A 72,089-nucleotide genomic window follows, 5' to 3' on the forward strand; every position below is an offset into this window, starting at 1 on the left:
AACAAATGTTCAAAGTGCCCTCCTTCACATTCCAAGCAGTACCCTAACCGATTGCGAAATTCCTGAATACTATTTCGTAAAAACGTAGGATTCATTTGATCACATGCTGTTAGTATTCGGGTTTGTAACTCTTGCACATTCTGAATGGGAACATGATTATAAATTTTCGATTTTAGATATCCCCAAAGGAAAAAGTCATTTGGCGACAGATCGGGAGATCGTGCTGGCCAAGATATTGGACCAAATCTACCGATCCAACGGCCCGGGAATGTTTCATTGAGGAAACTTGTCACTGGTCTCGTAGAATGTGGTGGAGCCCCGTCCATTTGAAACCATGGGTTGTTTATATTCAACTCCTGTAACCGTGGAATAATGCGCGATCTAAGTAATTCGAGAAACTTTGTTGAATTTAGAGTTCCATCGATGAAGAACGGTCCGATTAGAATATTGTTTATTATCCCGGCCCAAACGTTAATTTTAATATTATATTGCGTATGCGTTATGTTGTGTACATGATTATTAGTTTGTGACCAATATCTAATGAAGAAAACGGTATCAGTAAGATTTAATATGGAGATAGGTACCTACCGATAGTTTTGAGAATTTACTGTACCGTTCAGAGAAAAAGATGCTTCATCTGTAAACATTATTTTGTGCAATATTTCCTCATTATTGTTTAACAAATTAAATATTGTTTCGCAAAAGTCTGTGCGTTTTATTTTATCATCATCAAACAGTTGTTGGTGATTTTGAAATTTGTACGACTTGTATTTAAATTTCTTTAGCGTTTTAAACACGGAAGTTCTAGAAATTTCAAATTCCTTGGCCATTAAACTTAGTGATGCTGTTGGGTTTTCTTCAGCATAGCACAAAATTTCTAATTCCAATTCTTCATTAAGGACATGGTTAATTTTTGCCTTTTTTGTGTGAAGATTTGCAACACAGCCATCCCTATCAAATTTTGCTATAACTCTGTGGATCGTTGAAATGGATGGTATTTGTTCGTCAGGATACTGGACTGCAAGTAAATCGCGGACTTGTCTTGTACTGTTTAGGCCTTTGTATAAATTTATAATTGCAATTTTCATTTCTTTAGGCAGCATTTTTGAATTTATTGCAGGGCGGTAGATTTAAAGGTGACAGTAGTACATTGCGCCTACTACCCATTTGAACTACTCCTTCAGGTTGATGCGTTTTTTTTAAAATGGAACATAGGGAAATAGCATTGTATGCATAATCGTATGTTCCAGTCTAAGATAAACTCACTGTATATATAATACATAAAACAGTGTTGCCGCTATGAATGTTTTGTCATATTCTCAACAATTACTATGCATTAATCGCTCATCTTTTTCCTCATCCATCGGTATGCTGGGATACGGCTTTCGTGATTCGGGAATGCCTTTTATTTAGTTAGGTCAAACGAAGCTTAACTGTTCTTGTAATAAAGTGGACAAGAAAGGGTGCTTTATAATCGCAAATAAAAAGAAAAATAATTCTGAACTCTTATAAACAAACTTTATTAAAATAAGAATAATAATAATAAGAAATCCAATAAAATTCATGCAAAATACGTGAATATGTACCTCTTTACGACTTTTGAGCTCTTCCGAATTAAAACTATTGAGCAGCAACGCCAAGAACAAATTAAGCACCATAAAATTTCCCATAACGAGCGTTGGTAGAAATACTGCGAAGCAAGTGCCCGGGCCCTACAAATAGAGAGAAAAACAAGTATAAATTGATTTACTTTTAATTTGGTTCTTTAACTTTACTTCTGTCGTTTCTGCTCGCATGCAGTCCCAAAGAGGCTCGATCCACTCGCCGCACAATATCCGAAAAATCATCATAAACGAATGGAAAAAATCGGTAAAGTTCCACCTGTAACAATAAAACATTAAAACGTTTCCGCTGTTAGGAGTTGAAATTGAATACTTTCCTCGGAACGGGATCCGGATAAAATTTTTCAGGCGTATAATCCTTCGAAAAAAGTTGCATTCCTATCACAGCAAATATGTATATAACAATTACTAAAACGAAAGTTAGGTTTCCTAAAGCACCGATTGTACTAATGATAATACTTAATAAAACTTTCATAGTTATCCACGATTGCGCTAATTTAAGAACGCGCAACTGAAAATAATTCTTACGTTAATTACTATTCGCATGTAAAGGCACGGTCGTTACCAATCGCAAGCCTCGAAGCACCGACAGCCCGTCGACAAGCTCGAAAATTAAATCTAGGACACTTGCGGATACTATAATTAGATCGAAAATATTCCATCCATTCTTAAAAAAGTCCTTGCTGAGCGCCATCAGTTTCATTGTACATTCTAAGGTGAAAATGGAAGTAAATACCTAAAAATAGAGTAAATAATACATATTGTGGAAACCTTTTGTGGTAGGTAATGGGAATTACGTAGCATACAGGGCCAACGGAGGTAATACGCAACATAGTTATGATAATTGTATGTTCTTATTTGTAAGATTACATTACTTCAAACAATCCTACGTTTACGCAAATGCTTACGTTAGTGTGCGTTTAAATAAACGTATACGTAAATATTTCATAAACCGTAACTCGTACATATCCGTATCGTTTCCGTAAATTTACTTCGCTGTTTACAATAAACCATAATAAATACGTAACTTTGAAACATTTTCAACCTTTGCGACTATGCCCAAGACTTACATAACGCTTACATATACGTACGTAAAAATTACGTTCATTGTAAACACCTTCGTATGTTTCTATACAGTTCAACTTTGCGAAATGTTTACGTTTTATGTATTTCTTACGTATACGTTCATTATAAACGCACACTTAAGTTTACGTTCATGCTAACGAATATTACTATTAATTGAAATTCACGGAATGTATCATGGTTATCTAGAAATTTAACGAATGATCGGTGAAATGCTTGTATACCCGATATGATCAGGCACACTCTGGTTCACTTACGTGATACTTGGCCTTGGTGAAATTGGGATTACTAATAGTGAAGGTCGTTAGATCGTGGTCTAAACTAAAAACCAAAGTCACTGAAGGTCAAGCGGTGGAATTCGTTCCTGAGCTCAATGTCACTGAAGGTCAGTCGATCGTGGTTGTTGTCTAAACGATAAACCAAAGTCATTGAAGGTTAAATATACACGCGTTTCTCCCTGAACTGCATGTCAGTAAAGGTCGTAGACGAGCATTCTTTCCTGAATTAAAGCAAAATCAAGGTCACCGAAGGTCAAACGTAGACGCGGCGATTCCAATGTGACTGAAAATCCCACTTGAAGGTGAACTAGAGGGAGAATTGAAGATAAAATAGAGAGCAAAATTCAAGGTGAAATAAAGCATTATTCTCAGCTCAAACAACATTATCGAGTTTTAAAACAAAGGGTGTATTGTTTTCGGGCTCAAGGTCAAACGTGTTTCAATCCTTCGAATCTAAATATATCCTAATGGCGAATATGTAGATAAGGATGACGCCTTCTCCAACATAGTGAAGGAGAGCTTTGTAAAACCATGGCGCGGGATAGTTTTTGCGTCACATTCCAAAACGCCCGTTATTCTCGGAGAAATAAGATTAGTAGATACGGAGCCACCTATGCGAGACAGTCACGTGACGCGCCAGATGTGAGGTTCAAGCGTGGTCTAAACTCACTGAAGGTCATCGTCGTCCACACAAAGGGGAAAAAGTAACCTTGCGAGGTAACTCGAGAGGCCCTCTCGGCCCCCAGATGTCCCGCTGTTGGCGTGTTGTGGTACGGACAATGTGCGTCCATTTGGCACGTTGTAGCTACTCTTATATGAATTTCCTCTGGCGATCGACTAGATTCTAGAGAGGATCCTTGCGAGGTTTTCTTGTCAGGCTTCGATGAGGGTGCGTGCCTGTTGGTCAGTTGATTATGCTTTACCCGTTCCGACAGTGTACTTCCACGACGGGAGCAGCGGTTCGCACGCAGTAAAGGTCCACTCAAACCGACGACGCGGGAATGTGGGCATGGGAACGTAGTCGGTGCGGTTGAGTTCATAATTAATATTAGTTCACTATCTGAAACTGACAGGCGGTTCGTTAGTTGGTTACTTCTCTGGTGCGATGCCCCACGTCTACGGTGAATATCAGTAGAAGACGTGGTCAGCTCATTAATTAACTCCGATCTTCCTTCGTCTTGTTTATTCACACAAGTGATTGGCTCTAAATCGGCGGTCTTTAAGGTAGGGATGGTAGCGTTTTATCGCCTTCATAATTTCTAAGCAGTTCTGATTATCTCTCGATGACGTTCTTCTCCCTGTGTCGATTTTTTTGTCATACGCGTGAGTTTTGTGAGCGGTTCGTGCGTTTCGACGGGTTATATACATACGACCACAGTTCTTATGCAGACTAGATACCGGCTACGACATCAGATTCTTCATTGAAGAAATCAAAAATGCCGTGAAAACAATTGCGGAAGAACAAACAAAATGAGGACTAGCAACGATAACGGCAAAAGCAACAAGGACAAATCGGCAACAATGACAACCACCAAAAGGTGCAACGACGATGAAAATTACGAAACGACGATGACGACAGCTGGAAACAAGTTCGAGATACTGAGAGCGTTAAGGTCCACTCAAACCGACGCGGGATGGATGCGGGATATATTTCTACAGCGGGTTATGCATCACTATGCATACTTACATATTCCGCTGTACAAGCATATTCCACATCCGTTTTGCTCTCACATTCCCGCGTCGGTGTGAGTGGACCGTTAGGCTTATAAATCCTAATACGTAACAGATTTATTTTCCTTAACCTATATCAATTATGTTAGTATGCAGTAAAAGTTGATACGTCAACCTTAACAATGTTCTTAATATTGTACACATTTCCTTATTATTATGCATTTCCTTGTTATTGTTGGATATTATATTTCCTTAATGTTAGCGGCCGCCTTAAATCTGTTCTAAATGAACACTGAGTGACGAAAACGACGAGGACGACATTGAAATTAAAACCAAACTTAAGACAACGATAACGACAAAAGTATCCCGAAGACGAAAAATAATAAACAAAACTCAGAACCTCTGATCCTATGGGAAAATGGAAATGGAATAAGATACAAAAAAAGCCATCTAACTGGCTAAGGCGAATCCCCAACGGAAAACGATTACAGGCAACTATTTGAACTTTTAAAGGACGGAGTGAAAACTATTTAAAAGTAGTGATCAGAAGAATCATGACCGATACCAACTAAGAGGAAATCGCAGAAAATCAGGGTGTCCCTGATGAAAAAAGGATATCTAGCACCCCTGTTCTCGCAAAGTTGCGTAAAGATTACCTAAAAGTGGATTTTATTAAACTTGAATTCTTCTACGTACAAGTGGGAAGTCTCCGCATCAAAACAGAAGTGATTCGGTGCCACAGATTCCAGCTGTTCTGATACGCTCAACGCAACTGCCACACGATGCATAACTGTGGTGCAGAACACAGCACGCATGAGCGCACAAAACCGCGAACGCTCCGAAATGCGCCAACTGCCAATGGGAGCATCTCTCACCGCATATAAGATATCCGATGGATTTTTAACATATACTTGGAAAACCGACCAACGAACGAACAAAAACTGAAGACACCACGATTTTTGGCAGAAGAGAACGGAATAAACGGAAAAAGAAAGAAAACGAGAGGCAATCAACTAACGAAGATAAATTGGTCACCGCTCTGAGAAGGATGGCATTATGGCAATTCAATTTGGCATTACGAACGCAAGAATGCACCAGAAACTAGAAGAAACTGATCAACATTTTTAGAAACAATGAATAATCAATGCTCGAAAACGAAGAGGCGTAGGGAAAGGAATTTTTCTTTCACTATGGATTTTGCGCAATTACTTCCAAGTACTCATTTAATTATATTATTCCCATTGTAAATCTTGTAAGAACATGTCAAATCGAACGCTTGACTTAGGTTGTTCGGTTTAGTAACGTTATTGATTTTTTCATCTTGCTTCCTTTTAGCACACCAAAGTTTGTTGTTTGATATAATCACTTTTTCAGCGCAAATTGTTTGTTGTTACGGTATTTGAATGTAAAATATACGTTGGAAAAGTGCAATAGATTTTCTTGATGCAGTGTGACGTTAATCTATTTCCTTTTGAGGAAGCTGCTGCGTTATTAACGAGCTCCTACCGAGTTTATAATTTTGCAGTGTCTGTCCGTCCGTTAGCACGATCACTCATAAACGAATGGACCGATTACGATGAAATTTTGCAGGTGGATCCTTTATCAAATTTGTAGATCGGAGTTCGTGAATTGGCAATGTAGCCCAAATAATAAAGTAGGCCCTTTTGACATCTCCGTTAGTTATGAACCGAATTGAATGAAATTCAATATGCCCATAGCTTTAGCCGTATAAAACGCAATTCCAAAATTTGAGCCTAATCGATCAGTATTCACACTGCCCTTTGTGCACTCGACCATTTACAGACCGAATTGCAAACTTTCTTATTTATGGAGAGATTTAAATGAAATTTGATACATATACACTTTAAATAAAAGTAAAACTAACATGCTATAGCCATACCCAGGAGCTCGTTTGCTATATTTGTTTAATTTATTTAAATCTCGAACTGTTTATTTACTAAAGTAATAAGATTACCTAACTGTGTGTTATTTTCCTATTTTGAAGTATCCTTTTTTGAGTCGAAGCAGTTAGCCGAGGTATACAACAAAACCAACTGAAAGAAAGTAACCGTTATATTCTGACGACGCAACTTGACAGCTATTGATTACGTAGACGTTAGTGTAGCAATATAAGCTGCTTAACTTTAAATTGGACGTAGATAAAATTGCTACCATTCAATAGATTTTAACGTTTTAGTTGCGAGTCCGGCAATATAAGAAATTCATAAACTAATACAGAAGAAATAATCGAAACCACGGCAAGAAACGTGCAGGCTTTACAAAGTTGTAGTCCGCATTATTGAAAGAAAGAAAATTAGTTTACGTACGTTTTTCCGTAATCGTAGGTATTTGAAAACTGCTAAAATGTCCAATACCAAAATAACCATCAATGCAAATAGCTTATAACGACAACTTAAATATTACCTATGCGCTATATGACAATGATGTGTAACTTTAGTTTAAAGTACGTTTACAGTCCGTCGCCCTGTAATTTACTTCGAATGCAACAAAAAATTGATGTGTTTTCGATAAATCGTTTTCAGTGCTACGAGCGGAATGTGGAATTTATTCACGTTTATTGTACTTACTTTGTTTCCGACATCGAGCGCTCTGTGCACGGATTCGCTCATACCGTGATGTTCTAATGCTAAGAACATTGTATTAAGTACAATGCATACGGTAATAAAAAGTTCGAACAAAGGATCTCGTACAATTTGATAAAGCCCCTGCTGAAATTGAAGCCAACTTGTATAATTTATGCAGCATTGTTCACAGCACGAACAATTGCGATCAGGTATATCATCTGCAACAAAATAGCGTAATGCAAAATTTTGCATAGACAAGCTCCCTGCAATTCTATTAGGGAGCACGAAAGCACTTACCTATAACAACGATGTGGGATAGATAATCTGCAGGTAAACTATACACGTTATGATTCTTTTTCTTACAGGTTCCAACCCCATTACACTTAATTACTTTAATTTGTTTAGGACTCAAAGTTAACGTAACTGGAGTAACATCTATTTTTTGGTGCTAAAAACGGACGAAAATTTATAGAGATCGTTTCGAATTTAATACCTACTCTTATAACGTTTGGAGTGTGAGTTGCGGCATCTTCAGAGGTAGCATCTGCTTCTTCGTGATCGTCCACCACCCCCGAATCATCAAATGAAGATTCACGATTATTACCCTCGCTATTACTACTTGTTTGTCGACTATGTAAACCGGGCCGTAATGGAGCTGCTACATTCAACAAGAGAACTACCGTTATTAAATAAAGTTCTAATTTATTTAAGTGTCTTCCCGGTTTCACATGCTTATGTAAAATGAGGTAAATGTAATTGAAACTTTCGTGGTTCACTTTGTGGCAAATGCTATCTATTCATGCACTCAGGTCTATTAAATTCCTAGGAAAATATTAAAGAGGCATGCGTTTAAAGTGAGATTATCAAGCTGATAGAATAAACAATACTTCGTACCGAGCCTATTGGAAGGGTAAAGTGTTTCGGGACACTTTGTTTCTGAAAGTTGTACGTGTTTGACTGGAAGAGCTAATGAGAGTGCTTGAGTTGTCGGCGAACCACGATTATGATGAGGACTGGGACTAGGACTTGGGGTAACCGACCTACGTTGCTTTGTTGGAGTTGGAGAATTCGATTCCTCTTGCTTTGGAGAACATATAGACCCGCTATTATTACCGCCGCCGCCCCCTCCATTACTGTTAGTTTTCGGCCGTTTTCTTCGCCGAGTCTTCTTTCGTGAATATGAAGCTAATAAAACACCCTTTCGTGCGTCGATTTTTTTCAACTTGTGCTTAGATAATTTTTTTACGTTAATATGCGAAGGATCGAAACTAAACGTGGAGTCTTCACGGTGATCCACGAGATCCTTTTTTCGTTCCTGAAACATACATCGTCTTTAATCACAGCACATTTCTCGTTTATTACGTAATGGTGAAACTGTGGCTTTCGCTAATTTATCAAAATGGAAACGAGATATGAAATTTGCAGCAGACTTGGAAACGATTAAACTTAGATCGCTTCACGTAACCTGACACTTAGGAGATCTTGCAGTCATTCTAGCATGCATAGAATTCCCACACAGAATAATTAATTTAATGGAGCTAAAGACTTGAGCAAGAATTTACTTGATTTTACTCTGCTAGATTCGTGTAACGACTTTTCATCATATCAAATTAGGTAAAACGCCAATTACTTTTTTGTCATCTAAAGTTATATTATATTGTTCACGTTAATTTGTCCAGCGCCGTAATATACACGGTGGGCAATGATAAGTTTGGGTCGATTACTGTTTCGGAATTCATAATGGTCATCCTAATCCTATGAGACCGTTTCATACAAAATATTTTAGTTTTAGACGACTAAATGGACTGTCCCAGGCGCCTAAACTACGTATATCTGTGCTAAACTGAAGTTGTTACGCCCCGGTAATAACCTTAACACAGCAAACTCCCACGAGGGCGAGCCTCGCGGCGGAATGAGCGCGGAATACTAGGCGCAACCTCCGTAAGAGGACGCCAGTAGATAAACAAGGATCTCATAACAAGTCAAAAGCCATTCAAGGAAGAAATACGAAAGCATCACGCAATCACCTCCTAAAAGCAACTCTATAACTCCATCCTCACATTTAACCTCCTCCTTAAAAACCTAAAATGCTACTACAACCATACAGTCCTTATTGAAACCAAACTCCCTGTTGCTTTTGATCTCCAAGAAACTCCAACACCTTTTCGGTGATCCCAACGTGTCCTTTACTCAACTGTCCGGTCCCAAACCCCAAACTCACACCCCTAAACCTCCATGTTTCTCCTGTGTGATCCGCAATGTCGACCGTAATCCTACAATCCATAGAATACAATACAATCCCTTGTACGAATCATTACCATAACCGCCGCCGTTCAGAGGTCATCCATGCAATCGACCAAGCATTCCTTAACCGAAGAACATGGGCACCCTTCTCCAGAAACGTGGTAGCGCTTTCCACTCCATACATGGTCATCTCCTAATTCCACAATCATGGATTTCGTCGTCGGTACCGTTAACTCCTGTGGCATACGCCGCAAACGTCTCCTCATAAAAAAACCTCCTTCTCTCCCAGCCTGCAAACTGACGTCAGATACGACTTTTATGGCGTCATATATTGGTCATTATTTAACGTGCCCCAAACATGCCGTCATAACTCAAGTGTTTTCGGTTCGTTATCGAACATCATTTTTCGATGACGTTTTAACGGCTAATTTTGGCGCGTTATTATTGTAGTCCAGTAACCTTGTTTCTGAAAATAGGGGGGTACCATGCGTCAAATCCGGTAGTTCTGATTTTTTGTGGGATTGCTTATGTTGTTAACCCCAATGTATAATCCAAGTTTTCGACATCGAGCGGCGAACGCAACATCGTCAAATATACTCAAAACCGGAATATTTTCAGGTTTTGACGGTTTTAACCCCGAAGGTCCCGTTTTTCGCCAGTAACTGTTCAATAAGTTTTCAAAGCAGACCAAATTTGATATAATTTAAATCCACATCCGTTTGTATAGATCTAATAGATTCTGAGATAATGCTTTTCAAAGATTGTCAATTTTTCGAATTCGAAAATCTTTCGCAATTTTTGTGGGTGACGTTTCTATTCTGATTTACACTGATGCCAAGAACACCAAATTTGTAGTAATCGATGTAGGTTTTCTTCTCCACAAAGTTGTGTGGTCTCGAAAATTATTTGGTTCGATATCTGACAGGTGCACTCGCGGTACATCACGACTCAATATGGCTCCAATGTGGCAATAGTTTTGGAAATTGGCTATTGGAAAAAAAGGTACGAAGAGCTTTGAGCGTGTTTGCAGAGCCAAATCACATTCATCTCCGGAAATAATCTTTGATGAAAAAACCATACCTTGGGTTTCTCAAGAAAATCTCTTGTCAAACGACAAAAACAAAATTCGGTACATCAACTTGCTAAAAACAAAAATGGGAAACCACGACATCTGAGTACTGCAGGCAGAGGACGATGCTGACATGCTCATTATCACTACTGTTATCACTGCTGCTTCTTCTTATGATGTAGTGTTGGTCACTGGTGAGGACATCGACTTGTTGGTAATCCTCACTGGAATCTCACACCGACGTAAAACTTTTTTCAAGAAGTGTGGAAGAAGCAAAGCTGCCGATGTAATCTTTTCAGACATCACCTCCTCAAAATGCACATCAAAACCGAAGCTTTTTTTATTCATTCATACATTCAGTGGATGTGATCCTGCTTTTTCGGCCAGGGGAAAATGAAAATAGTGTCCACTATACAAAAGAATCCGGACCTCGAAAGGAAGGCTGCGGTTTTCCTCAACGCCACTTCTACACCTGATGAGAAGCTTTGTATGGTGGCAACCCCGACTCCCAGAACCGTGACGAGCTCCGGTACCGAACTGAATCTCCACCACACAAGGCCTAGTCCCCAAACTGATGACGAGGAACGATGCCCCGCAAAACCTGTTGCGAATGATTTCGTGCGGTTGCAAGAAGGGTTGTGGGAACGTGTGAAGCTGCCGGAAGGCGGAGCTGAGGTGCTCCTCAGTATGCAACCACTGCAGCGGTATCGTGCGATAATGTGCCAGATATTGATAGATCGATTCCCCAGAAAGCGATGATCTGTCTGATCTAGAAATGGTAGAGGATGTATTGTGGAGAGATTTTACATAAAACATTGACAATGCAGCCCCAAACCATTCAAGTGAGGAAATCGAGGATGCTCAACCGGGCCCGTCCGGGAAAATAATATACTTATATGGAATATCATTTATACCTCTGTTTTCTTTTACAGCATTACAGAACAACAAAATATTGCTAAAAATTTTGGAAAAATCTATAAACTTTGAAAAGCATTATCTCGAAAACTATTAAGTCTATAGGAACGATCGTGGTCCCAAATTATAGCAAATTTAGTCTACTTTCAAAACGTATTCATTAGTTATTTTCGACAAACTGGTCCTTCAGGATTAAGATCGTCAAAAACAGAAAAAATCGAAAATTTCGCGGTTTTTTGTATATTTGACTATGTTGCGTTCGGTACCCGAGGTCGAAAATTTGGATTATATATTGGGTCAACATCGTACCCAACTTATAACAGTTTTAAAATAATATTAACATTTCTGTCCATCTTTCAATTTCCACCTGTATATTTTCTAAATTTTCTCGTCATTGAATGCGACCAATTTCTATTTACTTTTGCATTTCTGTATTTGCCTCTCCGATTTAACTTTTCTTCTTGTTGTTAGAGGACATTTAGTTTGTTTTGCTTTTTTTATGTTAACCATTAAATTACCTTATCCCAGATAGCACAATATACTCTAAAAATATTCCGAGAATATTCCTATAGGAATATTTATATATTCTCAAAACAGGCTATGAATATATATATATATACAGAATATTCTGAGAAAAACTGTATGTCCGCCCACAGAACATTTATGGAATATTCAATTGAATATACACAAAATTATTCTTATAATATTTTAAGAATATTCCATTCCGATTCGATGAATCTACCTGCAGTATTTGTAGAATGTTCAGAATTATATAGAGAATATTATGTGAAGCAACTGAAAATGTCCACAGAATATTCTAAGAATATTCCATTGCGATTCCATGAATCTACCCACATTATTTGTAGCATGTTCCGGATTATATAGAGAATATTCTATGGATAATACAGCTATGTTCACAGAATATTCCATTCCGATTCCATGAATATACCCACATTATTTGTAGAATGTTCAGAATTATATAGAGAATGTTGTGTGAATCTACTGGCTATATCCACACAATATTCTATTGCAATTCCATGAATCTACCCACATTACTTGTAGCATGTTCAGAATCATATAGAGAATATTTTGTGAATCAAATACAGCACGATTCATATTATTTTCACAGCATATTTAATGTAGTGAATTATTCTCTAAAACCTCATCTATAAAAAATTAAGAACATAAATCAATTGTACGTATCAGGTTGCAGTATCCATCCACTCTGAAGTGTTGCATGCACAAAATATGTAAAATGAACACAATAATACAACCTGTTACTCAAATTTGCTGTTTCTAATCCCCTGAAAGATCACGTTTTAACCATATTTTGTAAGTACAATAAAAAATTCTATGAATGATTTAGGACATTAACTTAACATCTGGACATTATCATTAAACACTTTAAGTCGATGATTGGTATATTAATGCCTGTAATTTTACTTATGTTGTTTTTATGCTTGTGGAACAACAAAACAGCAATGGATGTTAGAACAAAAATTTTATTTAAAGAAACAAAGTCAAGAAATAATAAAATCAACCAAATAATCCCAAAAAAATAATTCAATTCTAATAGTTTTACAAAATACAACTAAATTAGTTTTTTAAATGTTTTTTTGACCTTTCAGTAGCTTTACTTAACCATAACGCTATTTCACTTTCAATATATTTTTTTAATAACATATTTTCTGAAGTTTTTGAGTGACACACTTGGACAGCATCTGGAAATAGAAGCGATAAAAAAGCCCATTCACTCTTTTACTACTTACTTATGACAATACTTGATAAATATTTTTCGTGAAACTTCCGTTTCCCTTTATGTCCTTTATAACTGTAAAATACCGCCAATTGATCAGTCATTACCGCCGACATTATGCGACGTACAGCCTCTTTATAATTTGGTGCACCGTCAAGCGATAAACGGTTAGCCTATATAACAAACAAACAAATGAAGCTCGTGTAACGGCCCGTAAGCTAAGCTCAGCTTAACTTTGCGAGTGTAATTGGCAATGGCCAATTTAAACGAAAACAGTAAATAAATGTATTTACTGTTTTCGTTTAAATACAAAAGCGAAAGATGACAACAATTAATAATCAATTAATTTGCATTATTTGATTAATCCAATGATATTTTTGTTTCGATTAATCCCAAACTACTCGGTTACAACATAACTGTAGAGCATTGGTAAAAGCCACTGAAAAAAGCATTTGATTGATTAGGTATAATAATTAATTATTGCCATCTCATACACTTCACAATATAACCTTACTTTTTACCTATTAGATACTAAGGTATACTTTAAAAGTGTACCTTATTAGATAGTACCATTGAAATTTGTTTTCATATGCGGTTACATAGAATTAACGTGTAGCTTACCTTGAACGAATGGATGCAGATTCTTCTAATTATTTTACAATAACGTGTAACACACAAACCATGCAAAGGCACCCGCACACCACAAAAAACGAAAATGGCTACCTGGTCAAGTCCTCAGGTCATGTGACTGTTCAGTGTCGGAGCATAGCTGGGAGGGGAGAAACAGCACGAGCGCCGACAAAATTATCAAAAATTACTGCGTTTATTGTCACCAGAAACTGCATCCCTTGACGCAACACAAAGATTGTTGATTATGGACTCCTTAACAATAACGATATGGTTGCGTTCTTAGAATACATACTGTAAAAATGTGGTCTATTAGAATGTCCCATGAAATATTTTCAAACGAATAATGCTAGAATGTTTAGAACAACATTCTTACTTCATATATTTAAAATGTTTATAAAGTATTTTTAAAGAATAATCCCAGAATATTTATATAAATATTCTTATAATATTGTGTAAAAATGTTATATATCCAGAGTGTTTATGAAATATTATCATAGGAATAATTTTAGAAGTGTCTTTAACAAATATTCTTATAATATTCTATAAACATTTCATATATTTTGAATTTTCTTAGAATATTTTCACTAAAATAATCCTAGAATGTTTATACAAATATTCCTATAATATTCTGTAAAAAAATTATATATTTTGAATGTGTATAGAATATTATCATAGAAATACTCTTAGAATGTTTATAACAAATATTCTTATAATATTCTATAGACATTTCATATATTTAGAATGTTCTCAGAATATTTTCATTGAAATAATCCTAGAATATTTATACAAATATTCTTACAATATTCTCTAAAAAATTTATATATTTATAATGTTTATAGAATATTATCAAATGAATATTCTTAGAATGTATATAACAAATATTCTTATAATATTCTATAAACATTTCATATATTTAGAATGTTCTCAGAATATTTTTATTCAATAATCCTGGAATATTTATACAAATATTCGTATAATATTCTGTAAAAAGTTTCATATATTTAGAATGTTCTTAGAATATTCAAGATATATATACATTTAAATGCGATTATAAGAATATTCATAGAATATCTGTGCTGTCTGGGATATGGCCATGTATCAAATACTGCCCTACTATTTGTCAGAGAATAACTATCCGTAGCTTTGGCTTGGGTAAAATTTCGAAACTTGTGGCGTCTTCCAGCAACGTGCAATAGAATCGGTCGTGTTCGATTCCCGAATATGGGTGTTTGATATATTTTCCAATGGTCGAATTGATTTAATAATTAGCGGTAGCATCTTTAATCAATCGATTACCCGTTGTGCCGACAATTTGTTTTTGGACGTTCGGTTACAATTTTTTCCGAAATGGACTTTTAATACGGAAAACTCAAGCATTTCAAATCGGGAACAAAGACCGACCATATAGTATTTTGAAGTCATTTGGGACGTATCCAATTCTTTTCATTTGTGTACTCTCTGACTAAGAGAGCCTTTGCAAGGGGGTTAATATTCAGCTGAATCCGGGGAAATAATCGACCTACTGCAGATGAGTGTGCTGTAAAACATCCCGTAGAATCATTAAAATCTTAAGGGCAGCCGAACGTAGATCGTGAGAAATATACCTGCAGCACAAGCTTTGTTACCTTCGTAGAAGTTATTTTTGGTTACACCAAGACCCTGTGGTTGTCGACACCATTTATCGTTAGCGGTGCCGTACCTTCAATTTTTTTACCTTTCCTAATCTGGTGGCTCGAGATAAAATTGTTAGTGGAATTAGGTGGCGCCTGAAAGATTTGAATCGAAGCACCAGTAAGTATTAGTAGCGGGGATTTACTTGGAACCTTTTATAATAAATTGTTGTCAAAGTTTTTAATTCACTTACCTACTACCCTGAGTAAGAGCATATCTGTCTACGCTGTTAACTATTTGGCTAACGGAGCTAGCTGGCCCACCATCATTCTTCAATATTTTTGTATTAAAAAGATCAAATGACTTGGGAATCTGGCCAATAGAAAATATCGTTTGCAAATGCATGGTATTTCCTTACAAAGAGCACAAGTGGGCTTCGTTTCCATTATTACACAGTTTATACCGGGTGATTCATTAGAAGTGAGGACAATTTGAATTTCCCGCAAATCAAATAAATTATGAAGTTGGTACTAACTGATGATCTTTTATTTAATTGCAGTGGTGTATCATCATGCTTTCAGTAAATCATTTACTTATTTATAATCTACAAATACTGCTTCTGTTTTACCACAAATTATAAACTAACACTAGACACAGTCACGTTTCTTACATATTTTAGTGCATCAACTCTAAAAATTGTTCAAAATGGAAAATGTAATAAACCGCAAATGTCACACAACAATTAACGGCGGCACTGGTTTCTTAAATGACAGTCATGTCAGAAAAAAATTACTAACGAAATTCAAACCGTCAATCTAATAAAGCAAAAAATACTAAAACCTTACGCGCGAAATTCAAGCGATCATCACTTCTAATGAATCACCCGGTAGTTTTATTTTTATTCAGTACATGTAAGTTTTCACTTTTTAAGATTACGCTACAAGTTGTATGTGATGTTTCACTATACAATTATGAACATTTGGGTGTTTTAATGAAATACCACTTACGTAAACACCCTAAGGTTAAACTAGCGCGGCGCGTAACATTCATTGATGGATGTGAAAAAGGGAAATTCTGATATTCACCTTATTTGACTTGCTCTTTTCCACTAGGCCTATTAGCGATATATCAAAATAAAGGTTCTAAATGACGTCAGGTGTAACGTAATCAACTCACATATTTATAACGTCTTTAATGTACGTTATTAAGACGTATGAATGGCACGTCCTTAATACGTTATTATTCTGACGTCATTTGGGATGTGACATTTTGACGCGATTACGTTTATATTACGTGATTAATAGACGTCCCTTACGCCAAAAATCACCAATAATTGACGACTTACAGACGTCATTTTGCAGGCTGGGCTCCGACCAAATACAGATCCATTCAATAACTGAAACCCTGGTCTATAAAAAGGACTTTTCCAGAGCCAACTGGGAAGCTTTTGCCCAACGCGTCACAGAAAACATTCCGCCACATGAGAAAAACCCCACGACGTTTCTAAACAGTTACATATCTGTAGAGCAATGGAGACCTTGCCTATTTTACATGTTTCTAGCACAACCTTTTCAAAATAATCCAGTCAGCTAAATGGATGCTAACGGATGTAGGTTAAGTATTGCCATACACCGACATATAATTAACCTTTCTCAATGTACAAAAGCAGATGTGAAAGAAAGTAGAATAATACGTACCTCTTGAGTAATTTCCGCTTCTTCTTCGTAACTAAGAGCTACCACAGCCAGCATCAAATTGATTAGATAAAAAGAACCGAAAAAGACTACTACCGTAAAAAACGACACGCTTATGGGTCCACACGATGATAGAACCTGAAACAAACAGAAAAATCATTGTTATAAACCGTCAGAATATACCTGTAAAATATTAAAGGTTCCCTTGTTTACTTGAAAAGAGTCATTAAGCGTGTGTATAACATTGTTGACAAAGTTAGCGATCTACTTCTCACTGCGTTTATTTAGGATACGCTAAGAATGTACACTCGGAGGGTAAATTTCTAGGCAAACATAGGTTTTGTTGTGAACTAAACGAGGATTTCAATTTTTCTTCATTGTCTGTTTTCTGTTGTACATTCAGAGTCTCAGTCTAAATTTATTGAAATATAAGCGAAAATTCATTATATTACAGGGTGTAGTAGTTATATTTATCTACCGTAGGGAATTTACGACGGGATTATGAAAGAACACTTTGTCTACTTATCTGCTATGTTAAATGTGACACTGGCTGTAGCGAAAAACTATCAAAGATGAGTAACCCATCGTTTGCTTTACCATAAAAAATTGAATTAAAAACGTAATAATTTGAAATTCATAAAATTTGGGCGTAAAAGGGTGTTGCGGAACTCATTGAACTTAATAACTTTTAAATTTAATTTGTCATATATCACCTTCCAGTTCGTAACGGTTTTTTTTCCGCTTGAACATTTTTCTTAACATGCAAAATATACTCTAATTTAGATGTAAATTATTCCTGTAGCAAATTTGTTATTAATTTAGTATAGATTATTTATAGTTCTTTGTTTTGTCGTTAGAGGTTATCCTAGGGTTAGAGCTGCTTTTATCTAGTTCTTGGTCTTGTTGCTAGAGTGCACGCTTTGTACTTTTCAGCACTTAATGCTGTCTCATCTCCCTTTAATTTGCTCTTACGAATTCGCCATACTTCTTCTCCGTCAGTAAAGATTCTGTTTTCGCAGATTTCGAAGATTTGACATCGAGACCCGACTTGCCTACGTTACTTCCTAATTACTACGAAGATTCATGGCTGTTAGTTTGATTACATTGTATCCTTCAGATTAGTTGTGTTATTGGAGATTTTAGCTACCGTTGTTTTGTGAAGTAGTTTTGAAGTTACCGATACTTGGTCCGACGAGACCTATATCTACGATATAGTCTCATTATTTGTTTACTCCGAAGAATTTGCTCGTATTATATTGTTTATGTTTTGAATTGATTAGATCAATCGAAATTTAGTCATTGGTGCATCGTAAAATATTTTTCTTGTCACGTTTATGCTTTTATCCCCGAATTTGTTCGAGAAATCCGTAGTTGAGACAAAATGTTGCTTTTGACAGTGTAAACTTATTCTAATTATTGATTCTTTTTCAGTATCAATTACAAGATGAATATCCGATTGCCTCCGTGTCAGACGTTACAATTGCTATTTAGCAATATTTTTATGCAGCGCGATTCGCTAACTCTTTTATTTGCTTGTTGTGTTATTGTCTGTTACAGATTTACAGAACTCGCCCTTCTGAATTCAGGCGGCCGCTATGACCAAAATTCAAAGGCAAATTTTGTTATTTTCGTCGACACCTTGATTAACGTTTTATTGTATACTGGTTTTCGATACAATCGAATTGTAATTATTACATTTGTTTGAGATTCACTTAACGATTTAGCTCCGTTGTTTCTGCGGCAGTCTGTATTGATATTAATATTTTTTCTAACGCACGTGTTGATCTCTTTTTTTTTACTAAAAATTAATTTAGATAAATACTGACACAGCAGATCTACAGGGTGTTACATGACCGTATATAAAAAAAATTGGGCGATAGAGGGGATCAAGACGAGCACTTTTCCAAATAAACCGAGGTGTTTCGTTTGGGAGGCACTCCCAAAGATGTGAAATTTCGATTTCTTCTTTAATTTTTTTCTCAGCAATCATAAGAGTTACAAAAATGGGTTGCACGTCCTTGAATAGGTTTGCGGGTATGTCCTAATCGTTTTTGAAATTTTTTTTCAACATTCCTACCACGAAAGGTCGCACTCCTACTTGGGGGTGCGAAAAAATTTTGATTTCGACGAATTTGGTATCTGGGGGTTTTTGAACATGAAAATCACGAATTTGGAATTAGTATTTCCACGAAATTTGTTGTGTACATATTTGATGAGTTAAGGGAAAAGATTGTAGAACAGTTTTTAAAAATAACAAAAGTTATACTTATTTGAAGATTGGGCCTTCGGGTTACAAAGTGTCCCCCGCCTATTAGTGAGTGATCTAATTTCGCTTACGCCAGGTTTTTTCCAGTGCTCGAAGCATCCCAAATAGTGATTTTCCCAAAATTTTGCCAATATGATTAGCAAGGTCTCTTACTGCTAATCGACGGTTTGCAAGTGCAAATACCTTGATTTTATTGACCTGTTCTTCATCAGTTTATGTGGATGGTTGCCCGCGTCGCTCTTCGTCCTCAACGCGTTGTCTACTTTCATTGAACATTTTGTACCAATCAAATGTTGTTTTTGATAGAGGTTAATCCCCGTAAGCCTTCTGCGACATTCTCACCCAATCAATTGTTCTTTGAAAAGCAGATACACCGTTGATTACGCCAAAAGGAACTCTAGTAAACTGGTATAGATTTCTGGCACTTTCGAATGCAGTGTACTATGCAATCAAAAATGAGTTACTGTCGAGTCACCTATGGAATTTTTGTTTACATGGGAAATCGTACTTAAAGGGGCAGTATACCCAAATTTCATGTTTTCGTCTAAAGATAGATTAAAAATATCTAAGAGTAACGGTGAAAACCGCAAGTCGCTACGCCGTTTCGTTATTAAATGGCAAGGTGTCGAATGTAAAAAACGGCCGTTGTGACGTCATGCCGACAAATCGGTCGGTGGCGCGCTATAGCAATATATGGATTCGATGACGTTTGACGTGTTAATTTGAGACTGGTAGTCTGTGATCTGCATTATTTTCAAAAATGCTTAACTTTGTGTTTTCCGCTGCAACAATAATTTGAAAAATGCCAATGCTACATTGCAAATTTTCCCCGAGAAAAGAAGGGGCCGTGTCGAAATAAAGTCTGGAAAAGTAGAAAAAACCGCTGAATCATAGATAGTCACGCCGTTTGCAGTGCCCACTTTAAAGATGATAATTTTTTGTGGAAGATACAAGAAGGAAAGGACCTTGTGCCTCAGCATAAAGTTTTGAGAAGGCTAACAATACTGAAATCCCTTCTTTACATCTCATAAGAAACAAAGGTCCTAATAAAGCTACAAAACGTCAGTCAACTTATCTAAGAAAGTAAAATTGTGTCTGATTGCCTATTGTGGGTAACGATCAACTTCGTAGTGGAGAAACCAGTTCAACATCAAACATATGCCACCATCAAACAGAAGAACTGAATCAAATGGAACCAATACCGCTTACTGAAAGCATAGGTATCCAATCTCAGCTGGGTACAGAAATTTATTACAAATATTCAAATTTATATGAGGATATATGTTCGGATGATCCTTCAGTAAGGTTTTCTTGTTGTTTTTAAAAAGAAAGGGAACTAGAATATGAAAGAACTGACGCGTTTGGACTGCTTGGGTCCGTGCCGCCGCAGCTACGATGTCGGGATGACGTCACATGTTCTGTTTTTCAAACTTTCATCGTTAACAATTTGAAAACTACTCATCGTAGAAAACTCCGGTTTGAAATTTTGTTCTTAGATTTTCTTCTACCATTTTTTTTGATTTTGGGTATACTACCCCTTTAACTTAAACTTCCAAATGCGACTCGAAAGCAACTCATTTTTGATCGCCCGTTACTTCTTTTCTTGAGAAAGAATTGGGACTTGGTGGTAGCCACTCTGCAGATCTATAGTACTGAATACAGTGTAATTTGAGATTTTCGTGACAACTTCTTCTATATTTGGTAGTGGATATGCATCTAGTTGCGTGTAGCGATTTATAGTTTGCGAATAGTCAATAACCATCCTTTTCTTATGGTTCGTGTTATTAGTGATCAAAACTTATGCTCTCCAGGGAGACTGGCTTTCTTCAATTATACCTTCTCGTAACAGTTCCTTTACTTCAGCAGCTATGAATAGTTCATCCTCATGTGAGTGTTTGCGGGATCTTATTGCAATTGGTTTGCATTTGCATTCTGTAGATAAGTTAGTAAATAATGGTACATCGGGCACGGTTGCTTCGGCACTCGAGTGCATTTCCAATACATCATGACCAATGATCATGTCTGTGCATAGGCCTTTTACAATGAGAAGTTCTAGATTTCTGTATAAGCATTCTCCAATGCGAATAGTTTCTCGTGTGAGATGTTTCACTTGTGACTTGAGAGATGAGGAAGCCATTGATACAGTTTGTTTACAATTTTGTTTTCTTAGATTTAGCAGATTCGCCATCCTTCATAATTGAAACTGATGCTGCTTTCTGTATCGATAAGAGCGTCAGCCCGAACACCTTTTACGAATGCTATAACCATAGCTTTTTGAAGCGAAGAAGGTGCAGCAGCTGTGATATAAGCAGTGTAGTTTTTATATTTTTCTTTAAAACAGGCAGCGCTGTTTTTACTGCGACAAACAGTTGGAAAATGGCCTTTCTTTCCACAGGTATGGCACTCAACATCCACTGCTGGACAGTTTTTCCGAGCGTGGACAGGGCCACCACAAAAACAGTATTTACGTTTTGAATAATTTTTGGTTTACGTAGATTTTGGTATTACAGCTACTGTTTCCACAGAGAAAGACGGATTAGGTGAAATTCCATTGTCGATAGAAGATTGAGTTTTAAATAGTGCAGAATTTCTTTCAGCTGTTTCGATTGGCAAAGATAGAGTGTAAGCTTGATCTAAGGATAATGTTAGATTCTCCAAAAGTCTCTGACGGATCTCTGATGAAATAATTCCTGCAATAAATGCTCCTCGTATGTTCTCGTTTTTATTTGTCTCAGCATCCACTGCAGTCAATTGGCATTCCTTAGATAATTGTTTAAGTGCCTGGAGGTAAGTGTCAATAGATTCTCCAAACCGTTGACGTCTCGTGGCAAGCACATGCCTGGCGTAAATTACGTTTCGAGGCTTGATGTATAGAGCAACGAGAATAATAAGCGCATCAGTGTAAGTTTTACAGTCACATACAGAGACTTGTTATAACTAGACCGCGCGTAACGTAGATTTTACTATAAACGCCTGTTGTCAATATAGGATAGGCAACCAACTGTTCATTGCGGGGCAGACGTACGTTCTGCAGCTTGCTTTAGCCATGTTTATTCTAAATTTTAGTAGCAAAAAAAGATAACATATAGCTGTTAACTGTTTTAATCGAATTTATTGGTATTTTATTTGAACTAAATTGGTATATAACTGCCTTACTCTAGTCCTAATTTGATTTATATGTGTATTTTGGTGGTGAACACGTATCGGAAAATATACTCTTAAAACTAAAGATGTAAGTAGTAAGATATGATTATTTAGCGGATTTTGATTCAATATATGCCTATCCAAAAACCCAAATGGGCTGTAACTGTTATTTATTTTTCTTAGACTGCTGATAACCATTTTGTTTACAACGCGGTGTGGTGTGGATTGAATGAAAAACCTGAACACATTTTCAGCAATTTGGCAAATTTTTAATGCATCGCTTGATACGTGCAACAATCCTCCACGATGTTTTCTAGTTAATAGCTTTGAATGACTCTCTGATGCGAATATCGCATCTGCACATATGGAACATTTAACAGACTTACCTATTTTTCTTGTAACAAAACCTGAAATATACTTAGTACCAGTAAGTACTTAGTTATGTCTATACCTAATAGACAAATAGGTACTGCCGTTGTCTTGCTGGTAAAGGATGTCGAATAATAGTTCTACGTTATTTTAAGTGAATGGGAAAGTCGAAAACGCTCGGTATTGCATTATTGTTTAACACCTTCGTAGGTACCTTTCTAAAATCGGCTTCATTCCCCGCAAAATGCATTATGGTGGGAGTAAATTTTTCTCTTCGAATGGCTCTGATCCATTGGCCCTTTAAACTTTTATCCGTTGAAAATCAGCGTATTATTTAAAAATTTATCGACAGAGTACATGTTGATAGGCACAAGTTAACCTAAGTTTATTGGTTTATTCTCAACAGAAATTTATCTGTTCACTAATTCGAGCTAATCACGAGAATGATTAATGAACGGAACATCTAAAATATCAGCTTATTTCATTATATTGCATATCATCTCAGCGATTTTTGCCCCGCGGTGCATTGTGTGTTGCATACTGTGTCGACAACACCTTAGATACGTTAAGCGTAGTCTAGTTATAGCAAGTCTCTGGTCACATACGTACGCAAATACTCGTGGCGAGATGTAGTTTACCAGCAGTTGTAGCTTGACGGCTTCAGAAAGCAATTGAATATTACTTGTTGCAGGGTCCATTGTAGTAGAGGCAGATGAGGTTTGTCGAGCTTTGAGAAAATTCTCAAAAGTTTTCTTCCAATGTTCCTATTCCAAGGTGGCGGAACTTTAATTAACCAAAGAATGAACAAATCAATCGTATACAGGGTCATTCTTGACGAGGGTCAGATCAAAATGGGGGGTGCCATTTAAAAAAATGGAGTTACCGAAATTTAAAGGTTTAAAAGTTGAGAGCTTTGAATAAGTGACGTAGTCTCACTTTTTTAACCGGTTTTGTATACCATAAAAAAATTCAAACTTTCCTTAATAAAGCATTGAAAACTGTTTTTCAATATCTCTCACCGTTTTCGAATAATAAATTTTTAAAATTACCGCTGCAAATTCAATTTTTGACATAAAAACTTGAATATCGACGAAGCCCTTGGAGCAAAGGGTCAACTATGGGGTATCGTTGTACTCCAAATTCGACGTAGAATCCGAAAATGTAGAAAAAATAGGGGGTCCCTATTTAAAATAACAAAGTTGATGGCTACTTTCGGTATTTCCGGAAGTGGCACCATCTTGAAAATATTTTAGTTCAATTCATCATGTACCAAGACCCTTAAAGAACTTATCAGTTTATTTTCATTTTCAAAGGTTTTCCATATCTTTCTAACTGACGCTCGTCAAGAATGACCCTGTATACAAGCACAAGGTAACAAGGCATGAGATTCAGATTGACGTTTCTCTCATTTTACATGACGCCCTCTACCGGTGGTAGAGCGCAATCTTGGTGATCGCCGCTTTGGTACCGAAAGCTAGGCTTTATTCCATTTAAAATTATACATAGTAAATGAGTGACAAATTGACATACAAAAATAACAAACGATACAAAGTCTGATCCATTAAAGAACAATTCATATCAGTAGCCGATACCATAGAAAAGGACACTATCTTATATTTTGCAAAAATAAGTAAATATGTAGATCAACGAATAAATGAATCAGATAAACATCTCAGTCTGATTACTGTGATTACTGGAACGATTATTGTGACTCTAGTTCTAATAATGAATCTCCGAATATAGTTTGTAAATATCTGCATGGTAAATTCTATCGAGTGGTACGAAAAGTTTATGTTCATAACTTTACCATCAAATTCATCAAATCTAAACTATGGAGAATGTGGCAAACTTGTAATTTATGGTTCTAGCCTAAGCAAAACCGGAACAAAACTTTCATCTTATTCGGGTTATGATATTGAAACTACCTATAGAGCAAATAAACTTAGTTTTCATTTATAACCGGAAGCCAAAAACTTGTCTTTACGTGGTCACTGCGTTGCGAAAATTCCTCGATTTAGCGTTTGTAGATCCCGGGCATTTACATTTGGCTGTAAGTGTATACATTTATCGGGAATACAGTGATGTAAAGATCGTAAAAAATGACTGGTTGCCAAGAATCAAAGTTTTTTCGGCAACGGGTAAATCTTTGACAACGTACAGTATTATGCTAAGGGAAGATGCAAACAAAGACATAATGAAATGGTGAAAAGGCGAGTATGCAACATACATTTATAACCAAACTACGTAGTAATGGTAATAAAAGCCAGATTGTTGGAGCAACACTGAATAAAACATGATGTAATAATAATTGAGTTTATTGTATTAATTAAACATCATGCATATTGCCAAATTAAACTAATTTTCAGGGAGCGAACGCAGACCGAAAGTACGCTAAAAGAGGAGGTAGTGATGATATTCAAATAAAACGTGAATATAATATTGATTAACTACAATACAATACGAATTTTCCATTTGTTTGTAGAGACAAATTTGGTTAAAACCTCGTTCCAACTGTCTCCTGATTCTCTGCGATTCTCTTTATTTAACGAGCAAACTTGTAACCGAAAGGTACGGAATTTTATCTTTGATCTACCTACAAACTTGTGGCGATGAAAATTAAGCGAACTCTTTGTTATTGGGTTTCAGGCATTGAATTAGCTGTTGTTTCCTTCGTCTTAGAACGAAATTAAATTCATTTCGAGAATTATTATTTGAAATTGGCGTTTTGAAATATTTCTTAATTAAATACGAGTAAAATTCTTCTGCTAAATTATTTCCTTTGGTACAAGTTGTACCTAAACCTTCCGTTGGTGTTATTCAAAGTTTCGTAAGAATAATCAATAGCTAAAAGTAACAAAGCTTGCAAGTTTTATGATTTTTGCGGTTCGTCGAACTATCAGAGTAACTGAATTTCGTCTTGTATAGCACTGTTAATCTTACTTGATTCCGTTCCATACACATAAGTGGTAAGACTTGGCATATGCGAAGTGTCCAGTGGCATGAAAATAACTTGTCATTCGGTTACACCAATTCAGGTGAGCAGTCACGAGGTCTTTCTGCAGGGATGTACAAGTTACATAAACGTAAAGGAAATTTACTGCTCCACAACTTGGTTTTTGAAACTTTTTCTGAGAAACGATCTCCTGGAAGGCAAGGTAAACAAATATTGGCAAAAAGAATTTGGTGAAAATGATCTTTTCGAAAATCATCGACATTCAAACGTACACCTCAAAAACCGTTGACAATTCGACAAATATGTATAGAAATAATTTTGTTTCTGAAACCACTTTAGAAGCAACTACTTTCGTCTCTAACCGAGGCGAGTGGCGCAATGGTTGCGCTCACCGATGCTATTCGGTAGGTCGTGGGTTCGAATCCCGCTGCCGACTGCTCTGTCTGGGGTTTTGTCAGGGGGTTTTCCTCAGACATACGTAGCTTCGCATAATGCTAGCATTATGTTGAAATCTACGAGTCGAATGCTGGAGCAGTACTCTCCCCCTCAGCACCCTAACTCCGTTCCTTCCGTTCCCATCCCTAACTTTACCCATCCTTACAATCCCCTTCTCTGGCTGAAGAGGGCCAGGAAGCCCTGAGCAGCCCGCCTCCGGTATCCCTGTAGTCAGGGGTGCCGGAGGAATGAAACACGTTGGCCTTTTTCCTTTTTTTCGTCTCTAAAACGGGTGTAGAAAATGTAGTCATCATAGATGCGTTATTAATAAACTTGAAAATTTCCGACACGACCACGAAAACGAGTGAATCTGTTGCAAAAAAACAACGTAAAGCATCAGTTGCTTAATAAGTACCCCAAAGATTTGAATACAGATTTCACTGTTAAACAACTCCCAGGAAATGTTAGCAGATTTGAGCCTTATGAGCATGGAACATGATACGCTGCAGACTTTTGAGTATCAAGAGATCATCGACCAATTTTCGGTAGTGAAGAGTAGAAAAAATCATGTGATTGCATATTATTTAGTTGATTTGAAATGTACTTTAAATGTACTTTCTTGAACAATCAATATAAATAAATATAAATAAAAGGTATTCCTTATATTCATTTCATTATACTTAATTATTAACACCCCTCCCTCTAATAAACAGAAATTATTGCATAATCATAAATCATTATAGTAAACTATGAAAGATCTTTTTTTTGCTTGACCCATTTTTGCAAAGTAGAGATGAAGGCATACGGCGTATAGGCCCCATCCCTACCTCGTGTTTGGGGGTCCCGCACGCTGTAAATCCGGCCCTGCCGTTGAGTTCTAGTGGCACCAACACTGCATTAAAGGGCATTAACGAAGTACTAACGTTTGGCATAAAATTGGGGGAAACTCGAGTTGATTATGATTGCGATAAAATTAGAGTAAATAAGAGCTAGAGTTAAGATAGCTCAAGTAAGAAAAAAATAGGCATTTGTGCATTAAGCTCAGTTTATAGAGAATAGTTTGGAAATCGTAAATACCAAAAAAATTCGACCTTAAGTTAGAAAAACGTATATTCAGCCCGATAGATAGGAAATGAGCCCAAACGTGGGTTTATTGGACACTAAAAGGCACCAACAAAAGACCAACGAATTTAGTTCTGCCAAGCGTGAAGTTAACTAAGAATTTGTTCCCCTGAGTAGTAGGATGTGATCATTTGTACGGCATTTGTTTATTGCATATTGCAAGTCTGATTGGTAGCACCCCGAAGTTTTGATTCAAGTGACCATGATCACAAACACTAACCACCAATTTTACCTAGCGGTGATATATTGCATTCAATCCACTTATAAAATTTGTAAGTGTTTTGTTTTTACTCACTGCGATGCGATTGGGCACCTCTGTTTTTTACAATCGGACAGTGAACGCTACTGAATCTCAAGTTTACGTTTTTCACGTGTTTTAAGTTTTGGCATCTCGAGGATAAACTTTGTGACAGTTTGTGTTTTATAATGCATTTGTGTTTAAAAATTTAGTAATGGACAGTTGTTACAAACGTACATTTTTGAGTGGGCGGGGTTTCAGCCAAGGCTGCTCTACCAACCCAACCCACATTTACAAATATCCATGCCCAAACCAGAATTAGAACTAGGGACCCTTAGCACCACATTTCAGCTTTAACTGAACTGCGCCATACGGTCCGTCACCACTCCACTATGGAATGAAATCCTCCTGTAAGCCTGGCAGCTTGATAATTGCACCGGTTCTCACAGCGACGCGAACTTTTCGGGCAAGGTTGATACTTTTGCACCTCGTATACTAAAGAAGGGCACCACGACAAGTACTACGGCATTAGTGGAAAACTGAATTATTCCCAGTAAGGAGAATGATAAGCGAACACTATATATTACATAAAACCAGCCTCTGCTTAATCATCAAACATTTTCATGTGGTAAAATTAAAGTTACCATGCCCGCCACTTGTTTCGTGCTAGACTCTATTGGCAGTCTAAATTTTAATAGCGTAGATTTTGTAGAATCGTTTGAATCATTTATCTGACAAATATGAAGGGGTAGAATACATACATATTTTGTATGAAATTCTTTTAAATTCTTTACACACGTTCCGAATATTCACGGTATGTTAGTCTTATTAAGTATGTACAAGTATAGCGATGTTAATGGTCTGAAAGGTTTTTAAGTCATTTACTTTAAGTGAAATTTGCATTCAATCACAATCTCGCACCGTCGGCGCGTCGGTCGAATAAATGATGTGTAAACAATTTAGATTTTATGAAAAATTTCAAAGTAGATTTATCTACAAACGATTGGATAAAATAGAACGAGCACTTACCATATTATATACATTTTCCCAATAATCTAACGTAATGAGCTGAAACGTTGTGAGCATCGACCACAAAAAGTTATCAAAACTTGTGTAACCGTGATTGGGATTTTCGCCGACACACAAACATGTATGCGTAATGGGGCAGTGACGCGCCCCCGTTACATTTCCGCAGAGTAGAGGCTCGCCAGTTTCATTCTTTATCAACCAATTATCCGGATTATTCGTCCAGCTGAAACACAAACAATACAATCGGTGACGCCATCGGCCATTTTTATAGAAATTTACTTACTTAAACCAATTTTCGTACGATGCGTTGTGATCATCCATTTTCAGAACACATTTATTTCGTAGTTCGCCCATGTAAACTTGAAGCGCGAATAGGGCGAACACCATAAGGCAAAAAATTGTTAACGTCATTACCTCCGCTAGTTGTTTGAAGGAATGTAACAATGCGTTGATGATCGTTTTTAAACCTGTAATCAAAACACCAATATAAGTAACGCCAATGTGAAAAACATTAGTAAAGCTATTATCAAATAACGGCAAAAAACCTAAAGTGTTGTACCTATTCCCTTTTCTCTGGGATTCAATCGAAACATATCCGCGGCACGTTATGAATTTTATAAAATCGGCGTATTGAAATAGAATGTATACATATAACAAACAGACACAGAGATAAACGACAGATTTTGTGCGATGATTAGTAAACGCCTGTCACCGCAATTTTCTCAGGCTAGAACTAGCGTATAAACCATTGACATAAAAGACTAAGACCGCGAACGGATAATCGGCCAGCCACCCAGATCTACCAAACGATGCAAGAATATTCTTCAAGACACCTCGGTCAGGTTAAATAAATGTTGTTGATATTGGGGGTGGTCAGTATATTCATGTTGGTCTGGTAAGTAACATAAAAAGATTAATTTTAAAATACAACTTATGTGATCTTGTTGACACTTTAAAACTTAATGTATCTGTAGACGGATTGCCTTTAGCCATTGAATAAACACTATAAAAGCCTAACCCCGTGGAAATAAGCGCGACAGAGTTTGAACTGAGATATAATGGGAAACTGTAATAGAGTCGATTCTTGACTGAGAAGAATGAGAATTTGCTTCCTCTTTACGCAAAGAGAGTTCGGTGGTCACAACCAATGCGGGTGCAAGGGGATTTGTGAGATTTGTCGCGCTTTTTCCATAAGCGTAGGCTTCTTATAGTGTTTTTATTCAATGCTTTAGCAAAATCATCCGGTAGTCAGTTCTGGCCTATTATGGGAGATATGATCATTAAAAATATACACGGCCTTTTATTATTGGTTTTTTCAGGCTTAGTAAACCTACCTCCCACGAGTTTTATCGAGATTTGTAAACGAATTCCAAAATTTAGAAGGTACAGGAATAGAAGTGAATGGACAGCATTTTAATATACAACTTAATTGTTTTATCGCAGAGCATTTATTCTAAACGTAAAAGGTCACAGTGAGTACTTTGGGTGCTCAAAATGCGTATGTGAAGCGAGGGGTCATCCGCAGCCCGAAATCAATGTACGTTTTTCCGGAATACACGGGAATACGATCGGAATGCTCGGGAGTAGTTGGGAATACACGGGAATAAATCGGAATACACCGGAATAAATGGGAATACATCAGGAATAATGCGGAATAGCTTGCAAAGCACACATACTCTGTAGTATGTTTCTCTCGATGTTTCTACAAGTGGTAGTGACAACGTCAGTTTTTCACTCGGTTTTTCAAGAGCGGTTTTGGTTCTTTGCAACATTTAAGAAGGTAAGTTTCGTATATTAATGTCACCCTACAACCGCTAATACTTTAGATTATGGCTATCACGTACTCGATCACGTACCTATTAACTCATCGACGTATTCTTTTGAGAATATGTCAGAGAGCGCAGTTTGCGATAAGTTGAAGTATAATTTTAATTTTGGAAATTACTTGCACAGTGAAACCTATTTATCTTTACGTATAGTTGAGGGCGATGGGTAAACCACCTAGTTATTTCCGTGTTACAAATGTTAGTTAATCCCAAAGTTAATCCACTAGTGTGGTTAATGTTCAGCCAAATTTTTATGGTTAGTGTAACCTAAAAGTATGATCAATAGTTTTGCTCTTTTATTACCTGCTAGTTGACTAAAAATATACGAGTACCTCTTTGTTCAATTCATAGAAAGAGGATTATTAGGGACTAGTCTTGAAATTCAGGGAAATGACGCATCCTTGCAACAATATCTTACTGTTCTATACTTTAGCAAATACTGCATTTCTTTGATTCTTCATATAAATGAAATGTTTTCTTTTTTTCACATGTACAATGCGTTCATTCCATTCTGTAAAAACGAGTGTAAAAATATTGTTTTAAATAGTCTGTGTTTGTTTAATTCGTAATTCGCGGTAATGTGTTCAATTAAAAATCAAAAAGCTGTATTCTTTTCGATTTTCCTTAATCACTGATTAACAGATTAACAAATACCTAACCGAAGCAATACTTTTAGCAATTGAGAGAGTCTATGTCTGGCGAAATTCCCGAGAATTGTCCTCTATCTTGATCGTAAATGGTTGAGGTATTTTAAAATTTCATGATTTCACAAGTTTGTGAAAAAATGAAAAATCATTAAAAAAAATTCTCGAAAAAAATTCATTTACTATGGTAGCGAATCTCGTAGCGAATATAGTCATTGACCTAGACGCGAATTAATCGGAATTAATCTATTTGGAAATCGATTTACATTTGATACGAAATCGAGTACGAAATAGTAACTTTTCATTACTTATATAGTTAGCAGTCAATATTATTATGTCGATTATTATTGCCTTTTAGATCAAAATGGCAGAAAATAGTTTACAGAATATTATTGGGTCTATGGTAGACTATTACCAAATGGAATTCCCAGAATATATTATACACCTTTTAAAAAGCACTGGTTACGATAACCTACTGACAATGTCCAAAATAGACAAAATTGGTTTTAAAAAAATGGAGAAATTTGCCCAAGAAAAGGCAAGGGACTTATTTGAACCTGAAGAATTAAAAAAATTGTTTGGTTGTTATTCCAAGAACATGGCGTTATTTGAAATACCAGATCCGCATTTAGACTTAATCGTGAAACTAAAAAATGAATGCATTAAAAGAATTTCAGTAGCCAATCTGAAACGTCAAAACGAAAACGAAGAAAACGGTAGTACCCCGGGACTACCTTAAAAAAAGCAAAGACTGCAATAAACCGTGGACGATCTGCAAGCACTTTGAAGTGTGAGAAGCGAGGTGAGAAGTCAATGGAGGAGCCGAAAGAGGATGTGGCGGTTCAACACGAGGTAGAACGCCATTTACAGAATCGTATTAAAAATAGTATTCAAAACTATTGCCATAAACATTTATCGCCGGAAATAGCTCAAGTGGCTCTGGAAAATATTGACCAAATTAATGTACAGGTAGATACTGCCGATACTGCAAGAATTAAATGCAATAAATGCGCATTTTCATCTACTGCATACGATGTAACAACGTCTGCTTCAAGAAAAAATTGGAAAACTCACAATTTTATTAAACACTTCCAAACTCACTTCAAGACATATGCTAATGCAAATAAGATTGTGGAGTCCAACCACACAGGAAATTAAGAAATTCAGATTTGTTGCAGTTTGTGATAACGACTCCTAACAAATCTACTTCCGTTGAAGAGATCAAAGTAATGGCTAAAGAACGTAATCCTCAATCTAGTCGCGATAATCCCGAAAACCACACGATTGAAGCAACAACCACAGAAGTTCTGTTTTCAGACAAGCCAGCCCTCGTGCCAGGTTCAAAACTAGTAGCATCGCCAGCAGCTTATGAATTACAAGATGAGTCACCTTTATTATCGCCTTCCCTTCAACCAGATCTGGATCCAGATTTTCCATCGAGTTCCCTCACTCGCATTCCCCTCATGCCACTGATGAATATAAATAACATGAGTATGGCCGATTTGGACCAAGACCTCGAGCGAGATACGTTTTTTGCAGAGTGCAGGAATATTGAAGAGGCTGAAGCGAAAGCTAAAGTTCCTGCAACACTACGACAGCCTCTAAAAAGTGAATGTTTGTTAGACAGAAATTCTCGAAGAAATAGGAAAATTCGAGTCTTAAGTTATTTTACCACAAATCAGCCAAAGATTACTAATTTCATTGAAATAGTTAAAAAGCTAGAAGAAACAATTCATTTAAACTTAGAAGCTCAAAAAGTATGGCTCTCCAACTGTAACGATAACTTTAAAAATCTGACGGATAAGGCTGAAATGGAAGTTAAAAGTATGTTAAAAAATGAAAGTAATTGAGATGAACAAAGTAAAATAACAATACGTTTACTAAATATTTTACAAAATACGGCACTGGACAATATTGGAAGACAACACAACAAACAAAGATTTGATGAACCTCTGAAATTGTTTGCCCTATATGTGTTAATTACTGGAGGTAGAAGATTGTACAGCCTACTTTACACCAACTTACAAAAGCCGTTGCCCTCTCTCAGTACACTATATAGGACATTGGATGCAAAATTACCTCCAGGTGACGGTGAAGTAAGATTTCTCGAGTTGAAAGAATATTTGCTGAAAAGGAATTATCCACTAAAAGTTTTTTTAAGTGAAGACGAAACAGCAATAGTGCAGTGCGTCAAATACGACGCCCGCAAAAATAAGATGGTTGGTTTCGTTTTACGTTTATCAAAAGAGAACGGATTTCCAATAACTAATAATTTCTTTGTAAATTCTTTACAAGATATCCAACAAGCATTTGAAAACGAAGAAATTGCGATTGCCAATAATGCCTATGTCGTTATGGCGCAGCCAGTGGTTGTAAATTCGCCAGCGTTTTGCTTATGCTTTTTCGGATCAGATAATAGATTTTCTTCAAATGATGTTTTTAACCTTAACCTTCAGTAAAGTGCGTCACTAAGGTGTGGTCCGCGCCGACTTGAGTGTTTTTTATGTAATTTTGAAATTTTGTTTTTTTTTGTGTGTAACGTATTTGGATTAGCAATTTTGGACATGCACCGAATGTAAGTAAACTTAAGTTTTAATTTTAGTTTTTTTTTCTTTGTATTAATTGTTTGTGTCTCTTGTAATATTTTTCATTGTGTGTGTGTAATAATTAAATTTGAATTTAGTAATTTTCACAATAATTGCTGTGTATGTCATTCGAACGATTTCATTTCCTTTCATTTACTGTTTTCTTTGGATACTTGCCCAAGATCCATTTTATTCAATCAAAATTATTAAGATTGATTTGGAATTTAAGGTATTTGGTCTAACTCACTATCTGGTAGGAGTTAATAATTTAATTGAGAAAAGAGTCGAATTCCTCCTCTGTGCTAGGGAGTAGTTTTGTTCCAAGGAAGATAAAGGTTTGAGCTAGCTAGGTTTGTATAGGTGTTTTGTGTACGGTCTTTTTGGTCTACGGATCGGTGCACACAGCAATATAAATACATAACCCTTCTTCGTTAGTCTTTTATTTCAATTGTATAAACGCATATCATACGTCTGTTGAGCGGTCAAATCTATTTTGTTGTAATTTTTAAAGTTTATTATTTATTATGGGGAGAATAGAGCTTAATGGGAGGGAGGGAGGGAGAGAGAGCGGTGTTACAATCGCCACTCTGACTTGAATTGATAGACAACTTTGCCAGAGCGCGATCTACAATCGCTAACGTCTCACCAAGTAACAGGAATGTGGTGCTTAGTATCAGGAAAACAATTCTAAGACGTGTTTGGAAGGAAGTAGGAATGTAATGGTGAACAATGGATTAGGTAGATATCTAGAATTTTCTCGGAGTTGTTAAATTAATTATTAACGAGCTCCTAGCGAGTTTATAATTTTGCGGTGTCTGTCCGTCCGTTACCACGAATCTCGATAACGAATGGACCGATTACGATGAAATTTTGTAGGTGGATTCTTTACCAAATTTGTAGATCGAAGGACGTGAATTGGCAATATAGCCCAAAAAATAAGCATGGCCCTTTTGAGATCTCTGTGAGTTATGAACCGAATTGCATGAAATTCAATATGCGTATAGCTTTAGGCATATAAAACACAATTCCATATGATGAGCCTAATCGATCAATATTCACAGTGCCCTTTTCGCATCTCGACCATTTACAAACCGGAGTGCAAACTTTCTCATTTATGAAAGCATTTATAAATGAAATTTGATGCATAGCCACTTGGAATAAAAGCAAATGTAACGACAGTTTCAAAATTTGGTTTTGTGCATGATGTGCAGTGCCAATTTTCTTATTTATGAAAGCAATTAAATGAAATACACTTTAAATCGTAAACTGATCAACTTGGCTTTTCCATCACATTTCGCTCGTAATTTAATGAACCTGTTTGACGGAAGGCAAGTATACGTAAGATCATACCAAAACCACAAATTCGGCCCTAGAACGATTTGGCAAGGCTTACCACAAGGACCCATCCTGTCACCATTACTTTTTAATTTATATACTGCAGATTTGCACAACATTGTTAACAAAGTGGGCAAAATAATCCAATATGCTGATGACGTTTGTTTGTATTTTTCAACTAATAATATGGCTGATCTAACTCAAGCTATGGATGAGGGTTCAAAACTTTTTCAAGAATAGTGTAATGAGAACGGGTTCAAAATCAGTTTTGTTAAGTCGGCAGTCATGTTTATAGCAAGGCAGAGAGATACCCCTACGGGTTCAATTCAACTAAGCAACACTACCTTCCCTATTGTTACACATTTTAAATACCTCGGTCTACTAATAGACAATAAGCTTAACTGGAGATATCACATCATGGCCACAGTTAAAAAGTGCGAAAAAGCCTTAAACCTATTAAGATTGTCAACGAAAGTTAGTTGGGGAGCCGATTACTTCACTACGATAAATATGTTTAGAGCCTATCTGCGACCGCTTATTGACTACGGCTGTCACCTCTACGGTTCGGCGCGAAATACACTATTGAAACAGTTAACAACAGTAGTAAACAAAGCACTTCGTATATGCGTCGGGGGGATGCGATCTACACCTATATTAGCGCTGCAGGTAGAGGCACAAGAACCACCGCTAGAACTTCGAATAGAATACTTAGCCCTAAAATATATCGTTAAGTTAAAGTTCTCCAACAATCAATTATTGGACAAAGTCTCTGAACTGTGTAATTTAGATCTTGTCAACAAATACTGGTCCAAAAAGAAATCGCCACCGCTAGCTTCCGCTTTTGCAAACATAGCCTATTACATTAATCAGGAACTTTATTTCCCAGATCTCGTTAACTTAAAATACGGTGATACTATTTTAAAACCTTCCATACAGTATCCTAATTATCTTGACCACGGAGACTATAACACTCGTCTACATAACTCCATTATTGCAGGAAAAGCTGGCAGCTTATTATTTTATACAGATGGCTCCAAATCTTCAGATGGATGCGCTGGTGCCTTTTTTGAGGCGACACAGAATTTTAGAGTTTCCTTTAGATTAAATAAACTGTCTTCTGTCTATCATGCCGAATGTGTGGCTATACTCGAAGCCTTAAAATATGCCTCCCTCCAACTCTGCAATAAGGTGGTCATCTTCACGGACTCTCATAGCGCACTTCAAGCAATAAATGCAAAGATATGTAAGGCTAAATCCAACCCCGTTATTATAGATATTATGATCGTGTTACGAAACCTTAGAGCCAAATCTATAAATGTTGAGCTGCAGTGGGTGAAGAGCCACAGCAACATTGCAGGAAATGAAGAAGCAGACAGGTTGGCCAAATTAGGACTTGAAAGGAAGGATATTCTCAATAATAAACTAACCAAACGAGATCTGTACCTGGTAATTAAAAACTCTCTGATAAAACAAAAATGGGAACTGCAATGGATTAATTCTTATCGCACACATACTACTCAATATGCCAAAATTCAACCCGCATTAATAAAAAGGCACTGGGTTCGGGATTTTTCTGTAGGTCGCCAGTATTTTTCTACCATCGCTAGGCTCAAGTTCGGTCACGATCTTTACCCTGCCCATTTATATAAAATAGGCATTATAGAGTCACCTGTATGTAGGTGCGGGAGTGAGATGGCGGATCTCAATCATATATTTTTTGGATGTCAACTTAACCAAATGCAGACAGACATACTGATTGCAAAACTGGTGAGAATGGGACTCCAACTACCCACCGACGTCGTTAGTCTTTTGGCTGCCAATGACAAAAATGTTTTCGATGGTATAATACACTTCTTGAGACAAACTCAGATTAATATTTAATTTACAACTCCTAATTTTTTCGCTCCTCTTGTCTTGTCCTTTGTTATAGTACCTAATTACCGAACCGTGGTCTAGTGCATTGTGTTGTCTGTGTAAGTCGCATTGACAGGCCCCTTTGCGTGAAGTCTATGTGGCCAGTGTTAAATCCTTATTGTTAAACAGGTAGGGCTATCATGGGCTTGATCCCGTTAGGGCCTTTAAGAAAAAAAAAAAAATAAAATAAAAGCAAAACTAACACCAAGTTCAAATTTTGTTTTGCACATGCTATTGCCATACCCAGGAGCTCGTTTTCTATATTTGTTTACATGTTTATTATTGCTACGATAGAATGGATATACATATACTCATAAAAATTTAGTAACTGGCAAATTTCTCTATTCGGACCCTCCCCAAAAGCAATTCCTAAATACGCCACTGGAATATGTACATATTGATCACTAGAACGAGATCTTCATACAATTATGATTGAACTTCACAAAGGTTAAGTTCCTTTAATCATTTAATTTCGGTTGACAGCGGTCAAGAACCGAGATAACCACCTGTCCTCTGAAATCCGAAACAACGAAAGTTGCACTTCTGATTCCTACCCGACCGTCCATAATCTCCACCTTGTAAGTGTACACGGTGCCTACTGTCACTTGTACTGCTGGAATAATCACATTGGCAGGAGTGTATTGCCCCTAATGCTAAAGGCTCAGCAATAGCTTACCACTATTATTTTTGAGGTCCCACAAATTATACGGAATAAATTGAAAGTTTTCCTCTTCTTCGGCCACTCTCGCACTGTTCGCAAATTTTGCGGAACTCGTTGGCACTAAAAGGGTCGCTTTTAAAAGGCGACATTTCGGCTCTTAACAGTGTACGTAATATGATGCTCCTCGGAAGTAGTATAAGTGAAAAGATAAGACAAAATGCATTTATTAGGTAGAAAATAAAACGAAGTTTACATTGTAAATAAAAGTTTAAGAATCTATAAAGTACCTAGCTACTTTATGCTAATTTGAACGAATACAAAATTCATGTTCCGTATTGTTCCTAACCGGTTTTCGATTCTTGAACGAATCTATAAATATATCAGTAAGTCCACTGTCTACACTTTCAATGCAATCGTAATGGAGCAATTCCAAATTTATACACTGCAGTACGTTTGAGTTTCTGCAGTGCTTCGATGCTTTAACTTTGGCATTCGTAGCCCGCAACCACTTGCCAATAACTTCTAAACACGGACACTTCCAAGGATTGCCATCCAGCGTGATATTTTTTAGGGATAACTTCTCTAAGGTCTTGTTTGGAATGAAGTTCAACTTATTTGCGTCTATAAATAGTGAATCGATGGATAAATGTTTGGGCACAATATCCGATGGTAGCGTAGTTAAGCGATTGTATCTCAAGCCAAGGTATTTTAAATGAGTGATGCCTTGAAATGCGCCTGCCTCGATGACACTAATGTTATTATAATTAAAATTTATAGCAGATATTTTTGGAAGATTCACAAAAGCGCCACTCTCTATCCTTTCGATACAATTAAATTCAAAATTCACTTTTTCAACGGAGGACGAATTAACGAACCAATTTCCTTTCCACTCACGCACTTTGTTGTGACCCATATAAATTTTCTTAAGCTTTTTGATGTTGGCGAACGCGTTCTCTTCGATACAGTCGATTTTGTTACTGTTTAGTCGTAATTTGATTAAGGAGGGCAGATTATTAAAAACGCCAAAGGACACTTTCCGTATGAACGAACGTACCAAAAATACTCGGGAAAGTCGGGGAACGTTGTTGAAAACTCCTCCATGTAAATTTTCAATTGAACAATTATCGAACGAAATTGCCTCCAATTCGTTTAAGTTCGCAAATGAGTTCGCAGCGAGAGTTGGCAAATCTTGATCTTTGGCGTACAACCCCCTTATTGCGTTACTGCCTGCTGTCGCATCATTAATGCAAGAATTCACTGTAATATTATAATTGGCCCCTTCAACTGGGATTATCGTTACTTTAAAATTTCGAAAACTGTCACACGTGCACGTAAACGTTCGAATTGAAATTGACGTAAGAAATAGTATTGGTAGCGTATAACGCATTTTGATTAAATTCAATTTTTGCCTTTACACTATTTGGATTCGAGTGTATTTGCAGCATTTATATGCACGTTGTCCAAGACGAGTTTGTACAGTTAGCTCCTGGTCAGTCGTAAAATCCGTTACGCCAATATTACTGTACATAGCTACAGAACGCCGAACCTACAATTTTTTTCGAAGATTATTATTATACGAGCCAATAAGAGAGTGAGCGACCCAATTTTACAGAAGTAAATACACACGCCTACGACATTTACTGGAATAAGTAGATCAATTACAATTTTATCAAGTAGAGCAGGCTATCTATTAGGTATAAAACCTGTTAGCACGCAATAAATCTACTAACAATAATTTGAAGATCTGACGTGCATTACATTATTTCCCAGATGTAAAAAATAAGAAAACTACGTTACTTTGCTGATTTGTGCACCAACTACCACTTTTCGTGCATCCATATTAACGACGTCTTGCATATCATTGTTAATTTACATTTGAGAAATACTTATTTAGTTAAAACGATAGTATCATTAATATTTGTCCAGGCAGGAGTATAAGTACCACCCTCTGTAGTCACGTCCAATTATTTAAATTCAAATAGCCATTGCATATTTCTGCGAATATCATTCAAGCTTTGGTGGGCAATGTTTTGCATTTTTTGAGCTCATTAAAATTCCGTTTAGAAATATGATAAATTTGTGCCCGACTAGGAGTTATTTTAAAGAAAAACTGGAACTAAGGATATCTAAAAAACAAATATCTCCGCGATTAAAAAAAGCTGTAACACAAAATTACAATGAAAGTTTCTTATTTGGTTTCACCACATTATACAGAGTGTAGCATCTAAGGCCAATGGGATCATCTAATTCCTTTACCATATCGAAAAAACACCCTATATTTTACTGGCAGTACTCAAAAAGTACCTAATATACGAGGGGTCGTTTTTAGCGCATTTCCACAAAAATAAAAACAAGTTAAAAAGTAATCGTAAACGATTTACATAAAGCGCATTTCCACTTGCATTCATTTCCCATTTGTAAGATGCAACTTCTGTTCAAATCGTAAAAATCCGGCCACAAATATGAAAGATAGCGTTGCACATGGGCAATCCATTGTTGACGTGCTACTTCAATTTCAGTTTATGAGAAGAATTTCATTTCAATGCTTTTCTAAATAAAAAGTTGGAACTGCGCATGCGCAAACCTAAATTTTAAAACTAATGATAGATTTTCCTTTGTTCCAAGCGCCTAAGTATCAAATTTCACTTAAATAGTTCCATAGATAAAAAAGTTGGCACGGCGCATGCGCAAAATAAAATTTTGAAATTGGCGTTTGATTTTCCTTTATCCCAAGTGCCTATGTATCAAATTTCGTTTAAATTCTTCCATAAATAAAAAAGTTGGCACTGCGCATTCGCAAAACCAAATTTTGAAATTGGCGTTTGATTTTCCTTTATTCCAAGTGCCTATGTATCAAATTTCATTCAAATACTTTTATAAGAAAAAAAGTTTGCAATTCGGTTTATAAATGGTCGAGATGCGAAAAGGGCACTGTGAATTTTGAATCGATTCGATTCAACTTTTGGCATTGTGTATTATATGGCTAAAGCTATGCCTATATTGAATTTCATGCAATTCAGTTCATAACTAACGGAGATGTAAAAGCGATCGAACATTTCTAAACAAAGTTATCGTTCACACGGACAGATAGATGAACAGACAGACAAAGGAACAGACAGAGAGACCAACCGGCAGGCGACAGATAGCAATGCAAAATTATAAACGATCTCTAGGATCGTTAATAAACGGCAAAAGTGTAAAATTATGGAACATGTAAAAAACGGTTTTTTGTTTTTTTTACAATAACTTTTTTTTGTAAGCGGTACAGAAAAAATTCCTTCCTTGGTACAAGACTCGACACCATAACGAACCAAATAGCGAAAAAAGTAGAACAATAGCTCTTAAGATAAAAAACTAGTAGCGTCGCAAAGTTAGCGGACGGACGGACGGACGGACAAAGTGGCCACAATAGCGCATTTTTTTTATTTTTGTGGAAATGCGCTATTGTGGCCACTTTGTCCGTCCGTCCGTCCGTCCGTCCGCTAACTTTGCGACGCTACTAGTTTTTTTATCTTAAGAGCTATTGTTCTACTTTTTTCGCTATTTGGTTCGTTATGGTGTCGAGTCTTGTACCAAGGAAGGAATTTTTTCTGTACCGCTTACAAAAAAAAGTTATTGTAAAAAAAAACAAAAAACCGTTTTTTACATGTTCCATAATTTTACACTTTTGCCGTTTATTAACGATCCTAGAGATCGTTTATAATTTTGCATTGCTATCTGTCGCATGCCGGTTGGTCTCTCCGTCTGTTCCTTTGTCTGTCTGTCCATCTATCTGTCCGTGTGAACGGTAACTTTGTTTAGAATAATGTTCGATCGCTTTTACATCTCCGTTAGTTATGAACTGAATTGCATGAAATTCAATATGGGCATAGCTTTAACCATATAATACGCAATGCCAAAAGTTGAATCGATCGATTCAAAATTCACAGTGCCCTTTTCGCATCTCGACCATTTATAAACCGAATTGCAAACTTTTTTACTTATAAAAGTATTTGAATGAAATTTGATACATAGGCACTTGGAATAAAGGAAAATCAAACGCCAATTTCAAAATTTGGTTTTGCGCATGCGCAGTGCCAACTTTTTTATTTATGGAAGAATTTAAACGAAATTTGATACATAGGCACTTGGGATAAAGGAAAATCAAACGCCAATTTCAAAATTTGGTTTTGCGCATGCGCAGTGCCAACTTTTTTATTTATGGAAGAATTTAAACGAAATTTGATACATAGGCACTTGGGATAAAGGAAAATCAAACGCCAATTTCAAAATTTGGTTTTGCGCATGCGCAGTGCCAACTTTTTTATTTATGGAAGAATTTAAACGAAATTTGATACATAGGCACTTGGGATAAAGGAAAATCAAACGCCAATTTCAAAATTTGGTTTTGCGCATGCGCAGTGCCAACTTTTTTATTTATGGAAGAATTTAAACGAAATTTGATACATAGGCACTTGGGATAAAAGAAAATCAAACGCCAATTTCAAAATTTGGTTTTGCGCATGCGCAGTGCCAAGTTTTTTATTTATGGAAGAATTTAAACGAAATTTGATACATAAGCACTTCGAATAAAGGAAAATCAAACGCCAATTTCAAAATTTGGTTTTGCGCATGCGCAGTGCCGACTTTTTTATTTATGGAACAATTTAAATGAAATGTGATACATAGGCACTTGGAATAAAGGAAAATCTAGCGCCAGTTTCAAAATTTTATTTTGCGCATACGCCGTGCCAACTTTTTTATCTATGGAAGTATTTAAGTGAAATTTGATACTTAGGCGCTTGGAACAAAGGAAAATCTAACATTAGTTTTAAAATTTAGGTTTGCGCATGCGCAGTTCCAACTTTCTTATTTAGAAAAGCATTGAAATGAAATTCTTCTCATAAACTGAAATTGAAGTAGCACGTCAAAAATGGATTGCCCATGTGCAACGCTATCTTTCATATTTGTGGCCGGATTTTACGATTTTAACAGAAGTTGCATCTTACAAATGGGAAATGAATGCAAGTGGAAATGCGCTTTATGTAAATCGTTTACGATTACTTTTTAACTTGTTATTTTTAATGTACTTTGTGGATCAGAAATAAAAAATGAAGGCGGGATGACCCCATTACCGGTTTTCATTAATGTAATTTCGTGCCCAATTTTTATTTTATTAGGGAAATATATTATTTTAACTTTATCTCCAATAGATAGCAAAACAGAAAACAGACGGTTTTTGAATAGAAATGTTATTTCCAGTGACGCACTGCTGCTACAAAACTGCATCAAATTCAATGTCAAATCGTAAGCAAGGTTTTCAAAAATGTATACCACAAAACTTAATTATAGGTACACGAGCATCGCGTAATGCAAAGCGGTTTTAACGCATAATAAGTGGTACTATAGTTACCTATTACCTATTTTCGATGGCAAATGCGGTTGTTTCGTCATCCATTTCTTTATTACTTCCAAATCACTGCTTCTCTCTTCTAATATTTTATGAAAATCTGTCATTTGGGGCAATTAACAGTCACTACAAATTTGGTTGCTCAAGAGAAATTAATGTCAAGAAATAACTTCAAAATAACGCACAGAGAGTGAAGACTTTCAATTTATCTTTACCTACTTTACTCTTTCACTGTCGCTTTCACTATAGGTAGGTTTCTATATAGGTAAACATTACGAGTATATGTATTGTACTACATACCATTGAATACATACCTACTTACAAAATCAAGCATTTATGATTTTATTACCTACTGCCAATTTTATAACAGTAGGGTAATATATGTCCTAAATTAGACATAACAGTAAACTACCAATGTATTACTAATTTATTGTTGTATTATCACTACGCATAACTACTCATTGTTATTGGCTTACATAAAAAAAACTGCAGATACAATCTCGCGATTAAGAGATAAATACCACCCAGTTTTTATGAAAACCTAAATCTCCCTGTACACAACTGGGATAATGCCAATCGGCCCTCGAGCTTTTTAACTCGTCGCCCTCGAGAATATAAACATCATTATTATGCCCTTAATACATAAATAACTATTAAATCTGTACCGGTGTCCAAAGAAGATTCATGATATTAACCAGTTACGTCACACACTACGATGCGGTATGCGAATGACTTCAAGGCATAGCTTAAATTCAGAATTGTGTTTAGCCTCACTACCACCAACCGAAGAAGCTGCCAAACAGCACATTAATATCATGATACTTTTTTTTTATTGATGTATTGCTGATCTATGTGAATTATTTGGATATATTTAATGTAGCAGGTAAGGTAAGTAGAGGGAGGCAAATAATTGAATGTTTTTATTTTCTTTAGGTTATCGATTTCGAAGCTCACTTCATCATCAGACCTTGCTAAAATATATAAACGACTCTAGTGAGCCGATAACCCGATGAAAATAAAAACATTCAATTATTTGCCTCCCTCTACTTACCTGCTACATTAAATCTTTGGGCACCGGTACAGATTTAAAATAATTTTAAGTCCTAATGTAATTAAAACTGCTATATCTGCATTACGTTTTTGAAATACCTACATCTAAGTCTCGACACAGATGTGAATAATTACCCAATTATTGAGTATTTTACTTTAAAACCCTTATCTTCAAAATTGGGCATACAAAACAGTTTTAACCGAGGTTTTAACTAATTCAGATATTTACCAAATTTTTAAAAAATCCATATTGCCAAATCATATAAATTTCAATAACTTTTTTGTTTTATTACAGGTAACTTTTGATTCTCCATAAAAAAAGTCTCTTGAGTTTTTTCGATATAATGTATACTTTACGAAATATTTAATAAATTCGAAAAAAAATCAAGATGGCGGCCCTTTTTTTCCAAGTTCCGCCAATGCGACAAAGTGCGATTTTTGAGGGGTTACTTAATAAGGACCCTATTGGGTACTGATTTCCGCAGAGATCACTTTGTTACTAATTTTTTCTACCTTAAACACCTATATTTTGACTAGCCTAACCACAGATCTAAACACTCAGATCTGTGGCCTAACATTCTCCTTTCCGTTCACATATGGAAGGCGAATGTGTACGAGTGTTAGCGCGCGACTGAATGTCTTACGCACATATCACTTAAAGGTCAATTTCGTAGGTATAATAATTTACGGAATGGTTATGGAAAGGATATGGTATGAAAACGTTATGGTTAAGTGAGAATCAACCTTTATACATACCGCTGATCCGCATTGTTAGCCAATAGTAATGAAACGCAACTCTTTTATACAGGGTGCCCAGTATGTATGGAATATTCAATATGCTGTATATATCTCGGTAAACATCGACTGTATACAATATTTTTTATATAATAGTTGTTTCTCATGTAATAAGAGAGCATTCCATTGTTTTTATTTCATACAACAAATGAATAGCGAAAAACAATTAAATTTTTTTAAATAACAATGCACACTTTCGTTAGGCTCATTTGATAGATATTTTCTTTCTCTTTTTCAATCACGGAACACGTTAGATCCCGTGTAGAAGAAATTAATTTTTATTGCAAGCTTGGTGTGATAGGTTATGCCTCTGCCTTGCAGTTAATGGTGAACATTTCCAATAGTTATTGCGATGAAAACCATTTACTGTTAATTTCGTTTTGTCTTCAAGGTTTAATATGAAACGTACACCTCGACGTACACGTTCATTTGTTTTATTTTGATGTATATAGGACATCTGGATTAATGTTATATTGATCTAATTATAATATATTGAGAGATACAATGCTATAACCACAACATTACCAACTAAATGCTCGTAACTGCCCCTTCATACTGGTCTGTTTGGCAATTTGGCATGGTTTAGCAGCGCTGCACTGCGTCCTGTCCTACTACTCAGCAGCGCTGCTAAGTCGCACAGTGCGAAGGAGCACTTCCGAGTATTTACTTTGAATTTTGCAAGTATATGCTCCCTTTTATTCAATGTAGTATTATCTTTGAGTAAACAACTGTTTCACTCACCTAAAAATAGAGGTCAGTGGCTGATTTTGACCAAAAGCCAACAAAAAGCCATAGTAACAGAAACTGGAAGTTTGAGGTCAGCACTCAGCAGGTCACGAATAACTTATACAGTGAGTTTTTTTAAAATGCGAACATAGGAGTTTGCATGCAATGTAATTTCCCTATGTTCGATTTAAAAAAAAAAGAAAAACACATCAATCTATGAAGTGTGCGCGGTTCACATTTCCATCAGCAATACGCGCAACTTGTGTGACTATGAACAGCAACGTCAGCAACTCTATAGTCTTGATGATGAATAGCGCTCGGTAAGATTTTTTAAAGAAGCCATGTGAGGCCATAGCAACTTTAGGATAAATTTTTCTTAAACTTACCATAATTTGACCTCACAGTAGGGCACGCGCGCTGACACCACAACTCATTGTGAACCAACCTTCAATTATTTGTAGGTCATGTGCACCGGTATTCAACTAATTTGATCTATTCAATACATAAATGAAGAAAATAAGATAATGTTCAAAGTGTCCTCTTTGACATTCTAAGCAATAACCTAATAAATTTCGTGATTAAATTGGACGGCGGTATTTTTAAAAATGTGACAGCTCTGTCAATTTTATCTACTACTCATTTGAACTAGTCAATAGATTGGTGCTTAGACTATGAAAGAACTCTTTCCTTCTCGAAGGATGTGTTTATTTTTTAAATCGAACATAGGGAAATTACATTGCACGCAACCTCCTATGTTCGCATTTAAAAAAAATTCACTGTATCTGTATCTAGTATGAGGTTATACCAGTATCTATGGGTCCTTAGTTTACTACTCTGAATATGGGCAGTGGGTACAGATATACGTATACGTGAATTTTTTTTTAATGCGAACATAGTAGTTTGCATGCAATGTAATTTCTCTATGTTCGATTTTTAAAAAAACACATCAATCCTTAGACCTGTTTGACATTTTAGAAAATTTAGTAGAAATTATTAAAATAATTTTAGAAAAAATTCTGGCGAAATTTTTTCGATGTTTAACGAGTGGAAGTCGGTATGCTACCTCTACAAATTTTCAAATTTTCAACCTGAGCATGCGTACTTACAACTAAATTCTGATCAGCTGTTCGCACCAACCTTCACATTTGTCATTTGACAACATAATCACAATTTTGTCGTACTTCATTCTTTCGATTCGATTAAAATTTCGACTTCCTCTTGAGTCCACGGCATTGCTAATTTAAAACCAAAACCGTGAACACTAAGCAATTATGTTAAAAAATTTCACCTTCAGTCGCACGAAATATATTGGAGGTTAGAAGTCACTGTTTTGCGAGTGCGCCACTTTTATGCGCCGATTCTCGCGTAAATTCTGAAGATTTTAAATAACGTTTTACTTTTTATTATTTTTATAAAATTTCTATCCAAACTGTGTCTGCAATTACACAAAATTTTCGTGAACAAAATTATTGGAAAAAATTTGGCAGTGTCAAACAGGTCTTAGAGAAGGAAAGAGTTCTTTCATAGTCTAAGCATCAATCTATTGAGTAGTTCAAATGAGTAGTAGATACAATTGACAGATGTCACTTTTTTTTAAAATACCGCCGTCCAATTTAATTACGAAATCGGTTAAGGAGGACACTTCGGACTTTTATTGTAATTGTTTTCGGTATTTATTTTCTTCATTTATGTATTGAATAGATCAAATTAGTAGAATTCCAGGTGCACATGACCTACAAATAATTGAAAGTTGGTTCACAATGAATTGTGGTGTCAGCGGTTCCCTGTGAGGTCAAGTTATCGTAAGTTTAAGAAAAAATTATCCTAAAGTTGCTATGGCCTTACTCGGCTTCTTTAAAAAAATCTTACCGAGTGCTCTTCATCATAAAGACTATAGAGTTGCTGTTCATAGTCACACAAGTTGCGCGTTTTGCTGGTGGGAATGTGAACCGCGCACACCTCATAGATTGATGTGTTTTTTTTTAATCGAACATAGGGAAATTACATTGCATGCAAACTCCTATGTTCGCGTTTAAAAAAAACTCACTGTATTTGTGGTATGGGTCTATGTAACCGAAAGGTTTTCAATTTAGGGTCGTGATTCTAGCAGAAAGGGAGAGGGATTTAGAAACTGGTTTAAACGGTATGGAGAAAATACTGTCTAGTACTACAGTATGAAAATCAACAAGGAAAAAACAAAAGTAAGTAATAAAATGCGCGAAAGAGAGGGTAGGAAAAAATTGGAATAGGGAACGCTACTTTACAGGGTCAATAGGCAGGGCAAAAGTAGGATAGGTGGTGCTACAGAAGGATATACCTTATATACAGGATGGTGCCTCGCGCAACGCAGCATAGGGATTTCAATGGTAATTTCTTTATAGTCAATTACTAGCTCCCCTAATTATTTTAGAGCAAAAGTCTAAATAAGTTTTTTTGAGAGAAAAAAATACTGCATCTGTTCATACTTTTAGTTATAATTTTCCATTTTTCAAAACCGTAGAAATCGACGATTGCCACCTGGCCTATAGATCATAATGGTCCGTTGGAAATTTAGTAGTATAGTATATGCTGTATTTAGTTTCTTGCACTATTAATAAATTATTAACGTTTCTCTAATTGGAGTTGATGTTAGGTTGTTAAAAAATTCTGTTTTAATTGAAGTGTTTTACAATGAATTTATCATTTTTTGTCGTAGCATGAAAGTGCTGAAATACAATGATAGAGGCGACGCACCTCGTGTGGTTTGTATTGTAACGGAAATGCTCCAGAATTCTCTGGAATTTTCTACGCGCGCGATAGTGGAAGTTGTAGGAACATTCGAGAATGTACTGGACTTACATTGCTTGCGTGTATAAATGGTTGCGGACCGAACATCGAGTTAGTCTACTATCGAACGAGTACGGAAACATCGAGCGCGAAAAGCTGATATAAATTTCGAAGTGTGTGATATAAATAATCGATATAAATTGTACGGATTTTATAGTGTTTTAATTTTGTTTAATAAATATTGATATAAATCGAACCCGAATTTATATAAATAACGTTACATTGGTGTCAGGAGTGGAATTAATTAAATTAATTAAAAGTAAATAAAATTAAATTAAGTGCTTGTGCTTGTGTATGCCTGTAACAAGATCTGCTGCCGCTAAAATGGAAGAAACGATGCTCAATTTGCTCCAGCAAATCCAAAATGGTCAACAGGTGTTGCAACGAGAAAATGAAGAAAATTCTAGAAATATTCAAGAGAAGTTCGAGAAGTTGGAAGAAAATTCTAGAAAGATTAATGAAGAAAATTCTAGAAATATTCAAGAGAAGTTCGAGAAGTTGGAAGAAAATTCTAGAAGGATTAATGAAGAAAATTCTAGAAATATTCAAGAGAAGTTGGAAGAAAATTCTAGAAATTTTCAAGAGAAGTTCGAGAAGTTGGAAGAAAATTCTAGAAAGATTAGAAGAATTTTGAAGAAAAAGTTGAAGATAGAATTACGGAAGTTTCCAAAACATTTAAAGCAACATTCGTTGAGATTGAGCACAAGTATGAAGAGCTGCGCGAGCAATTCTTGCGACTGACTACGGAAGAGCGTACTAGTAGTGCCCCAGATGAATTACTGATGGACCGTCTTCTTGAGGTGCCACAGTCTACTCATTACAAGAAGGTCGACCCAGAAACAAATACAAGAGTAGAAGGCGACGTTCAGCAAGCCCGAGTAAAGCCACCTACTTTTGATGGTAAGATTCCCTGGACCACGTACGTTCGACAGTTTGAAGCAGCGGCTGCGGCAAATAAATGGACTCTTCAAGACAAAACTACAGCCCTGATTCTTGCTCTGAGAGGAGATGCTCTGGATGTGTTGCGGACTATCCCCGAGGATCAACAGAACTTCCAACAAATAGTAGCGCGACTCGAAATGCGATATGGCGATAAACACCTTCAGCAAGTTTACTATGCCCAAGTCAAGAACCGAATGCAGAAATCTGGAGAAAGTTTGCAGGAACTTGAAGCGGACATCGCTAGACTGATTCGATTGGCATACCCTACGGCACCGGAGAGCTTTCTTGATCAACTGGCTGTACAAACATTTATCGATGCCGTTCGTGATGGAGATGCCCAGCAGGCTTTGAGACTGGCTAGGCACGACAAAATTGAGAAAGCTTTGGCCCATGCGTTAGAATTCGAAGCCGCCAAGAAAGCTAGTCATGGAAGTGCGCGAGTACGTATGGTGGAACCTCGCAGTGAGAGCCGGGTAAGAACCATCGAAGAGGAAGGTGGCTCTGAAAGTTTTGAAGAAAAGGTCAGTAAAGTAGTGGAAGAAAAGGTCAATAAAGCAATACAGTCACTGGCAAAGAAACGTGAATCACGATGTTGGAATTGCGGCGAAATTGGACACGTTCGCCGCAACTGCCAAAAACCATTACAGCAGTCGGAAAACTAAGAAAGGTCGACAGGAAGGGGCTATCGTCGACCTGCAGAAACAAAGCCCCGATCTTCACTGTAAACATTACGTCGTCTGGAAAAGTTCTGAGTCTGTACATCGACGGCCGAGTTAATGGAGACGACAGATCCTTGCTAGTAGACACAGGTGCAACAAGAACTATTGCAAGACCAGAGTTATTGAAGAATCATTCTCGGATCTCATCTTCGACCGTGCAGTTAAAAACAGCAACTGGTGAAAGAATAAAAACGCACGGAGAAATACAAATGTCTGTCACCATCGGAAAGACCACCATCAATCACCAGGTGCTAATTGCTGATATTTCTGATCAATTCATCTTGGGGATGGATCTTCTTAAGAAACTCGGAGCTGTGTTAGACGTGAAAAAGGGCGTGTTAAAGGTCGGCGATGAAGAACTCCCTTTCCATGAAGACAAAGAAGATGTTATCCGCCTGTTAACCACTCATGACGTCATTATACCCGGACTTAGTGAAAAAATTATAATGGCCACTTTAGATGGATATTGTCGCCAGGGAAGCCTACGGATAGTCGAAGCACTAAACGAAAAGGAATTTCTAGTGGCTAGGGCTCTGGTAAAAGTTCAAAATGGCGTTCCGATTCGAATTATGAATTTGAAAGATAGTCCTGTTAAGCTAAGCAAACGAACTGTAGTTGGACAGTGTGTGCCCATCTCGGCTATTCGCTCTGTAAAATCGGAAAATCTATCTAAAGGAAAGTATCCAAGAGAGCTGATAGATATGGTCATTAAAAACCCCCCAGATTTGGACAATAGACAACGACAAAAGGTGAAAAATATGCTTGTGGAATTTCGGGATGTGTTCGCGGTAAACGACCAGGACAAGGGAAAGACAAGCATAGTCACCCATAAAATAAATACTGGCAATTCCCAACCGATTAGACAACAGCCAAGGCGACTCCCATTGGCTAAACGAGACGAAGCGGAAGAGATTATTAGAGACATGAGAAAACAAGGTGTCATCGAGCCATCGAATAGTCCTTGGTCATCACCGATAGTGCTTGTAAAGAAGAAGGATGGCTCCACAAGATTTTGCGTTGACTACCGTCTGTTAAATTCGGTCACCAAGAAAGATAGCTATCCACTGCCAAGAATAGACGACACCTTGGACACTCTATCTGGAGCCCAATGGTTTTCCACACTCGATCTAAAGAGTGGTTATTGGCAAGTGGGGATGGAATCGACAGACCGAGAGAAGACCGCGTTTTCTATAGGCTCTGGACTTTGGCAATTCACAGTAATGCCTTTCGGATTGTGTAATGCCCCCGCGACGTTTGAGAGACTTATGGAAGCAGTTCTAAGGGGACTAACGTGGCAGACATGTCTGGTAAATTTGGATGATTTAATTGTCGTAGGAAAAACTTTTGAAGAACACCTAAAGAACCTGAGAGAGGTGTTTGGACGATTACGAGAGGCCAATTTAAAACTAAGTCCCAAGAAATGCTTTATGTTCCAAAAAGAAGTTAAATATTTGGGGCACATCGTATCTCGTGATGGTGTTACAGCTGACCCAGAGAAGATTATAGCGATTCAAGAGTGGCCGATTCCTGAGAACAAGCACGAGATTCGAAGTTTCCTCGGTTTGTGCACCTATTATAGACGATTCGTGAAAGGATTTGCCAACATTGCCAAACCATTAATAAAGTTGACAGAAGAGGGCAATGAGTACGAATGGAGTGAAGACTGTCAAAGAGCTTTCGAACATCTCCGGCAAGCTCTTACTAGCGCACCTATCCTTGGCTACCCCAGAAATGAAGGAAAGTTTGTGCTAGATACCGATGCCAGTAACACCGCCAATGGAGCTGTTCTCTCTCAATTGCAAGACGGACAGGAAAGAGTCATTGCCTATTTCAGTAAAGTACTGTCGAAACCCGAGAGGAATTATTGTGTGACTAGGCGAGAGCTCCTGGGTGTGGTAAAGGCATGCGAACATTTCCATAAGTACCTTTACGGCCGCAAGTTCCTGATAAGGACAGATCATGCAGCGCTAAAGTGGCTCTTGCAGTTCCGAAACCCAGAAGGACAGGTAGCAAGATGGTTAGAACGTCTTCAGGAATATGACTACGACATTGAACACAGGGCTGGAAAAGTTCACAATAATGCAGACGCTTTGTCAAGAAGACCGTGCAAGGACAACTGCACACATTGTTCTAAAATAGAAGACAAGATGGGCCATCTGCGGCGAACAACTGTAGAGAGTGAGGAATGGAAGCCAAGCGAAATCAAAACGGCCCAAGAAAACGACCCAAGTTTAAAAACTGTTCTGAATTGGATGCGCCACGGACAAAGACCAGACTGGCAAGACATTAGTGCCACAAGTCCTGAAGTAAAGAGTTATTGGGGCCAATGGAATAGCCTGACTCTGAAAGACAACCTGTTGTATAGGACCCTTGAAAGTGAAGATGGCACCGAATCGACGCTGCAATTAGTAGTACCTAGAAGCAAAGTGTCGGAAGTATTGCGAAAATTGCATGACGGCGCTTCCGGAGGACACTTTGGTATTACGAAAACGTTGCAAAGGGTACGTGAGCGATTCTATTGGGTCAACCGTAAAGAAGATGTCCGGCGATGGTGTCAAAAATGTGAGTTATGTGCTACTGGAAACGGACCAGTTTCCAAGAAGAAGGCACCCATGAGGCAGTATAACGTTGGTAGTCCGATGGAACGAGTTGCTATCGATATCGCAGGACCGTTTCCCGAGACAGATGGCGGAAATAAATATATCCTAGTCGCTATGGATTATTTCACAAAGTGGACTGAAGCTTACGCCATTCCAAACCAAGAGGCAGCAACAGTTGCAGAAGTGTTGGTAAAAGGAGTTCTTTACACGTTTTGGTGTTCCTATAGAAATCCATTCAGACCAAGGAAGGAACTTTGAATCGGCTTTGTTCCAAGATGTTTGTCGATTGGTAGGAGCCAATAAAACCAGAACAACACCTTTGCATCCTCAGTCAGATGGAATGGTGGAGAGAATGAATCGAACGATGGGTAAATATCTTTCAAAAGTCGTGGCAGAACATCAGAAAAATTGGGACCAGTACCTCCACCTGTTCCTTATGGCATATCGATCAGCCGTCAACGAGACCACGGGTCAGACTCCTGCCTGCCTTATGTTGGGTCGTGAACTACGCCTTCCATGTGATCTCGAGTTTGGGCGTAAACCCCATGAAGAATATGTCGCAGGTGAAAATTATGTTGACCAACTAAAGGCGAAGATGAACGACATTCACGACTTGGCTAGAAGTCATATTCAGATTGCCAGCGATCGCATGAAAAATCAATACAACCTCCGCTCGGTCAATGAAACTTTTGAAGCTGGAGATCTGGTATGGCTGCACAATCCACAGAGACGAAGGGGTCTTTCTCCCAAGCTACAAAGACAATGGGAAGGTCCGTATGAGGTGATCAAGAAAATAATGACGTGATATATCGTATCAGAATGAACCACCGAAAACCGAAAGTTGTCCACATTAATCGACTCGCACGATATGCCGGATCCAACAACAACGAAGAAGTTAGAGGTATTCGAGAAGAGGAACGCAGCTTTGGGATCGAGCCAAACTTTAACGATTTTATGTCAAATTACGCCCAGCGGAAGAAAGCTCGATTTGGCGTTACTCAGGAAATTTGTCAAAATATTTTTGAGCTTCCGATTAACGTTTCCATCGCCCATTGTGTCGCCGAAGACCTTCGCATGGGTAGAGGTATAGCTTCCGTATTCCGGAAAAGATTTGGAAGAATGGACGAGTTGTTAAAGCAAAGACCACGAGTGGGTAAAGTACTGCGCTTGGAAGATAGTCAACGCTCTTTGTTCTACTTGGTTTCAAAGAAAACGTCAGAAGGCAAACCCACCTATGAAAACCTCTGGCCTGCTTTAAAAAGCTTAAAGAAACTCATGGCATACTATGACATAAATAGCTTGGCGATCCCGAAGATTGGATGTGGTTTAGATGGGTTGGACTGGAAAATAGTGCGAACCATGATCGAAGTGATTTTTAGAAACACTAGCGTTCGAATTACAGTATGCTGCTTCAACCCACAGGGGACGACCCTCCGCAAAACTGTGGACTGTTACTTTTTCAAGAAAGGTGTTTGTTGGACAGGCTCTGACTGCAGATTCCGACACGAGGCATTAAAAAGTAATACTAACGCAGTTTCTGAACGAGACGTCCAGAATTAAGAAGGGGGCAGTGTAACGGAAATGCTCCAGAATTCTCTGGAATTTTCTACGCGCGCGATAGTGGAAGTTGTAGGAACATTCGAGAATGTACTGGACTTACATTGCTTGCGTGTATAAATGGTTGCGGACCGAACATCGAGTTAGTCTACTATCGAACGAGTACGGAAACATCGAGCGCGAAAAGCTGATATAAATTTCGAAGTGTGTGATATAAATAATCGATATAAATTGTACGGATTTTATAGTGTTTTAATTTTGTTTAATAAATATTGATATAAATCGAACCCGAATTTATATAAAATAACGTTACAGTATATTTTGTTACTTTTAATTATCAGCTGCAATTTAAACAAGTTAAAAAGTAATCGTAAACGATTTACATAAAGCGCATTTCCACTTGCATTCATTTCCCATTTGTAAGATGCAACTTCTGTTAAAATCGTAAAAATCCGGCCACAAATATGAAAGATAGCGTTGCAAATGGGCAATCCATTTTTGACGTGCTACTTCAATTTCAGTTTATGAGAAGAATTTCATTCCAATGCTTGTTCTAAATAAGAAAGTTGGAACTGCGCATGCGCAAACCTAAATTTTGAAACTAATGTTAGATTTTCCTTTGTTCCAAGCGCCTAAGTATCAAATTTCACTTAAATGCTTCCATAAATAAAAAAGTTGGCACTGCGCATGCGCAAAACCAAATTTTGAAATTGGCGTTTGATTTTCCTTTATTCCAAGTGCCTATGTATCAAATTTCATTCAAATACTTTTATAAGTAAAAAAGTTTGCAATTCGGTTTATAAATGGTCGAGATGCGAAAAGGGCACTGTGAGTTTTGAATCGATTCGATTCAACTTTTGGCATTGCGTATTATATGGCTAAAGCTATGCCCATATTGAATTTCATGCAATTCAGTTCATAACTAACGGAGATGTAAAAGAGATCGAACATTTCTAAACAAAGTTATCGTTCACACGGACAGATAGACGCACAGACAGACAAAGGAACAGACGGAGAGATCAACCGGCAGGCGACAGATAGCAATGCAAAATTATAAACGATCTCTAGGATCGTTAATAAACGGCAAAAGTGTAAAATTATGGAACATGTAAAAAAACGGTTTTTTGTTTTTTTTACAATAACTTTTTTTGTAAGCGGTACAGAAAAAATTCCTTCCTTGGTACAAGCCTCGACACCATAACGAACCAAATAGCGAAAAAAGTAGAACAATAGCTCTTAAGATAAAGAACTAGTAGCGTCGCAAAACGAGCGGACGGACGGACAAAGTGGCCACAATAGCGCCTTTTTTTATTTTTGTGGAAATGCGCTAAAAAAACTGTATGGTAATTGATTTTCGAGAAAGGAGTACTTTAAAATGTTTTTGTGGTGCACCTCAGAGCTAATCCCCCCGCCACCTTCATTACTACACTCATACTTTAATGGCCCGTAACCTATGCAATTCCACCTGGCCCGTAAGTACCCAGTCCGCCCCTGAGTAATAGCATGAACAGATTCAGTATTTTTTTCTCTAAAAAAAACTTATTTAGACTTTTGCTCTAAAATAATTAGGGGAGCTAGTAAATGACTATAAAGAAATTACCATTGAAATCCCTATGCTGCGTCGCGCTAGGCACCACCCGGTATATATTCAAGGATAGTCCCTAGCCGATAGGGCAACAAACGAAGCAGTCTTAGAGCAGTGCAGGAAGATAGGCAAATGTGGATAATCTTAAGAAGATGAGATAGAATGATAGGGCACATGCTCATTCACGGAGAATTAGTACAGCTAGTGTTGAAGGTTGGTCAGAGGGCACGAGAGGTGTAGGACACCACAGGCTTAGGTACATAGATCAATTAATATAGTTAAGGACGTAGGCAAGGACAGTTATGCAGAAATGATTAGTGCAGGATAGGAAAGGGTGGAGGATTGCGTTCAACCAATCCTAGGAGTGTTGACTCCGAGAAGAGAATTGAAGACAGAAGAAAGTTAACCAAAGTTGTTACATTGTGAGAAGTTTAACCTGTGTACACATTCGAAAAAAATTAGTCAAGTGGAAGTAAAGGAAGCAGTTCTAGTGCAACGTGAGGCCTTCTGTTGAGGTTCCTTCTCATTTAAAAACCGTGTGCACAGCCACTGATTATTCTTGTCATCATATTCAACAAGTCAGTTCGTTTATCAAGTTTGTGTGTCAACACGTAACTAACCCCCCCCAGTTGACAGCGTTTATATAGATTTAAGGCTGGACAGTACATCTCTTCCGAAAACGCTTGATTTCGTTCCATGATATCTGAATTCTGAGTGATGAAGAAGGGGTCGAATATTCCTGTGAAAGGTGAATGATTTAGCTAGACAATAACGCCGGGGTTTACTAAAATATTTTAAAATAATCTTTTCTTTAAGGGTAACGTTGAGGGCTGCTAGGGTGCCATATTTTGGAAAAGAAAAAAGGAAATAAATTTTCCTTGCGTCATTGCCCAGATATTAACTTTATGAACTTATAGCAATTTTGGAAATTGTTCCAACTTCATTTATAGATAAGTTATTTTGGAAAAACAACTTAAAAGTTTTCCTCAAAAGCGCGAAAAGATAGCTTCCGCCGCGCCGCTTGGTTTATACAGATAGAAAATGTGCATTATAATTGATCTAAGTTTATACCATCAATCACAAATTAATATTACCATTGAATGATATTACACATGGTCAAATTTGGCGATTGACAATAGGCAACTTTACATACTCCGTTCTGTATGTACTGCCTAGCTTTAAGTGTGTCTGTTTTACCGCGAACCTTATGACCAGATTTTTGGGTTATAAACAAAGATATAGTATTTTACATTATTAGCCAGGTAAGTGAGTTTTTACTGGCGATGACAGATGCCTACTCTGACATAAATACAACATCTTCCCTTTTTTTTTCTAAAACAAAAAATCAAAACAAACTTAAAACAAAACATTATTATGAGATTACATAAAATAATCTTTAAACTTATTCAGTAATTTAACAATCTGACCACTGTGTGTAACAGTTTGTTTAATATTAGAATGAGGAATTAGGTCATTTGTAGAATCAATTTCAATGGTGGTTTGATTGTTAATAGTTTCTAAGTTATTATCAGCGGTGTTATCAGAAGAACAATCCATATTTTGAGTTTGATCATGATCATTTGAGCAGTTTGATTTGTTATTAATTTCAAATTTTGTATTAGTTGGCTAAAGTTTCTTCTAACATTGTGCTTATTATTAATTATATTAAAAGATCTAGGAGTGGAATGATTACCAACTACTTGTATAATCAAAAATTGTTCACCATCAACTGTCTGCGTACGGCGTGGTACTATGTAAAAACAATTTTTGTCCGCTTCTATTAATTCAAGAATTTTGTTTTAATTTTCATTTAACGTGTTTTGGAATAAATGTTTGTCATTGTCAATCGTGTGTTTATTCGAATATATTGACCCGGATTGCAATTCAGTCTTCATGCCAGATTTTTCTTTTCGTATGCAAGATTTATTTCAGGTGTTTATAAAATTTATTGGAATTTTCGGAAGTTGATGGAGGCCACTGATGAGTCTCCCAAATTTCTTCGGAGTTTTCATTGTAGCAGATGCTGGAAGTGTATCGAGAAAAAATGGTAAAAATTTCATGTTTCAATTTTGATTTGTTTGAGCTAGCTGGACCACTCTTTTGTGGATGGTGTAATTGACCGCATACCATAGCACATTGGTATATTTAAGGAATTGGTTATAACAAGATTGATGATTAATCAGTTTGACATCCGAATGAACCATGAAATTTTGTGCAAAATGCTTCATAGTACTGAATACCTCCATACTCAGAACTTCACGTTAAAATCAGCCACAATAAGTTTTTCTCAATTGTCCATATTTTTTTAAGTAATATTGATATTCAATGATGTCCTCATTCAGTCGGTAATTCAAAAATATATTGTGGAAAGTATTAATAAAATGAAAGAACACAACAATAATTTGTATTTCTTGTTCCAAAATGAACCAAATAATTATTTGTCACCAAATAATGCAAAATTTTTAAAAATAAATAATGTCGTTAGGTAGGTAACTTAGTAATCATCATCAGAACCTGGTCCCTGTTCTGTATTTCTTGCAAGCATGTAGTTATCCATATCGATAGAACGGCAGTTATTAATTGAATATCTTAGTTTATCGGCCATTATATCTTGAGTAGTGTACGGCGGCAAGCGGAGTTGGAAGAAACAAGTTTGTGCAGTAGGTAATCCATTAACAGCTCTATCAACCCTCATAACCTGAAATATGATTTTTATTATGCAAGCGAGATGAAACTGTTTTTTAAACATATAGTACAGGCCGCACGCTATAGCATGGCGAATAAAGGCGCAGGCATTTGCGTGTTTGATATCAACACAGTAAGGTTCAGATCGATCCATGGCGCTGCTAAAATTTGGAAATTCTGGAAACATTCAAGTAAACCGGGCAATGTCGTACATCAGGGTTGTAAAGCTCTTGCCATGCTATAGCGCGGCCTGTAGCCGTGTGTAAGCCGGCTGGCTAGATTTTTATCCTGTTGCTTTGGCCCAATACATGCACGCAAATAAAATCATGAAATGTCATTACCTACCTGAAAACGTTGAGAAAGATCAGCCAAATTTGCAGGGAGACGCGATCGACCAGAAACAAATCGCATAAATAGAACGCGTTCTGCATTAGTAAAACTTTCCAAGATATTCCACAACCATTGCACCAATTGATGGTTTTCATCCAATTCACGATATCTACAATACACTACATTGCAAGATGCAATTCAATGTGTAAATGACTAACCTAACAACTGTTTTGAGTAGTGGTACTGAAATGTAAGGTATACCACACACTAACTGTTCTAGATACTCTGCAGTCACTAAAGACAATAGCGGTACAGGAATAATACCGGACATTCCTTCTCGTACAGCAGCAATTTGCGCATCAAACTCTTGTAACCTGAATTTAACTGCCTGCTCATAGTACTGTGTCCTATTATCAAACGTCAAGGGTATACTCCGCCCTCCCGCCACAATGGGAACAACCTGTTCACAAATTAATGTGTGTATATGTACAAAATTAACAATCTTACCTTTCCACTGCAACTGTTCCCAACAAATCGCTCAAGAGGAATGATATCATGGAAGTTACTCTCGGTTACTCCAGAGAGATGTATATCACGAATGCTTCTTAAAGTTTGCATATACATACTATCAACATCTTCCAAATCTGATGTGCCCACTGGTTCACCCACCAACAGCTTCCAAATGATTGGTGCTAGTGACAACGAAAGTGGTTTTTTGGTGCGTATGGCTACACCAAACAGAATACCTACAAGACCGATTACAATAAAAAACAAAAATATCACACCACTAACCTAGAAATTTGAACCACATTATATGCTGAGGTGAATTCATTTGCGGGTTAAATAAATATTTATCTTTATTAAATCCTTCATCGTTCAAAGCATTTGGTGTGGGAACTAAAAGAGGCACTGTGGAAGCTATTATTTCTTGGCACATTTCTGTTATTGTGTCATCAAAAACACCACCGGCATCATCAGCACCTTCGCCAATCAATTTAACCTTCCACGCCCTTGATGGTAAACGAAGTTCGTGTGGCCGCATCGTTTCCACCACCTGTTTTGCAATTTGTACAAAAATGGGTTTACACTTTCGCCCTTATGAGAAAACGAAATTATAAACAGCTACAATATTATGCTAAACACAAACCTTTATTAGCGATTCTTTTCACAGTCACTTGTGGCCCATAATTTCTTCCTTGAACCATAGTTTTACCTATACATCTCACCAAAGGTAAAGTGTACACTCGTAAAGCAAGCAACGGTCTTAATTTAGGAGACGTGAGACTTTCTAATGGAGGAACATTAAGATTGTGCTGTTGGGCACCAAGCGGAATTAAAGTCCAACATGAGTACAATTTATCCGAAAAACTGTGAAGGAATTTTAGTCTGGCTTGAATTGCTTTTATAGAAACTCCTTGTAAGTGCGTATACTGGGATGGAATTTCTGTAGGTAACCCAAAAGATAAAGACCTTGTAACACCCGGCACTCGTTGAGGTAGTGGCAAAGCAGTCCAAGCTGCACTATGAGTTCTACCAGTAGATATTTGATTAATTCCCTTATTTGACAGCTCAGTTATTATTTCGGGTTCCCTAATCAATGATGAATGAGTTAGTCCTAATTGTCCTTCAGAATTTAAACCCCACCCAAACACTTTTCCGCACTTAGAAAGAAACAAGGCATGATCCGTCCCAATTGCAAAGTCTTCAATTAAATAATCGAACAGTCCTACTAATGGTTGAGGTATATAATCAGATCTTTCGTTTGTATTGATCTGCCATGGAACACGATCAATTCCCGATACGAACACACGGCCATCTTGTGTTAAGAATATAGTTAAGTTAGCACCACACCCCACTTTTTTAATTATAATATCCGCCAGCGCTTCTACACGTTGTGGGATGGACTTTGTCATTGTATGCCCTAAGCCCAACTTTCCATAGTCGCCTTCGCCAAACGTCCATACCATACGACCACAAACGGACACGCAAGCTGTATGATTTAATCCACAAGACACTTGACCCACCTTGCATCCCTCTAAAGCAACAACACGTTCAGGTAATCGCTTATTGGACGTTGAACCCAAACCCAGTCTTCCATAATCACCATTTCCAAAAGTAAACAGTTTTCCGTCACTTGTAACAACTGCACTGTGTTTAAATCCGCACGACACTTGCACTACTTCTTCATTTTGCAACGCATCTATCTGTCTAGGCCGCCTCTGTCTATCACTGTTACCATGCCCTAGTTTACCAAAATCTCCGTCACCCCAAGAAAACACCTCCCCACTTTCCGCCAACGCCAAACTGTGCCCGTCTGATCCGACAGACGTATCCAAATCGGTTATAACAAAACCTTGTAAACTGGATATAATGCTTAGAGAGTGTAAATCGTCCGAATTGCCCTGACCTAAGCGACCGTAACTTCCTTCACCACATGCCAACACAATACCACTAGATTGTATGACAAATGTGCAGTTTTGGCCACATACAATTTTTCTGGCCATTGAAAATGACTCAACTACTGTGGGAGTGGTAATACTACAGCCTATTTCGGCTAGCTGTCCATGTCTATCCGAACCCCAGACGTACGCTGTACATTTACCGCCAATTTGCCAATCACTCGGGTTTTGCGTAATCCACTGAATAATTTGTTCATCCTGTTTAAAATTCCAAAGAGTATTTTGGGCGAGTTCTTCTTTGGGATCTTGATCGTCATTGTAGCTTTGATCTTGACGAGTACCAAATGCAGAACGTTTTATCAAGGAATCTGCCATTTGTGTAGTCAAGCTAAATGTGTGTAACCATTGGTATTTCGGGACTATATCTAATTTCGATTTAGAATTAAAAGGTTTTAAATTGCAACATAAAACCATATCCAATTGGAGTAGAAGCGAGAGCGATGCCAGACTTTTTAAATAAACACTATTCATTAAATTAGTTCCAGTTTGGACAGATAGTTTTTCATAATTGTACTGTTCATGCAACATATCAGGCAAATATGATATTAACATTTTGAAACAAGGTGCCGTTTCTAATCCGTTGATTCCTTTTTTTAATAAAGTTGTTCTTGCCGTTGCAAGTGCATGACTTTTCATAAGTTCGTCGAAGCTGTAATTAATCAAACTGATGGATTTGGAGCGTGAATATGTAACGGCAAGGATATCATTGTTCAGCCAAACTAAAGCATTCTTATCAATACCTCCGCTACCTGAATTTGTAAGAACTAAGCTGCCATCATGCAATGACCATATATTTATAACACCATTGTGACCTTTAAGTGAGCCACTTGCAACAAACAATCCAGTTGGATGAACTAACAAAGTTGTAATGGGATTAAAGGAATGACCTTGAGAATTCATAACCAATTGTGGCAAATTTTGCTGTACATTTTCAACATCAGGTAAGCTCCAACCACATACTGTTCCGTAAGATGTACCGACAATCAGTAGGAAAGGCATTCTCCCTTTTCCTATTAACGGAGACCACGCCAAAGAAACAGGTTCGTGTACTTGTACTAAAGTGTGCAAGGTTACTAATTTCCCCTGTTGCTCTTTCCAGATTTTGCAAGTCATGTCAAATGAACTGCTAGCAAGTAGAGATCCATTCGAATTCCACTTAAGCGCAGTTATTGATTCAGCATGCGCATTAGTTGTTATTATGTCACTATTTTCACTTAAACGACCCAACTTGATAGTACCATCTATGAAGGCGACGGCGAAAGCTTGGTCTTCACTGTACCAATCAATCTGGGCAACAGCTGAAATAAACAAAAGGTTTGTTGGTATAATTTTGAATTGTAAAGACATGAACGAGCTTTTTTATTACATCAAAGTCGCATGCACATTAAAACCCTAATATGTGCATGCAGATTTGGTCCAATAATAAACCCACCCATTCGAAATATAATCACATTTACAAGCGAGAGATGTTACAGTATCTGGCAATTTTAAATTGGAATCATTCCGCTTTTATGCATTTCATTTAAGGAGAAAAATGTAAGCTACACCACTGGAAATGTTTCGCCGTAAATTTGAGCAATTCTGTGACTGCAGGACATAATTAGTTTTCGGTGGTATGTGTTTGATTCACGAATCTGTACTGCATTCATTATAAGAAGGTATATAGTACATGGCGCTGTGCTTGAAAATAAGCACACACAGGATTCAGGAAAAATATAATAAGGGCACCAAATTATTGTAAAATAGAAATATCCAGCACTGCGCACAAAAATAAATCAAACATTTGAAGTTTGGATTTGTTACATTAATAGCTAATAACAGATTGGTTGGCAACAAAAAATTCATCATTCAATTACGTTTATAGTAATATTGTGAGTTAGGAAAAATCTTTTAGCTTAATTAATTTTTATCCTGTTGGCATCAGGGTTTGCTTTTTCATTTGTTAGGGGATGGTTGAAGATTAATAAGGGTTTAATTAAATTTAGGACATATTATAGTTGATATGCAAGTAGTTAAACTGAACAGGTATGGATGGCTTTCATTTGAGATTAATATACAGGGTGTTTAGAAAATTTAGGTTAAACTTTAGATTCCGTGTATGGGGTTAGAACTTCCCACAGGGGTTTTATATTTTAACAATTCGCAGGAAAGTGATTTCAAAATTCAATTATGTGATCGACTTGTAAGACGCGTCAGGGGGTTTTGTTTGCTTTATGTGGGGGCAAAATATATTTGTTGGATTTGTTTGCAGTGGTATTTTGCTGCTATTTTATTTTGCATAAATGCCAAATGTGATTCTTTTCATGACTCCTGAATATTTGAATTTTGTTATATGAAAACTATTATGGAATGGGTCTCAAAACCCGTTACTACAGTGCTATTTATTAAGAAGTAAACATAAGGATTTATGTGTATTATTTTCCTATGTCTACTTTCAAATGAAAAAATTTCTTCTAAAGGGCGCCTAATTTTATGCAACCATAATAACTTCTTAAAACAAATACAGATCTTGCTGTCACATTAATTAATTTGAAAAAGAAAAAGTTGATATTGTCAATTGGTATAGTGCCGGTAAGCATTTAAGCATTCCGTATAAGTATTTCACACCTAGGGTGATGCGATTGGTCAATTTAAAGTCGGCGGCCAATCAGCGTCAAGAGTGCGAAACATGGCACACAATACTAAACTTACATACTTATTATTATTTTGATTACTGAGGTGTGAGGTAACTAAATGTGTATAAACAAAGAAATATATAATAATTATCAAATAAGGTTTCTTTGTACGTATGAATTTTTTTTTGTATTTAGGCTTCCTATGAAGCGATATTTTTACTCATATAATTGACGATTTGAGAAAATCAAAACATCATATTCCTGAGCATTCCGTGACTGAGTCTCGCACTCTTGATGCTGATTGCAGATTTGAAATTGACCAATTGCATCACCCTAGGTGCGAAATACATATACGGAATGCTTAAATGTCGCCGGTAACACCTGCAGGAGCGCAGTGACGGTGTTTGCTGAAAAAATAGGTAGTGCTCTAGATTTTAGGTATTGAATTTTTGTTTAAACCTTTTATTAATAAAACAATTAACATTTATATAACAAACACGGAAAACAAAACGCAGCATTTACAGTATCACATCCGCATAACCAGATATGTTTTTTGTACAATTCTTTGTTAAAAGTACGCACAAATTGTTTTTTCTCCAACCACCTGAATAAGACGCTATTTTGTGACAGTGTTCGGTACCTAAAATTGACGTTTTGCGGATTAATCGCTTTCACCATGGCAACTGTACAAAAAGTGGATACTTTTGGTCCTAGTACCAAAAAGAAATTGACCTTGAAAGTTGGCCAATTAAAAAATTACAATCACGGAGATATGTCACATTGACATCGTTTTACATTGCAGGTTGTAAGATATTTCTATACATACAAATCAAATATTTTTGCATATTCAATGCAAATAATGATGTTACCTATACGTATGTACATGTATTGAAAATGATTTACGCTCGCTATTTTTATTTAAACCATGTGTAACATAATTTACATATCCCGTGAACGTAATTTTAATACGTATACAACCCGCCGTCGCGCGTACGCCATCTACTTCAGACCCATTGCACTATTATCTGTCATTTTGAATTCAAAATTTGAAAAAGTTAATTGCAATTAATTTTAATTAAAAAACTGAATGGTAAGTTTTTTATTTCAATACAAAATATAACAATATTAATTGTGTATACAATAAAATGACTGAAACTGATAGCGACATGGATTGCACTCTGCCAGAAATTATAGAAACGGCAGAACATGCTACCTTAAGATTTGCTCCCTACAAAGTCGCGAGAGGTGAGAAGTAAGAACGAATAGGTTATAAGTTAACCTAAAAACTAGAGTGGCATGACACGTGACAAGAAAGCAGAAGTTCTTATACTATAGTAGTGAAACTGTGACTGAATCTAAATTCGAATATAATTTGAAGTAAAGGGGGTTGGAGAAAAAATTTTATGTTTTATTCGTACAAAAAATGCGTTTTCGGGACTCGGAAGGTTGCTGGACTCCGCTAACGCGTCGTCCAGCAACTATCTTCCTCGTCCCGAAAACTGACATTTTTTGTACTAATGAAACAAATAACTATTTTTTACTTTTTACGGCGACTTTTATAGTAATATCTGAGGTAGGTCTTCCAAGATGTTTAATTTCCATTTTTGCTCCAATGGTAAAGTAAAAAAGGGGGTTTTTAAAATAAATTGTACCGAATTCATTTTAAAAGTTCACAGTTACACTTACGTTCGAATTATAGCGTTAATAATCAGAAATGAACAATTTATAATTACGAACGTGCGCACCGTCGCGTCGCCTGCTTAAAAATGCATTTGACAGCTAGCCTGAATGCGCCAGAGTTTGTAATTAGAATCCCGTGCTCCCAGCTCCCACTGCTAGAGTACATTGCGCTATACCTGATGCATATTTTAAGTGCGATTTGCTTGCTATGCGCTATAACGCAATATAATGGAAAAAAATATCTGTGAATTATTATCTTTAATTTATTAGTATTAGTACGCTGAAGTTAACTCATTGTAATTTGCAGGAATATATTTCCTATATTATTCAGGTGGCGCGCGAGCATGAGAGCACTTTAGTAGTAACCGCCCCTGAAGGAGCGTAAGAGATTTATTTTCTGTTAAGTCAAAGCAACAATATTCAAACTAATCAATATGACAGTGAGATGTTTACTTGTTTTTTTGGATGTATAAAATTATGTTTTGAAAGTAGAGATAGGGAAAAACAATATACATAAGTCCCTATGTCTACTTCTGAATAAATATCATTGTATATTTAATTCAATGAGACAGGTCATATCCTAGCCTGAACTCAAACCATGAAAATAAACCCTGAATATACCCCTATATTGCTGTCATGGTGAGACAGGTCATGTCCTAATGCAGGTGACTGAGCTCTTAACCATTAACAAAACTGGTATATTATATGTACTCTTCGTACTGTGAGCCCTTGGCGTGAATGTCAGGCTCCGTTACATAACAGTCGTAATAAACTCTGTTGTGTAAACAATGGCATTCAGGTCATTGTATGTAAGACATTTGGAATGGATTCAGGTGCCTATTTGGTTAATTAATGTCATCAAAATTTTGTTTTCTCTGTTTAATGTCGTGGGTCTAGTTAAGTTTTAACACAAAACAATTTTCCGAATCAAGCGTGCATTGAAGGTTGTATTTCTTTATAAATGACCTCGGTCACAGACATCCACACACCCTGTTAACGGCATCTCCGGTGAGTCCAAACGAGCAGGGGCGCCGACTCCGTGGGTGCTCCGGGGCTGAAGCACCCGCGAGAATTTTCGCATGGGTGCGGAGCACCCATGAGCCAGGATGCAGTGCTTTTTCTCCGTTTAACCGAATAATTTTTCGACACGGAGTGTTTCAGGTGCATGATCTGCGCTGCGCAACAGGTAGGGGGGGATATTGCCGGGCGCAGGTCGCAGGACTCGCAGGACGACGCAGGCGTTAGTTTATTCGTGCAATTCGTGAAGTGAACTGTGAAGATTTGGAGCCAAATATATTTTTTTCCTAGTGACAAAATGACTGTGTGATTGGTTGTTTCGTGCTTTGATTGATAGGACTGGCGCCTGGCGGCACTATTCTTTTTCTCTCACAACGGACCACATATTTATCGCGACAAAATGGACAAATTTGTGATCCGTGCAGGCCGTGCAGCAGCATCGAAAATAATTGATAGTTCTCCCACGAGTTCTACGTCAACATGTAGCGCGGTGAAAGATGCCTCAGCCTTGGGCAATTGTGACGATGCTACTGCTAATGACATTAGTGTTCAGAAACAGAATACAGCAGAAAGTGGAAAAAGGGGGCGTTCTTATCAAGAACAGTGGAAAGAAAAATACGGTTGGATTATTTACGACAAGAGTAATGACAAGGTGTTTTGCTCAGTGTGTCAGGAAGGTTTGTCATCGGGTGCCCCCATGCCAAAAAAATCTTCTCGAGATGAGGAAACAATTAAGGCTTACACACAAACTGGCTTTTCCTCTTGGAACAAGGCTTTAGAGCGATTTGCAGCTCACGAAAAATCGGAAGTTCATCGTTTTTGCTGCACCCGAAAAAAAGCAATCGATGATGGAGTCAATGTACATGCATTGATATCTAAGGGCAAGATAAATGAAATGAAATCCGCTAGAGCAGCTCTTCTCAGAATGATTTCTTCGTTGCGTTATCTAATGGTTCAGGGATTAGCAATTCGTGGCCATGTCGATGAAAATTCCAACTATCGTGCATTATTGGCTTTGGTTGCCGAGGATAATACAGATTTGGCATCTTGGCTTCAGCGTTCTAAATACAAGTGGCTTTCTCATGATGTTACCAATGAATTAGGTTCAATTATGGCTCATGAGGTGTTAAAACACTTAGTGAAACTCGTGAAAGATAGAGACGCTCCATATTTTTCTGTCTTAATTGATGAAACTGCTGATGTGACCAATCATGAACAGGTGTCTATTTGTTTCCGATTTGTAGATGACGATTTTGAGATCAACGAAGTCTTCTTTGGTTTTTATAAGACTGAATCCACCACTGCTGAAACTTTGAAAAATATTTTGCGTGATGTTCTCACTCGTTTTGATATTGATATTAAGTTTTGTAGAGGCATTGCGACTGACGGAGCGGCGAATATGACCGGTGCTTTATCGGGTTTGCAGGCAAAAATTCGAGAAATCGAACCACGAGTTATTCAAGTTCATTGCTTAGCCCATTCGTTGAATCTCGTTGTTCAAGAGGCAATGAAAGTACAGTCAACTGTGAGAGACTATCTCGCAACTGCTAAGGATCTGATAACATTTGTGTGTGCATCTCCAAAAAGACAGGCCATGTTTGAATCCCTACAAATGTCAGATGATGATACCTTGGACAATGTAACTCAAACTCATCGGCTTCGCCCTTTTTGTCCAACCAGATGGTGCTGCCGAATAAGTTCTTTGAAAACGATTATACAAAACTACGAAGAACTTGTATTGTTTTTGACTGAAATTGAAGGTACCGACAGATCTGATGTTGGAGCAAAAGTGAATGGCTTCTTGAAGCATTTGCAGTCTTTTGAATTCATTTTTATGTCGTGTTTTTTAATAAAAATTCTTGATCCTGTAGAAATGTTGAACGCTGCACTGCAGAGTTCTTCATTGCATCTACAAATGGCTATGAATAATGTAGATAATACTAAAGAATTAATACAATCCTATCGAACTGATGAGCATTTTGATGAGGTCTGGAATTCTAGTTTAGGAATGGCCGAAAAATATCAAGCTGGTGAACCAGAACAGCCAAGAATGAGGCAAGTGCCAAAAAGGTATGATAGTGGCGCACAGCCCACTAGATTTTTAAGTCCGAAAGACTATTACAGACAAATTTACTATCAAGTGGTAGACACAGTGATAAACTCCATCGATGATAGATTTACACAAGCGAGTACTTCTCATTTAAAGCACGTTGAAAGTTTCCTTCTTAGAAAAAATAAGGAAGATGAAGACCAAGACTATGTGACCACATTTTACAAAGATGACTTTGATAGCAACCGTCTGATTTTGCACAGAGATATGCTCTTAGATATTCTGAAGTCAAAGAGTGTTTCACCTAAACATTTCGGTGATTTAGTGGAGTACATAAAGGCCAACGAAAATATTCGAGAGCTGATCCCAGAAGTAGTCAAACTTATTAAAATAACCCTGACAATTCCTGTTTCAACATGTACGGCGGAACGATCTTTTTCCAGACTGCGGAGGTTGAAAACCTATTTACGCAACAGTATGACTCAAGTTAAATTGAATGACAACGCAATCATGCATGTTTATAGAAAGCTTGGGAATCTATTAGATCTTAGCTTTGTGGCGGATACTTTTATCAAGCGAGCATCTGTCCGTCGGAATACATTTTACTTAGGTACATGAGAAGTAAATTTATTATTTTTAATCGATAGGTACTTATTTGTAGTATTGTGGAATGTAGTTGTACTTGTACTGCACTCTTCTTTATTTTATTTGTAGGTACTCTTCTACTCTTATTTTTTGCTAATAAATCTTAAAACAGTTGTTTACCGTCGCATTTGTTTTATGCTTATTCATTAATCATTTATTTTTTTCTCATTCTTCAGCTAAAAACTGCGTTTAAAGAGTTTCAAAATTTAAACATCGAAAGAGGACCTTTTGACCCCTCGTAAACCGAGGGAAGGGGGAGGATACTCGACTTTCCTCCTAAGCCCCCTCTTTAATGGCCTCGAAACTGAAAGTGAGCACCCATGAGAATTTTCAAAACTCGGCGCTTGTGCAAACGAGACATCCCAAATGGAGGCAAGCCAAGGGGAAACGAATTTATTGTCCAAGGGGACAGCGATGGGAATAGTTGCACGCCCATTCGCCATGATACCTGGAGAGCGAGGGTTTCAAGAAACAGTTTCTGTACCTAGACTGGGTCACGAGCACCCAAACTTCCGTAGACAATCTAAAGCAATTTGTACCATAGGTAATTACACTGATCACAAAATAAGCAATGGGTATTTTTTCATGTGTCGTGCTTTACTTACTATTTTTGGCATTATTATGATTGTCGTGACTAGCGTATAATTAAACTGATTACCGATTACAAATCAATTTTTGAAAAGGTTGTGTTAATTGGTAACGCTTTAAGCTATTAATTGTACTGTAATTACATTGGTAGCAGTTGAAGTTATTCAAAGTGGGATGTGTCAACGAATTACGTAGTTATATTATATGACCTATTATTTGTTGTGTAATTGCACTGTTCACAGACTTTGGGAATGGGGACTAGGGTTGCAAAATAATTGACCTGGTCACGATGCACTCAAATGAATTTCTTTTTCTGTCTTCCATCTCATTCTCTAAAAATCTAAAATGGCCGAATGGCGTCCATAAGAAATAAGAAAGTAGTAGCCTGTAGCTTCTACATCTAGCGTGTTATGGAAATTCTGATAACAGCTTCAAACTCTCTGAAAAAAGTGCCCATACAAGGTACTAACGGGAACCGTCCATTTTCAACCGTTTAAGCTAGAGAAATTGAAAATAACATTTGACATTCTAGTTTTTTGGTTATATATTAGTTGTTTGTCAAAAATTTCAAATGCGTTTTTTTAGTTACAAAAAGGGGAAACTTTGCCCCCAGATAATCTGCACTGTATCTCTCACTCTTATAGAGATTCCAATGGTGAGCCACGCATGAGTACATAGTAACTAAACCATAAGCGACCAAATATTGACAATACAAGCTGAAAGTACGTTGAAAACTAGTAATAAAATCACTGGTCTGCCAGTCGTAAGTGGCAGCATTAACTTGAGGCGGCGCTGAATAAGTGACTTCTCTAGGTGATCAACTAAATTACTAAATTATAAGGGTCACGGAAAAGATTTGTATCAAGAAATCACATTTTTTTCATACTCTTCAAATATGCTATGGCAGACTATTTCAAGTGCAGCGTTGGTGGCGCTAGACGCCCTTCGATGTAGGGAAAAACCCCTGAACTAAACCATGAGGACCGTATAAAAATGATACATAAAAAAATTCCTCTTTTTGTCACTACTTTAAATATATCCTGGCAAACGATATTAAGTGTAACTTTAATAGTGGCAGACATCTTACATCAACCATTTGATTCTAAACTTCTCATTCACATAGTTCCACCCACTTCAATCAGACAGATTGTAGAAGGTCAGACATTTTGCGGTGGCATTCGCCCAAATTGCGATGAACTAAACCATGAGGACCATACACAAGTCATACACCCAGTAAATACGTGGGAACCCAGTAACGCGTTACTCTGCGCGTTACACACATCAACAACCAAATTCACGAAACTCTCCCCAATATTTATGAATTTCTGTGTGTTATTGGAAAACCTCCATCTACATATACCTTGATGGTAGCCTCAATTTTACTTACATTTCCTAAAGCAATATGAGCAATATCCATATCGGAAGCGCTAATAATGACTTCTCTACTTGTTGGTAGTTTACCAAGATGGTAAATTATTCGAGAATCTGCCTCTTAGTGACTGCAGAACAATTCAGTTTTTACCACATCATCTTCCCTTGTCACAAATTTATAGCACTTATCTTCATATGTGGGAAACACAACTTTCCTTCCAAGTAAAGCACAATAGGTCTTTTTTGCCCATGATTGGTATAAGTAATCTATAAGAGAGGCTTTGAAACTATCATTGCGAAGTGCTTTTATGTAATTTGCAGGATGCTTCTGACTGACGATCATGTTTTGCGTCCTTCATGGAAGGGGTAACTTTCTGTCAAAAATCAGATGAACTTCTCTCGCTGACACAGCACAAATCTTGCCGAGGATGTGTTCAGAAAATCGCTCAAAGTTTTACCAGGGGTCTTTTAAGAGATACAGAAAAAATAACCCATCGATTAAAACAACATCTACAACTGGCGATGGACTAGGAGAATCATACTTCCGAAAAAGTTTAAGCAAAACAAACTTGTCGATTTTAATCATCGATCCATCAATGTTGCATTGAGACAACGGCACTGGAGTCAGAGGATAGTTAAGAATGAACTGAAGGTCTATCTTCTTTTCTCTTCAGGTTTTCTTGTGAAAAGAATTCAAGAAATACCGACAATCTTATCGCGAAATAAACAATGTATTATTTTCCATAATTTAATTCGTTTGCCAACTCGGAACGGTGCGTAA

General features: G+C 37.0%; 3 protein-coding genes and 1 long non-coding RNA gene across 5 annotated transcripts in view; all 4 read right to left on the minus strand.

Moving 5' to 3' along the window:
• Nucleotides 1-1,336: 1,336 nt before the first annotated feature.
• LOC116182548 (sodium channel protein 60E-like) lies at nt 1,337-29,182 on the minus strand. Its single transcript, XM_031503080.1, has 12 exons — nt 28,998-29,182; nt 28,715-28,937; nt 17,162-17,296; nt 8,134-8,554; nt 7,737-7,897; nt 7,537-7,687; nt 7,243-7,457; nt 2,188-2,358; nt 1,940-2,133; nt 1,776-1,881; nt 1,587-1,712; nt 1,337-1,402 (listed from the first exon to the last, which is right to left on the minus strand). The coding sequence occupies exons 1-12, from the start codon at nt 29,123-29,125 to the stop codon at nt 1,337-1,339; spliced, it is 2,097 nt and encodes a 698-aa protein (XP_031358940.1). The 5' UTR covers nt 29,126-29,182.
• LOC116182549 lies at nt 13,068-13,960 on the minus strand. Its single transcript, XR_004147558.1, has 3 exons — nt 13,845-13,960; nt 13,237-13,396; nt 13,068-13,188 (listed from the first exon to the last, which is right to left on the minus strand). It is a non-coding gene; the product is annotated as an uncharacterized LOC116182549 (long non-coding RNA).
• An 8,798-nt stretch (nt 29,183-37,980) lies between the features above and the next one.
• On the minus strand, nt 37,981-39,066 carry LOC116182547 (slit homolog 2 protein-like). Its single transcript, XM_031503078.1, has one exon. The coding sequence runs from the start codon at nt 39,064-39,066 to the stop codon at nt 37,981-37,983; it is 1,086 nt and encodes a 361-aa protein (XP_031358938.1).
• A 19,189-nt stretch (nt 39,067-58,255) lies between these two features.
• The window catches only part of LOC116182546 (probable E3 ubiquitin-protein ligase HERC1), a gene marked incomplete at its 5' end in the record, with an annotated part of 18,605 nt that continues 4,771 nt past the window's right edge, over nt 58,256-72,089 (minus strand). For both annotated transcript variants that reach the window (XM_031503077.1, XM_031503076.1), the window contains 6 exon segments: nt 58,256-58,566; nt 58,899-59,052; nt 59,102-59,343; nt 59,391-59,629; nt 59,676-59,978; nt 60,031-62,640. In XM_031503077.1, the coding sequence (XP_031358937.1) occupies nt 58,363-58,566; nt 58,899-59,052; nt 59,102-59,343; nt 59,391-59,629; nt 59,676-59,978; nt 60,031-62,640 (3,752 nt within the window).

The sequence above is a fragment of the Photinus pyralis genome, unplaced genomic scaffold, assembly GCF_008802855.1.
Source record: "Photinus pyralis isolate 1611_PpyrPB1 unplaced genomic scaffold, Ppyr1.3 Ppyr1.4_unclustered_Scaffold5843, whole genome shotgun sequence".
NCBI lineage: Eukaryota > Metazoa > Arthropoda > Insecta > Coleoptera > Lampyridae > Photinus > Photinus pyralis.

Bases quoted from the DNA above. Each gene is read 5' to 3' on its own strand.
- LOC116182547 (XM_031503078.1), bottom strand. From the start codon at position 39,066: ATGCGTTATACGCTACCAATACTATTTCTTACGTCAATTTCAATTCGA.
- LOC116182548 (XM_031503080.1), bottom strand. From the start codon at position 29,125: ATGACGTTAACAATTTTTTGCCTTATGGTGTTCGCCCTATTCGCGCTT. The intron at 7,458-7,536 runs GTAAGTGCTTTC...ATTTTGTTGCAG, and splicing joins ATCCCACATCGTTGTTATAG to ATGATATACCTGATCGCAAT. The intron at 1,713-1,775 runs GTAAAGTTAAAG...CTCTATTTGTAG, and splicing joins TGCGAGCAGAAACGACAGAA to GGCCCGGGCACTTGCTTCGC.